We start from the raw sequence: 64,457 nt of genomic DNA, 5'->3' as shown, positions 1-64,457 counted from the left end.
TTTAAAACGTTTATGCTAAACTTTACGAGAATTAAATATTTCGTACAAATTCCAGTAGGTATAATATGCTCAATTCTGGATTCCATTCGTTTTAGTTGAAAATATTTAAAAATTTTGATCTAACATAGTTAAGGAATTTCGGTATCTGTACTTACTTAATACACAAAATTATTACACCTTTGTTTTGAAATTAAAAAGCCAAACTTACAATTATTTTATTTTCTATATAAAAAAGTGTTCTATTTTGATACTAATTAAAGACCTATTCTTCTCATAAATCAATCAATAAATATATAAAGGAGAGCACAAAAGAATAAAATGAAGAAGACAATATTTTTTTTTTCGTATTCTTAAGTAAAAACTAAGTTATAAAACTATCATTAAAACTCAATTTATTGACAATTGTGTTGAAGATCTATATTCAAAGAATTCAATAAAAAATTAAAATTTACAACTTGCTTGAATTTCCACTGCAATTGTAACGCATCATAAGAAAATTCATAGTTTTAAAATAATATCCTTTTTTTTTGTTCTCTCAATTGTATAATAAACACTATTCTCTTATATAATAATATATTGAGCAATTTAAATAGGACTTTAAGTACCTCTAATAAAATCTAGGAATATAAATTGAAAATACAAAAAAATTTATTATTCCTTGTCTTTACTTAACGCCGCACTATGTCCATTTCATATTTTTTCAATCGAAAAGTCATATAGGTACTTCGAATCTTTCAATTAAAAAAAAAATTGATCTGCCAAAACAGTTTTGAAAAAAATCTTTAAAAAAAAAATATCAAGATTTTGGGTACTAATTTTATTGCAGTACCTTTTTCTTCTTCGTATATATTCCAATAAATTTTTATTTACAATTTAGACCAAACTGATATTATCTATTTGGTTCTAGGTCTCAATTGAAAATATTGTCTTTTTTTAGAACTAAAATTTACTTGAATTAAAATTAAGACTTAAAATTATTCTTTTATTTGATTTTTAGTTCACACGATTCTTATTATCTACGAATATAATATTCTCATCAATTTTAACATACTAACTACTGAATATAAAAAGCGGAATCAAATACAATTTTATTTTTTTGGGTTACCATTAAAATTTTGAAGTGTTTGCATAGGCAAAATATTACTTAAAAAAAAAAAATATTTAATTTTTTTGAAGCGTTTAAACTTCCTGTCTTTAACGTGTTGTTGATTTGCTCTAATGAAGGTTTTATTCTATATTTGGGATCACCATTTTTTTTTTGCTGTAGAAATAGTATAAAATTTCATACTATGTGTACAAATAATTCTAGTTTTTTTTTCACTTTAAACTTCTTCTTCTTGTTCTGCATTTTGATGAGAAAACAATAAAAATATTAATTTTAAAAATTTAATGACAATATGTTGTAATGAAAAATTTATGAATGAAAATTATTTGGAATTATAGAAGTTGTCTGGTGCCATTAGAAAGTTTGGAACGAATTCTCACAAAATTTTAATTTAATAAAATTTGAAGCAGTACTATACCAACAGTCATTCATAACTCGAACTACGCTCTAAATCGGATTATGAGTAATTTAGTGTTTAAGTATTCCAGGCATGAATTATATTCCAAAATTTGATCTGTAATCTGGAAAATTTACGGTGATATTAAAAGAACTACAAGTGTTTTTTATAATTCAAGTTATAATTCATTTAATATTTAAGTATATTTGAAAATGAAGAAATACTGTTTTATTCTACTTGAAAACTACCTCTAAAAACTCATATCATTAAGAAATAAAAGCAGTTTTTTGGTTGTAATATTGCTACTGTCTGAATTAAGTTTTTTTGCAAATATCAGATTTGAAATATCAAATTCTAAGTTGATATAGAAATAAATACTAGATTATCAAAATTACAATTTAGATTACCTATGTATTTACAATTTACAAAATAATTATTCCTAAACAAATTATACAAGTAAAAAACAGGATATTCATGCTTATTCCATTTATGTTATACGCTTGCTTAAATCATCTTTAATTTAAATCTACGATATTAAATTAATCTTAATTAATTGGTCTGGTGTATAAATGATCCCACAAGTAAAAATATATTAAATTTAAAAAAAAATCATTTAAAAATTATACAATATTCCTGCACGAACCTGTGAATTTAATTTATTTTGATTGAAATTAAATAAAAGACCAAAATTTATATTTGATTTTTTTTCAATTAATTTTTTGTTTTGTTTGCTTTTTTTTCAATCAATTTTAATTATCATTTTGTTTTCTTTTCATTTAAAGTACATATTAGTAAAATATTATAACATTTTATAATTCTAATTTTAATAGTTAAGTATTACAATTTATTTCTAAGTACATTATAAATTTATGAAAATTATAATATTATTTTTCTTTTGTTGTGTTTGTGTATATACGCAAGTTCACATAAATTTTATTTTAATTTTATAAATTCTTTTCTAAACTTTAAGATGTCCAAAATTAATTTATTTATTATACATAGTTACTTATAATTTGAATATTGGTTCTGTAAATCATTGGTAATTGTAAATAATTAGGTGGTTATCGTTAAATGGAAAACTATGGTAAGTATATGTATGTATGTAAGTTTGATCAAAATTTTTGAAAATTTAATTTATAATATTATATTAATTTTTAATTTATATTTTCTGTTTTATTTTGATCTAATATTTTATTTTTTTACTTTTTTGACATTTTTATTATTGTTTTAATTGTATTTGATTCAGTCATTAAGTTTCAGTTAATAAAATATATTTAATATTTAAACAACTATTTTGAAAGCACCCCGCTCAGGATAATCATTAATAGTATTTTACATTGATTTGCTATTATATTTTATAAATTAAGATCTACTTTTCATAGATTTAATACTTTGAAATCGAATAATCAAAATATGCTTGACTAACAAATTATAAAAATATTCTTGGGTAAAAATTATATTAAATATTCAATAATTGAAGGCATTTAAAAATTATCTGCTATATTTGAGATGATTTAAATTATAAATGAAATATTAAATGTGAATTAAATGTAAAATAAAATTATTTTAAATATTCAGAAAAGGCTCTAAAATTTCGTGATTTTACAAAACTTTCATTAAATTCTTCAAAATAGTTTGTTTCTTTTTAAAAAATTTTTACATTTATTATTGTTTTACCTGTGTATTTATATTCAGACTCTTAAATTTATTTCAGTTTTTCAATATTTAAGTTATAAATTTATTTTGAATATGTAGTTCTTTAAATAACAAAATCTTTAAAGTAACATTATGTTTTAAGACAAATATTTTATTCATTTAGAAAATATTATAAAGAAAATTAGAAATGTACGTATGTATTTTAAAACATGCTTAAAATTATTTAAGTAACTTTATTTTATATAAGTATGTAGTAAGATTTTTTTCAATTAAATTTCATATCTATTTTCTAATTTAGAAATAGAACTAACAAGTATGTAGTATTTTAAGTAGAATTTACTTTTTAAATTAATACTTCTTTAGTTTCTTTATTGATTTCTTTAAGTACCTGAATTTTCTTATTTTAAATTTCTAATTTTTTAGAGAATTGTGTTTCAAAAAAGAATATAATTAAGGATAAATTCATTCAAGCAAATTTTGTATTACAAATATTTATCAAATCAAAATAATAATTAAAATTCCAATCATGAAACAAAATATTTAGACTGGCCATAGATTACTATCTAAATGAATTCAACCTCAATCTTGATTTATAACAAAAATCACTTATTTTTCAAGCCCGTTCATTTTTTTTTTAAATATTTATTATTTTTAAATTATTTTTAAGAAATAATTAAGCCATTAAACATGATCATCATTATCATAATTGATTTTTATTAAACAAAAAGCATGATATTGAAAATGTTTTCAAAAATTAATTCTACATTTTATATGAAATTTTATAGTATCGTACGTTTTAGATAAATTGTAATTGAACAGGCATGAATTCTATAAACATTTATTTTATTTTGTTTGTATTTTTATATATTAGTATAGATAAATATTTTAAATAACTTTTTCTTTTATTAAGGAATATAGTTCATAGGTTCTTTTTAAACTCTTCTTTTAGGTTTTTGAAATCTTTCATCTATTTTTATCACATTCTATATATTTTCTTTACATCAATATATTATTCATTATATTAAAAATATTTTTTTTATATCTTTTACTAGTTTTCATAACTAGTTTTAAATTAATAAATTTTTTTTTAAAGCTAATAACTTATAAGTACATAATTTAATTAATTTTATTTTGTTCTACAAATATTTTTGTGTTTTCTATAATATAAAATTTAATTAATTATTAATCTAATAATTAAAATATTATTCTTCTTTTGTTTTATTTTAATCTTAGATTATCAATTCAATTAATTTAAATGTTACGTTGATACCATAACTTCTTGATCTTTGGCTTTTCCTTTACTTCTAAAATATTGAATAGAGTATTCGATTGACCATGCAATTGCACATGTATATATACAACAGCTTTGCACATGAATACAAATTGGAAAACTATTTGTTATGTCACGTATTGCACCTAAAATAAAGTAAAAAATAATATTAGTATTATAAATGAATTTAAGATAAAATAATTGCTCTTTATCATATCGGAAACTGAGGATAAATTAAGGGTGGTGCTTATTTTTACTGCAAAATAACGTTTTGAAAACAATTTAAGATAAGAACAAGTAAAAGAAAACTTATCTTCCAAGAAATTTAAATAATTTAAATTTAAACAAAAATAGAATGTTTCAATTCAAAGTATCCTTAATATTTACAAATTCATAATACAATATCAAAAAAGTTCCACAATGTGGAATGTGTTATTCACTCAAAAACTTATTATAAATAATTTTTGCATATATTTAGACCAAATATAATTTTTATATTTCTATTATTTAGTTTAGACACAAACCGACATAATATGCACGTTTAAAAATAATTAGTACATTGATTTAGTACATTAAGTTCAAAAAAAGTAAAATTTACTTTCAGAGACTTCACTAAAAACTATTTTTTTTATTAAATCGTTATCATTATTTCGAATGAATATTAGTGTATAGTTTGCTTGTTCTATGTTTGCATTCTTATGCCATGTTTAACTTTGTGTACTACAAATACCACACTTATATGTATGTAAAAAATAGGAAATTTATTAGAAAAATATTTCCCAATATTTTTGTCCTTCTTATAACGTTGCATACATTCAGGATTACGAATTTTTTTCGATATTTTTTACAGAATGCGAATTTTAGTTTAATATATCAGCACTTCGTGTTTAGTTAAAAATTATCAAAATTATTAATTAATTAAAAATAACAATTTCAAAATTATCAAAATGTAAAATTACCTATCAAAGGTCCAAAGCAAACAACAAATATTGCTTTTCCTACTAAATGCCAACCAAATGCTGAAGGTAATTTCTCTAGCGAACAATACTCAGAAACAGTTAAAGTAAAATTACTTAAAGCAATTCCTCTAAAAAATCCAGCAATAGATAACCATATGATTAAAGGTGTCCATTCAGTTTGCTCTGCAACAACTATAAAATAAAATTATATTGCTTTAGCAAAAGTGCAAAATTTTCTAAATAAATTCAACTTACTTGACCTAGTAATAGCAACAAAAACGATTGATACTAAAAATACAGTTCTCTTTCTTATAGTAGTTTTATCAAATAACGGTGGTAAAATTATTCTTGCCAGAATATCAGTTACTGCAGTTATTGATAAACAAAAAGCAACATCACCTTTATCATATCCAAGATTTGCAAAGAAAAATGGTGTCACCATTTTAAAATTCATTTCAGCAACATAAAATATTGACAGACCAAAAAGAAGATTTAAGAATATTTTATCACGTAATAGATCAATGTCCATAAGATCAGCAAAACGTCTCCAAAATCCAGGCTTTGGTTGTGGTATAATCTCCGGTAATTTTTCCGTTTCAATTGGTTTCATTTTAATAAAAGAATCTGCTTTACTCATACCAGTACCAAATGGTATACCTAACTGTGTGCTTACACGACGGAATTCTTTTTCATATTTTTCAAGTTCATCGTCTCCCGTGTTTATGTGCACTTGAACAATACTACCTCCAAAATCTAATAATGACAAATTTGACGTAACTGATAGTTTCCGATTTCTAATCTGCTGCGTTACATCAGGATTTGATAAAGCATCAGCACCAGCAGCTGATTGTACACCACCTAAAGACATTATACGTGGAAATGTTGGCCGTTTTGGTATACCCATTCTTGTACCATTGAACATTGTACTCATTGCAACTTCAGAATAATTTTTTCTCATATTATTTTGCATATTATTGTGTTTATTAAATAAAAGCGTATTTAATTCAGGTAAAGCATCTTCTTCATCCTCATTACCGTTACCAACAGTTAACAATTTACCATTACCATTTGCTGGTATATTGTTGCCGTTCAATTCATTTTCCTTCTGTTGTTCTTGCTTATTGTCCTTTTCATGACCATTTTGTTGATCTTCTTGTTCCTTTTTTGGTTTTTCACTAAGAAGTGGTTCAGGTTCAATAATTTCTGGTACTGGCATTAATTCAACATCAATTACTTCTTCTTTCATATGCCATTTAACTGGCTGTAAGAGCATTGAACCGACTAGAGCATGAAAACTTATTGAAGATATTATTAATACTGCTCCTCTAAATCCGTACGCATCTAATAATATTCGTACAAATTGTGGTATAACAAGCATACCGAGTGCTGTTCCAGCCATTGATAAACCAACAGCTTGACCTCGTTTATGTTTAAAATAATGATTGAGTGCTACAAATGCAGCTGATGTTGATAATCCAACTCCAATACCATTAATTACACTAAAAGTAGCTAATATATGAGCCATACTATTTGCTGGTGTTGTACATGCTAATCCAATCCAACAAAATAATGATCCAGCTACCGCTACTTTACGATATGAAAATTCCTTTAACAGTGGTCCAACTAATAAACCCGAAAAATTCATACATACATCCAAGGCACTTATAATCACAGCAGCTCCAGTTGTCCCAACTTCAAGATCACGCAATAAATCACCAAAAAGTAAACCAAATGATGGCTCAAGAGATCTAGTGGCAAGCTAAAGAATAAAACAAAAAAATGGATTTTATCAGTATTTTTAATTTAAACGTAAACAACGCTATAAGAATGTTAATAATTTTTGTAATTTATTAGAATCTCTTCCTAAAATATTTAATTTTAAGATTTAAAGTATCTTAAAACACACACATTATTCAAAATGTTCAATATTCGAATTAAATCACGTCGAGTTATAAACGTAAAGAACGTTTTTTTAAATTTTTTTAAATTTCGCATACTTGAAAGCTTATTCTCGTTCATGTAAACGTAGTGCTGATAATCATTCTAGTGAGTATATCTAAGAATGTGATTAATTAGAATAGATTCGATATGATTCAGAATAAAATAATTTCAATTCAATTGCCTTACACAATAACCTATTTTATTTCCAAACAATTTCATCCAAAAATCACCTCAAAATAATATTATTCAATAATTACTTAATTTCTACCGAGAAATATGAAAAGATAAAATTTGTATTTTATGACCATTATTATAATAATAATTAACGATTAGATTAAAATTAACAAAATATTCTTAAGTACAATAATAAATTGATAAATTACGTTTCAGAATAAAATAATTCGGATAAATTATCGAATCTAAAATCAAACGTAAAAAAAATTATCAATAATATTTTTTGGAGATACCAGAAGAATCTGAGATAGGAAACAGCTATGTAGAATTTTTTTCATTAAATGTATTGTTGAAAAATTGTCACAAAAATCTCTATTGTTATACGACAATGAAAATTAAAAATTCATTATTTAGTTTTCATAAAGTAAAAAATTGAACAATAATGTATACATACGTGTATGTGTGACGTGCAACGATATTTGAATATATCAACAAATACTTTCTGTATTCCTCATCAAAATTCGCCGACTTATGAAGCACACGAACATACAGCAAATATTTTTTGTCAAATAACATAAGTAACTGATTCAATAGGGCTGCAGATCTATATTGAATTCAGTAATTTGTTTGTAATTTTATTTTTAATTTGATCGAAATTGAACCACTTACGCAAAAATAATGTTGGAAGAATTTTGGCAGGTAGTAAAGTTTCAAGAATAAAAATCGGAACATATAATAAAGTAGTAAACAAAGAACAGTGTTGTCGTTTTTCACCCTTCCTATGTTAATTTAACTGCAAGCAAGTTTGAGTTGAATTGAGTTAAATGTGTATATTTACACTATTATGCAAGTTAACGAGGGATCAAATAGCGGGCATGTTAAAACAAGTTCAAACATGTTTCATCAGACATATTTCATCGTGAGAATTCTTCTACGCTGATTATTAATATTAAAACATGTTCAAATACGTTTCCAGCAAACATCATATTTCAGCATGAGAATTTCTTAACGCAAAAATATGTTCCCACAAAAAGTGCTGACGACATGTCTACGCTGTACTGTGAGAAATTTTTAGTTAGGAAAATAACATAAAATTAAATTTGCTAAATAAGCAAATTTTATACTATAAATTAGGTAACATTTAGATTAAGAATTTAGTCTTAGATAGTCTTAGACATTAATTGAACTAAGCTTTAAAGTCTTAGAATAGTCTTAAAATTTAATTGTAAAGTTATATTAAATTTTAACCTAGTGTTGTGAAATAAAACGTATTGTAAAAGTAATCTTAAAGAAATAAAACGTATTATAAAAGTAATTTTAAAATCGAAATAAAATTATTTTTTTTTAAACGAATTTTGACACAAAATTCGTAACTGGCGCCCGAGCAGGGACAGGTCGTAACAATAAGGTTCTACAAGTGAAGACAAGGTTAAATAACCCGTCATAAGTGAGCGTAACTCGTACCGCAGTAGGCCGATAGTAAATCTCGAACACTAACAGCCAAAAAGGAACAATACGGTGCCTCCAGTAGAAATCTGCGACCTGCGAACAAAGCACAACACAATCATCTGAGACTCCTGAAGTAACCTTCAGTAACACGGGAACAATAGGACATGCGAACCCGCGCTTTAATAGTCCTCATAATACTAAAGTAAGAAAATTTTTTTAAAAAAAAGGAAAATTAAACAATTTAAAAGAAAAACGATTAACAATTCTAATTTAAATAAAAATTAATTAAATATAAAAACCAATAAAAAATTGAAATAAACTTAATAATTAAAAATTAAAAACTTAAATAAAAGTAAAAAAAAAAAAATTTAAATTAAATTAAAAAAAACTTAACCAAAAATTAAACTAAAATTAAATTAATATAAATAACGGTGAATTAAATAAATTAAGAAATCAAAATTAATTTGACTACTAAAATTTAAAACGAAAACTAATAAACGAAAAAAGTAAAGGTAGCAATACCACCAATACACGTAAAACATAGAAACCCTATTACTGGAGAACGAGAGTTGATACGAATAATCAAAATCGAACTATTGTTCAATAAAAAAATTTTTACAAATTCAAAGGCTTAAAAATAAAAAATATAAGAGTATAAAATGGAAGCTCTAACCACAGCAATCAATAATTTAACGGGAATAGTGAACCGGCAAATAGAACAAATCAAAAGTTTAGAACAACGTATCGTAAATCTGGAACATTCTGCAACGGGTAGTGACTTAACACAAGAGCAAGAAGGTTTTATGAAAAGGCTGGAGCAACGGATTCAACATTTAGAATTTTCTGGATCTAGTGGTAATCAAACACAAAGCCAACAAATTCTAGCAACGCCAAAAACCGTTGACGAACTCAAAGAAATAAGCAGACTCCCAGACAGAGTGAAGGAGCTCCAATATTTCGATGGTGATCCAGTACAATATATCTCTTGGGTGCACGCCGTAGAAAGCATACTAAAAGATTATGAAATCGTTAAAGAAAGACCCATATACCGGACTATTTTACAAAGCATCAGGCAGAAAATCAGAGGCAAGGCTGATCTGGCCTTGATATCGTATAACATCTATGACGAAGACTGGTTAACAATCAAGGAATGCTTGTCGATGCATTACGCCGATAAAAGAGATGTGCGTACCCTCGAGCACCAACTGTTCATGCTTAAACAAGGCAACTCTAGCATAGATTCATTTTACGCTACCGTCAATCATCAATTTTCACTCATCGTGAATAAATTAAAAACGGAAACCTACAATGCTGAAACAATTGCTGTGCTTGTCGAGACATACAGAAATAAAACATTGGACGTCTTTATACGAGGTTTAAATGGTGAATTAGCAAAAATGTTAATGATTCAGAGGCCTCAAACACTGCCAGAGGCGTATGCGTTTTGCCTGGAGATGCAGAATTTAAATCTTAGGAACATAACAGTGCACCAAAAAAATAACAATAATCGAGTTTCGGTACCTATCAATAACATAAGCAGCAAACCAAGAATCCCTATGCCGTTCAGACCATACCAAGATGGTTTACGTAATCCGTATCAGCAAAGTTTCCCACAACGTCACCCAATAGGTGGTAACCAACCCCAACAACAAAATTACCAACAAAATAATCGCTACGCACCTCCAAGACCAACATATCCGAAACCACCTACACCGATGGATGTTGATCCATCGCTACATAGCAAGAGAGTCAACTATATAAACCGGCCAAGAAACAACGAGCCTGAATCCAAGCAACGGCTATTCAACCTGGAGCAGGAAGAAAATGACGATTCTAATCAAGAAACACCAGAAGTAGATGAATATCAGGAATATGAATTTGATGAAGAAAAAGAAGATGATCCGCAAGAGATAAATTTTACGAGCGGAGCCTCTCTAGCGTTCCTTACCTAGAGTACCATACCAGGAACAATGATATCCTAAAGTTCCTAGTTGATACGGGAGCCAATAAAAACTTCATCAGACCCGAGCTTGCTGTCGACACAAAACCAACCAACAAACCATTTAAAATTCGTTCTGCGGGAGGTGATGTTCAAATTACAGAAAAAATGAACGCCAAATTCTTCAAATGCATCGGTAATAATAGTACCTTGGAATTTTTCGTCCTGCCAGGATTAAAATCGTTCGACGGTATTTTGGGCGACGATACATTGAAAGCCTTGGAAGCCGTCATAGACAGAAAGAACAACCTAATTACGATAAAACCTGGTATTACTATACCTCTTAAGGAAAAAACATCAGTTCAAGTCAATAACATTGAAATCAAGGCAGACCATTTGTCTGAAGAACTAAAGGGACGAATCTCAGAAATTATCAGCAAGTATAGCAAGATTTTTGGGCCAATTAATGATAGCGAAATTATAGACACGGAAGTAAGGGCAGAGATCAAAACATCGAATGAAGAACCAATTTACACCAAACAATACCCGTATCCCAGCAACATGAGAGGAGAGGTCGAAGAGCAAATAGGGAATTTACTAAAAGATGGTATCATCCGACCATCAAAGAGTCCTTACAACTCTCCAATTTGGATAGTTTCCAAGAAACCAGATGCCTCAGGAACTAAGAAATACCGAATGGTGATCGACTTCAAAAGATTAAATGCTGTAACCATTCCAGACACGTACCCGATTCCCGACATCACCAACACGCTTTCAAGTTTGGGAAAAGCTAGGTTTTTTACAACTATTGACCTCACATCCGGGTTCCACCAAATCAAAATGTCGGAAAAAGATATACCCAAAACAGCATTCTCCACTATGAATGGGAAGTACGAGTTTACTCGACTACCCTTTGGCTTGAGGAATGCACCGGCCATATTCCAGCGAATGATAGACGACGTGCTAAAGCAACACATAGGAAAGCGCTGCTACGTCTATATAGACGATGTCATCATTTTTGGAGAAACCGAAGAACAACATCTAACAAATATCGAGGAAGTGTTCTCTACATTGGAAAAGGCAAATCTAAGGGTTAACCTGGAAAAAACCCATTTTTTCAAGACAGAAGTGGAATTTTTGGGACACCTGATTACTCACGAAGGAATAAAACCGGATCCCAAAAAGGTCGAAGCCATCAGACAAATTAAACCACCAACAAATCTTAAAGAACTCAAGTCATTCCTAGGACTAACATCTTACTACAGGCGATTCATCAAAGATTTTGCCAAAATTGCAAAACCTCTAACGAACTTGACAAGAGGTAACAATGCGCAAATAAAAGCCAATCAGTCCAAACGGGTGATAGTAAAACTAAACCAAGCAGAACTAAAAGCATTTGATAATTTGAAAAAGCTACTAATGTCATCTGAAGTTCTCATCTTTCCGGATTTCGAGAGCACATTTATACTGACCACAGATGCGTCGAATCAAGCGATTGGTGCTGTCTTATCTCAAGGCGAGATAGGAAAGGATAGGCCTATTACGTACATCTCTAGATCGTTAAACAAGACAGAAGAAGGCTACGCTACTAATGAGAAGGAGATGCTAGCCATCGTATGGGCACTTGATAACCTGCGCAACTATCTGTATGGGGCAAGAAAAATCAAAATACTGACAGACCATCAGCCTCTCACATTTGCTCTAGGCAACCGCAATTACAATGCGAAGCTCAAAAGATGGAAAGCTCGAATTGAAGAATATAATCACGAGCTAGTCTACCGGCCTGGTAAGACCAATGTAGTGGCCGACGCTCTATCAAGGCTGCCGACTGAAATCAATTCACTATCAACTAGCTCCACAGAGACAGCCCATAGTTGTGACGAAGACAGTAGTGATCTTATTCCACATTGCGAAGCTCCGATTAACGTCTTTAAAACTCAAATAATCATCAAACGCAGCAAAGATATCACAGCCTATGAGGAACCTCATCCAGGATATCGAAGATTCACCATTGGAATGCCAAACATAACACGCCAGGAACTCATAACTGCGCTGAAACAAAGGCTCAATCCTACCATTATTAATGGGATCAAGATACCCGAAGAATATCTAAGTATGCTTAATGAAATTTACAAGGAATGCTTCAGTAATTTTAAGATTAGAATTACACAAAGAATGGTAGAAGATGTCGCGAACGAAGAAAGACAGCTCAACATAATTGAAAAAGAACACAAAAGAGCACATAGGAGTTCTGTAGAAAACCGGGAACAGATAATGGAAAAATATTACTTCCCTTCCATGAACAGACTCATCAGGGAGTATATCAAGGTGTGTGAAATATGCAACTGTAATAAATATGATAGACATCCACTCCGCCCACAGCTTCAACCCACGCCCATTCCTGAGTATCCTACGCAGATACTTCATTTAGACATAATGGAAATACAGGGTGAAAAGTATATCACTTGTATAGACAAATTCTCCAAGTTTGTCAAATTCTTTGGAATTAAAGATAAATCAGCATTACATCTCAGAGACAAACTCACAAAGGTACTTCATTATTTCACCGTACCGGAAATAATTGTCACAGATAATGAAGGCGGAATAATCAGTCCTATTGTGTCAACTTACATCAAGGCACTAGGAATAAAAATGTACAATACTCCATCTCAGAAGAGTGAAGTAAATGGAACTATTGAAAGAGCTCACTCAACGATTTTGGAAATCATTAGGTGTCTACGAAAAGAGCATCCCCAACTGTCACATAAGGAGCTAATTACAATTGCAGTAGATCGATACAACAACACATACCACTCAGTAACAAAGAAGAAACCTGCCGATATATTCTACGGAAGAACTTCTCGCGTCAACTATCAGAATTTACTCAATATCAGAGAAAAAATACATAGCGATCTTACGCAGCAAATCCAACGCTCGCAGCAAATAAAGCTCAATCGGGAGAACAAAAAAAGAAATGAACCCACTGACTACAAAAAGGGTCAAATGATCTATGTAAAAGATAAACAGATAAAATCTAAGCATAAACCTATATACAGAAAAGAAACAGTGTTGAAAAACAACAAAGCTACCATCACTACAATATCGGGAAAACGGATTCATAAATCCCACATCAAAAACACCCCTAACTAAAACCTTTTTTATTTCAGATGTTATATGACGGCAGCCTCACTCAAAATTTTCGAGGTTACAGACACAATAGCCACACTTAAATTGGGAGAAGCCCGCATACTAAATGGAAGTTTTAACCTGATCCACACAATAAACCTCAAAAATTACGATGAAATATTGCGAGAATTAATACCATTGGTGAATAACGTCAATGATTCTAGCACCATCAAGCCACAGCTGCAATATCAAGTTGACCAGATAATGGAATCTATAGCCAGAATTCGAGGAACTAAAAGATCTCGGAGATCCATCAATTGGATTGGAACAGCCTGGAAATGGTTAGCAGGCACACCAGACGCCACTGACTGGGAAACTATACTCCAAAACCAGAATCAGCTGACCTATAATAGCAACCAACAGTACAGAATAAACAGTGAAATAATGTCAGTGACAAACAAACTCATGGAACGGTACAATAAGATACTAAAACAACTGGGCAATACCAATGATCATAGATTCGAACAGATGGTATTTAACAAGCTTGTAATCATCAAGGAAGCTATTAACGAAATCATCCTTGCAATTGAACTCGCGAAGCAAAAAATCGTCAATACAAACTTGCTGAGTAGTGATGAAATTCTTAACATACTGAAGGAGGTTAACACTCTACCATATTCTAACGACATTGAAGCAATCGAATACGCTGAACCAAAAGTAATAACTAATGGTCTTACAATCCTTTACGTAATTTCACTACCAAAAGCAGACGAGCGTTTATACGACCATATTTTGATCAAACCAACTATTAGAAACGAGAGTCAGGTATATCTAGAGTACGAAGAACTGCTCGTTAACGAGGAAATCTATGGCGTAATAGGCAAGTGTGAAAACTTTAATGATGTTACCATTTGCAAGAAAAACAGACTGACAGCGTTGCAACCCGGACATTGCGTAACGCAACTCATCAGGGGATTTAATGCAAGATGTGATTTTCAATACAATGGGAAAGAAATAATAGAGGAAATTACCAAGAATATGATCTTCTTATCCAATTTCCATGGAGATGTTATAACCACCTCTACTGCAAGGAAGCTCTCAGGAAGTTTTCTCCTACAATATTCCAACGATACTATACGCATTAAGGGACTTACGTTCACCAACAACGAAGTAAGATCTCCAGAGGTACTACCAGCGTTCCTTCAAACAAATCTAACCCAGGCAAATAGGAAACTCAATTTGGAGTATCTTCATGATTTACAACAGAACAATATAAGAAAGGTGCAGCAACTAGCCACGTCAAACAATATCACAACATCAATCAACTCAGTTATCACCATTGCGGTAGTTCTAATTATAATAGCGATAATAATTTTCAAGAAGAAAAAGACACAAACAGAAAGGACATTCGTAGCAGAGATCACCCCTAAGGACTTAGCTACTAATCTTACCAAACTCAACGTTGATCTACGGGACGTAGATCTTTAGAGGGGGAAGAGTTAACGAGGGATCAAATAGCGGGCATGTTAAAACAAGTTCAAACATGTTTCATCAGACATATTTCATCGTGAGAATTCTTCTACGCTGAATATTAATATTAAAACATGTTCAAATACGTTTCCAGCAAACATCATATTTCAGCATGAGAATTTCTTAACGCAAAAATATGTTCCCACAAAAAGTGCTGACGACATGTCTACGCTGTACTGTGAGAAATTTTTAGTTAGGAAAATAACATAAAATTAAATTTGCTAAATAAGCAAATTTTATACTATAAATTAGGTAACATTTAGATTAAGAATTTAGTCTTAGATAGTCTTAGACATTAATTGAACTAAGCTTTAAAGTCTTAGAATAGTCTTAAAATTTAATTGTAAAGTTATATTAAATTTTAACCTAGTGTTGTGAAATAAAACGTATTGTAAAAGTAATCTTAAAGAAATAAAACGTATTATAAAAGTAATTTTAAAATCGAAATAAAATTATTTTTTTTTAAACGAATTTTGACACAAAATTCGTAACTTGCATGCCTCACATGGTATGTATACACTTTGTTAATATTTGTGTTTACATCATGTCGTTACGATAATCTGCACTTTTCTATTGATGTGTAGAAATATTTCTAAATATGTAAAGTAAATACGAAGGGAGTAAAATCATATTAAAACAAAGTGGAAAAAAGAAACTAATTCTACACTCTTTTAACCAAAAATTTAAATTTCACTTATTTGAGTCCATTTTTAGTGATATTCATTTTAAAATTCTTTAAAAGTATGCTTATGAAATTTAAACTTTAAATAAAGCTGTTATATTCCAAAAAAATTTTCAAAAATAGTTTCTTTCGCTCTAACAAATTCCTGCAAAAGCCTGATCGTGTATCTCACTTTTTTACTCACTTTTTATTCACTTTCAAATCAGAATTATAAGCATTTTCTAATGAATGTTTCACTTTTCCAATAAGATTACTTTTAGAAGAATAGAAAACAAAGTGAAAAACTTTTGTATACAATTTAAAAAAACAAACGGGATACGCAATCGGAATAATTCTTCTCACTCGAAAATTACATTATACAAGTATATGACAGTTACTCACTTTCTTCTCACTTTCTGAGTAAAATAGCGAGATAGATGATCAGGCCTTAATATTCAAACCAAAAATAATAAATGCAAGTATACACGTGTAAACCGAGCCATTTAAATTAAGAATAGTGTTTTCGGCTTGACTTAGCAAAAAATCAGCATTTCTGCCAGCCGCGGTTTTCGATCAAAATTCTTGTACCTTTTAAACACGCGCACACTTTTTAAATATTAGTATGAATATAACTTGTGTGATGTTAACATAAACTTCAAAAGTATGCCGTAAAAATATTACACTATTGACAGTTTGTTAATTTCAAAAAAATTGAACGTCATTTTTTTTAACAATTCAAATAAATTTTTTTCTGTTCATTTTTAAAAGAAATCATTTTACAAATAAATGTTGATTCAGGTGTAAAATTTGTTAGCGAAATTATTTCTATAGTAAATTGTGTGATATTTATAGATTTATAATTAAAAATCGATTGAAGTGAAAATAGAGAAATTATTTTTAGAATAAATTCAGAGAAATCGTTAATTCTTTTTGATTCAATTGCCAAAATGATTTCTTCATGTTCTAAAATTACTTTTATTTTAAATCTACAACCTGTATTTTGTGTTATATTAAAATAAAACATTCATTCATGAGGTAAGATAAGAAATAAGTATTAATAAGAAATAAGTATTAGTAGTTATATATATATATATGTACATACATCCATACACACATAGAATAACTTATAGCTTCTGATCTTATAAGTATGTATGTATGTACAGGTTTGAGTCAAGTATACTCCATGAAAATCATATTTAATATTTGAATTTCAGAATATTACTAGTGGTTGTAGATTAGAGATTGGGATAACGATGCACAGCAACAAAAAAAAAATCTATTGTTTCTGGGATTCAGGACATCTGAATGGAAATTGAACTTCTGTTACTAAAATTATATAGGTACCTACATGGATCCTTTTCTAAAAATCCTTTTTAAATTCAAGTTTGATTCTCATTTTAGATTGTTACATATAAAAGTGAAATATTTCTACAATTAATTAGGTACTACACTCTCTTTTAAATCAAATATTAAGTAGGTACCTAGATTTTTTTGTAGTACACTAGAATTATAGACAATATTGCAGTGACTCCTATATTTTTTATTTAAATAAAAATTTAAAGTTATTTGAAAATTTGTACCAAAGTAACATTTAATAGGGGTAGGTCCTTAATCCTTAAATCTTTAACTTTTCCCGTCGGGTTTTTTGAGTTTTAGTAAAAGAAAATATTGTGTTAGTTCTGTTATTGTCAATGATATACTAGTATGTTTTTAGTAGATATTTTAAAATTAAGTTTTATTCTTATTTATTAAGTAATTACACTTTTTGGTATAACTAAAAATCATAAATAGGTAGGTTCTATTAAAGTTCAACTTATTTTAATTTATTTCAAACATACACTTCTACCTACGCAGTCACATGCACATTGCAAGAGACAAGAGGAGAAATTTTAAAGCCTATTACGTTAGGTCTGAGGTGTTAAAATTTAATACCAAGTTATAGGTATTTTAATAACTCCTTCACACACTTATATAAGTACAAACATAGCAACAACAAACATTTTAGAAATTGATACATTGTGGTAAACAAAAACTGGTAAACAACTGTAACTTCCGAAAATAGTTTCTCTATGTAAGTGATTTGAATATTGTTAATAATAAAATAATATAAAAATTAATTTTCAATAATATTATTTATTTAATTTGCAAATTATAGTGAATTTGTTAAAAAAAACTTATGTATTATGTTATGATGCAATTAAATTAAAAATTTTGTTTTCCTTTTATAAAATATTAAAATGAAAATTATAAAGCAATCGTAAAATAAATTTATTTATTTACAAAATTTAACATAAAAGTGTTAACTAAATATCAAAATGTTTAATAAAATTTTCTATTAAAATTTAAAAAAAAAAGAAAATTATTTGTTGTTATGCCCGTAAGTAATTGAAAATGATTTTGTTTGATTATTTTATTTTAATCTTGTGATTTAATTTTCAAAAAATATTTTTTTTCATAAAATGTTCAATGCTTAAATCATCAGATATGAATTTGTTATATAATGTGAAAGCCATTTTAAAAATAATTAAAATACCTGCTAGTGACCACTGATAAAGGTAAGTAAAAATTAAAAATTCAATAAGTACTATGATGACAAATTTAAGGAAAGTAAATAATAATTATACCAAATTCCAATTATGCCGACCAAGTCAATGAACTGCAGTACGATGACAAATTTAAGGAAAGTAAATAATAATTATATACCAAATTCCAATACTGCCGATCAAATCAATGAACTGCAGTACTTATGCCATTAAAAGTTGTAAAAACAACATTTATAACCAGGGTGAAATTGATATTGAAATTGTTAGTTTGTCGATTATAAGATAACAGTAGATAATGTGAAAAAGTGGAGCCTTTACCCTATTTGTTTGGCTCGCTTACGAGAAGATTTTGAGTCCTTTGCTAAATTTTCAAAAATTATCAAACAGTTATCTCACGAACACTTATTTGCATACTCTTTAACCACCTTGAGATGTTGCTAAATTCTAAATTTGTTGCTAATTTCGCATGTGGGGTTGCATCTCTATCATTTCCCATTTTATGTATTTTTACATAAATAAAATTATTAAATAACTTGTTCAATGTTTTATTTTTGAATTTAATTTTTGCAGCTCAAAATCACTTTTCACTTCTAATTTATATTTAGATATGCTTGAAAAACTTAGATAATTAATTCAATAGAATAGAATATTACAAACATTTCAATTCTACTTTTCATCAAACTCAAATAATTACGTAATTTTACTGTAATATATAACTAACCTAAAACAATGTGAAAACCAATCTAATATAAAACACTTGTCTAATTATATCACCAATTAAAACAATTTTTAGTTGAATAAACTTCCAATACTTAATTTATAAAATTAGATATGAATGCATTTTTGTTTAAATTCCTTTAAATTAGAATAGAAATTTTTATGTATAATTTTTAGTACCTACGTGTTTAAATACACACTGTTACACAAACCTTGTTACGTTTGTTCTTCTAAAAACAGAATATTTGAAATATGTAAGTATGTATAATAATCAGTTTAAGACGAATAATAATAATTATTGTGAAATAAGAATGTAAACTGATTCAAGGGAAGTTTGACAATTAGAAGCTAGATTTTTATAGCTAGAAATATACTCAAATGAACCATTCTTTTAAAGAATTTTCTCTTGCCTCGAGAATGAAGTGACCAAAAATCAAGTTCACTAAAATTTAACAAATCAACAGATTTATGTGACGAATTTAACCGGAACGGATTTCGTAAAACATAATTTTTTACATTTCGAAAGCTTACAAAACCATTCGAGAAACATTTTCGATTGACGCTCTAGTTATAAACCAAATAGACCATCTTTGAATATTTACTCTCTTCTTTCAATTTATAAGTAAGTAATTTTTATTATTATTCAGATTATTTTTCAATGATTTCTCAAAATTAAAATAAGCAATAAATCGAATTATTGCAGCCATTGATTTACTAAAGTGCAAAACAGAATAAGAGTACAAAAATCAAAAAAAAAAAACAAGAACACCGTAGTTTTACATTTTGACATGTCTATGTTGACATTATTGCGATTGTTTAAATCTCAAATATAATCGATAAATAAATAACCATATCGATTATCTAATCATTTTAGTGCAAATAAACACAATGAGATTTTTGTTATTGTCAATAATTTATTTTTTTTACAATTGATTTTCATTTTGTGTTTTCTTTATACTTTTGACTTTTTCAAAACAAATATAATAAATAAACAATAGGGATAGCATTCTAGCATTCTGCTGTACTAAAAAACTAGATAACACTGGACATATTTTGTGCAAAAAAATGACAGTCAAATTTTAAGTACATAATTGAGTGTACGAGTAAGTATAATTTGACAATAAATTGATAAGAGTTTTAAATTTTTACACATTTATAAAATAAGAGCGGATGGCGTTAAAATTCAAGGAGCTAGTATTTAAATACATGTTACGTTATACCATAGAGAAGGAGACGTTTTCAAAAATTTTTTGTCGTTTGTATTTTCATACGTTCCGAAAAAACGAAGAAGCTTTTAAAGAACGGTATAGAAACGAAAATAATTACTAACTATTAGATTACAAATAAGTAAATGAAATCAAGTTTAGTAAATCAATCTTATTCATTTAGAGTGTTAACAATTGTAAGTTAAAAAATTAATAATTAATATAAAAACAAAATAAACACTATACAAAAGGAATTCCGAATTCATTGTGTATACATTCACAATAACTTTATTCGAATAACATTCAAACAGCGATTTACCGTTAAGTACATATACACAGTTCAATATTACTTGCATAAATAACGTGAAACCTTGAACTAAAAGATATAAATAAGAAGGCATGTGAACCCGTATCGTGTATTATATAGATAAAATATAGAAAATTTTAATATTAATTTGAAATTTTATAACAATATTGGTCTGATATGATTCCGGTTCACGACAACCCTCTATATAACTCCTGACTAGAATTCTTAATTTCAATTTACTTAACTTATGTTTTGTAGTTTAACTTCCCCGACGAATTAATTTGAACTTGAACCCATACTATATAATTTTTGTTAATTTTAAACGCTTTTTAATTTGAATGCAACCATTAAACGTGTTTAAAATGAAAATAACTAACTAATTTAAAATAAAAAAAAAAGTTCCTAACATGTCATAATTAATTGTTAATGTAGGTTACATGATATATATAAAACTTTTTACATCTCACACATTAGTATATTATTAAAAGTAATAAATAAATTTTAGAATTTTGAAAAATAATTCATTCACTCTGTTCAATATATGAAAAATTTTTCGTAAGTATCTATTCGTAATTAATATTCATGTCATATTATTTTAAAGTACTGATTTGGAAATCTTGAACCTTGAACTCGACCACTTTTTTGGTATCGCTCGGTTTATTTGAATTTAAATTACGAAAAGCCAAATTATATTTGTATATTTAAATAAAATACTATTTTGTGGGCCATACAAAAATGTTGCTATAAATTCAATAAATGATCCGGAAAACATTCCCCGCAATCTACGAAAAGTATTTAAAAAAGTACCTCACTGTATCGGTAACTTAAATTTTCATTTAAATAAATTATTTTATTTCACAGTCATAGTTAAAGACTTCTCTTAATTACAAAATCAAAAATATATAAATAATCACATACTGTTACAAAATTTCCTTAATTTGCTTCTCGTAAATTAATCATAAGTAATCATTAAGATTCTCTTATTCTGATTTATGAAGTGCTAAGATAAAGTGCTAAATTACATTAATTAATATTCAGATTTTTCCACTTTAACCTGAAAGAAATCGGAAAATTACTGAAGTCTATCTTAATTATACATGGGACGTCTGGTTTTTATAGCTTTTAATTATTTAAAATTACAATTAAAATTGTTTAAAATTACAATTAACTAAATGGTAACTATCACTTCCTCTTCTTTTATCAAACTTTTATATTTAAATTAATTATTATATAATATGTCATACAAATAAGCAGTAATTGTATGATTTCAATTTGTGTATTTTGCAAATGTTAATTTTATATTCAATTTCTAAAATAATTTAATAATATTTTTGCCACCATATTTTAAATAATTTTACAGTGCAGTTGTGTAATGGCAACCTCGAATATGAGTAATTGAATTAAATCAAATAATAATTCAAAAAAGGTTCAAATATTTCGACCTTTCTAATATTTTTCTTACTACACAAATGTAATTCAATTTCACTATGTATGCATACATATATGCACTTATTGTTAGTTTATTTTTTTGAATTATATTATAGAATTGCAGCAAACATATTATTGTACACGTAACAAATAGCGTGTATTGAATCAATCAATTGCAATTTATAATTTATTTTTAACAAGCTATTAGACATATTAGGTGGAAATGTGAAAAAAAATACAATTGATTGATTTTAAACAACTTTTTAGAATTTGGAAGTTTTATAAAACGAACAGGTTCAGAATTTATTTTAAAATTTCTTTTATGTGTGGGCAAGAATTGATTGATTTGTGATTTTTTTTCTAAGTAATTTTTCTTTTTGGTGAGAGTCATAAGGCAAATAGATTATTATACATATGTTGTGTATGTATAGCTTAGCCATTATAATTGACTTTATTTGAATTAAAAAATTCAATCAATTGAAAGTATGTAATTGTGGTTTTATTTGGATAAAAAAAGTATTAAAATCTACTTCTAAGATTGTATTAAACACTATTAAAATTATTTTGAAATTGAGCAAAGGGTTAAATTAAAATTTGAAACCAAAATTACTCGAATTTATGGAAGTAATTGGTGCGCTGACTTCATAATTTATGGAATGATATTTTATGTATTAGTTTCATATTTCATTGAATCCTGACTATATGCACATGATTATCCTGTTGTGGCCATTAATTACACAATTAATTACCAATAATATTAATAATAATTAGTTATTAATGAGATTGCGGTACCTTTTCCTTCACTTCACTTCACATGATTTCTGTAAAATGCAACTATAAACTAAAAACACAAATATAAACTTTTAAATATTGTGCTTTATTTACATAAGATCATAATTTTTTATACTTATTTTATTCTAGGTCACATATACGAGTACTTAACATTCTTTTAATCAATTAATAACAAAACCATAATATCAAATGAATTAATATAGCTCTACAAAAAAAATCTTAATATTCGGATTAAAAATTTTTAAATTACAAACGAACTTATCAAATTTGCTTACGTATACTTTCAAATTAACTTAAAATGTTAAGCCTTATTTAAAAAAATTAATACTAATAAGCATATTAAATTATCAAAAAAATTGGTAATAATTTAATTATCGTTCAAATAAATTCGTTAAGTCATAAATTATTTGGTCAAAAAAAAAAAAAAACAAACATGATTATTTAGCCAACACATTCAGTTTTGTTTTTGTTTAACAAAATTTATTTTGTAAATAAAATCAATTAATTTAAATTATTAATTGAATAAAAATTTAAACTATGCCATAAAAATTGTTTAATTAATCTGTAATCATCGAAATCGGGAGATCAATAACATTTAATAACCAACATACGATAAATGTAGATTTTAGAATTTTAAACAGAATTAAGCAAAGTTCAGAACAAAAACTATCCAAAACGTGTATCGAAAAAATGAAGTCCAAAGTTTAAATTTAATTAAAACAAAATTAACATCTTTATGCCTAATTACTTAAATATAACACAGTTCAGCAAATAACTCTTTAAGATATTAAATGAGGCACCGTTTACATTTACGACAAACAGTCTGATGACTGTTTAAATATTAGACTTAAATTATCTGATTAAATTATAAAAATTAGCTGATCAAAATTTCCCAACAAAATATTAATTGTCGCCATTTTGCTTTTAAATATAATCGTAGATTTTGTCCCATAAACAGTAACTAAGAATAAATACTAACGGATTCGTAGTAACATCCATTATCAAGAGCACTTTAATTAAATTTTGAAAGTATATGCTTTAAACACTCCTCGCATCGAACCACGGAAACTTACACTTCAAAATTGGCGCAATAAAAAATTTATGCACAATTACAACTCAGTTAATCAGTTTATTGCCGATTTGTTTTATTACAATAGAATACAGCAATTTCCATGTTCCCGTGTATACGTATGTTTACATACGCAAATTAAATAATATATAATATATAACGTATGTATATCAGAATTATAATTTGAAAATTTTTTATGATCATACTAAAATTATCTGCTTTTAAGTATGTCATTTTTGTTAATTAAAACTAATTATTACTTGTTAAAAATTTTAATGAACTAATGGAAAAAAATTTTCATATTAGAAAATTCAAAGCAAATTATCAAATTTATATACGTATGTATAACGAGATTATAGCTCAAATTTTTTAAAATATCTGTTTACACTGGATTTCAAAGCGAAAATGAACTTTTGTAAATTTCATTTTACAATATTATCGTATATCAAATTCAATGGTGAGTGAATGTTTTTTTAATATCAATTTTATAATTTTAGCCTTTCTATATAGGACACTTGTTTACAATAATTAATTCTTTCTGATTGCTTATACATAAGAAACGAAAATAAAGTAGAAAATATTTGTCTCGTGTCAATGTTTTTTTTTTTCTAAATTAATCATATCGCTATCACGTGCTACAATTTTATATTGAAAATTTTTAATTGGATCGAAAACCATGAATGAGTAATAAAAATTTTATAAAAATTCTTGATAATGTTATCATTTTTTTTCTTACTTTTAAATTTTTATTAAGTACTACAAATATTATAACTGGACTGGAACACTTAAGGTTTTACACAATTTCATTTCAATTCAACATAAAATGAGTATAACGTGGGGAATTACGGAGGGGGATTTTATTCCATTTAAATTAAAGAATACCAGTGTTTTTTAGTCGATCAATAAAAGAAATGTATAAAATTCATTTTGATATTAAAATTAAATTGATTGTTTACACAGAATTGCAAAGATATTCTTTTACTTAAGTATGTAATAGAATTTTTGAAGTTTTTATTATAATGTTGCCAATCATTTCAATTAATATTTTTAATTTTCTTTTTATTTTTTTATTTCAATTTAATTTTGAATACTTGATTATTCTTAAATGGGTAATTTTAATTCTTTATTTTCAGACGAATTAATTTAATGTAGTGTAAATTTTAATAGACGAGGAAGTATTATAAATTTATTCTGACACTTATAATGCTGATAAAAAAAATATTTCAAAATGTGTATTGAATTCCTCTGTACTTGCAATCAGAATCGTAATTTGATAGTGTTGATTGCAAGAGCAGTTTAATTCTAAATTTACCCGCCCTCCAACATATTATGTTTTAATAGTTGAATAAGTTTTAAATTTGTAATTTTGCATAAGTAGTTGTAGTATAATGCTTTTCCGATAATCACTTAAAATTAACAAAGTGTTATTTTTCACCAATCTTTTTATGTGCGTATCTTATAAAAGAAAATTTGTACATTGATTGCCAAGAAATTCTAATATGTATATAAGAATGTGTACAAAAAAATTATGTGATCGCTTATTTATACCATCTGGCATAAATTGATTTTGTGTTTTTCAGTTGAAATTTTTTTTTCTTGAATTTTAAAAACAAATATTTGAAATTATTATATTATATTGAATTACATAAAAAATAAAAAAATATTTTAAAAATGTGTTTAATTGGTATCAAAGTCTAACAATACAAATGTGTTTTATATTATTTAATAATAATTTATATAGAAGTGAAATAGTGTGTTTGATTAAGAAATGTGGTGTACATACTTATATAATATTAAGTATGTGTTTCATTATAATTTAAAAATGAAAAGAAAATTTAGATTTTAATTATGAGCAATTTGAAATTATGAGCAATTTGAAGCGCATTTAATAAACAAATAGTTTTAATAATTTTTATTAATAAATTCATCATAAATTAATAAAACAAATGCTACATTATTGTACAACATCCTCATTTAGATGTTTGTTTACATTATTATTTAAATTTGCAAATTTAAATTATGGTATTTAACATTTTTAACAAAATAATGAAATTCTTCTGAGGAAAATTGTAATAGGAATTGTCTTTGAATATTACCCCCTGGTCAAAAATGGTAAAATTGTTAGATTTTTTATTTAGCAATTTCCATCCATTACTGAATAAAGTTAAAAATCCCATTACTGAATAAAGTTAATAATGTATATAGTTCAGTGGTAGTGCTGATAATAGCCAAATCGAAAACGCACTTTCTAGTACAATCTTGTTATTACATACATTTAGCTAAATATTAGTTTTATTCTTCCTCCGTAATTGCAATTGACTACTTTTGCCAGCTTTTCTAATTACGAATTGTAATTAAAAGTAGACTAAGTATTAATTTTTTATCTGAGCTTTAAGTATTGTTACGTCATTTTCAATTTAATAACAATTGATCATGACTGCATTAAAACTTTTTCATATTGTTATAAAAACAATGTTGTTTTTCAACAATTTTCAAGAATTTTTTTTTTTAATTACTTAGTCATTTTTTAAAGATCATCAACTTCCAAAAAATTCGATTTTATTTTGTTTTCACAAAACTATAAAAAAAATTGAAAGTTTCTTCTTACCAAACTTGTTAAAAAAATATAAAAAGTGCTTTTAATTTTAAATCTAGAAATTCAACATTGTTTTTTTTCTGTAAGCAGCCGGAAAATAAAGTAAACCACATTTTAATTATTTAATTTTGCTTTTTGTTCATAATCAAAAAATAAAAGATGAGGTGATGACATCAAATTAGGATTCTGAATGTCAAGCACGTGTTAATGATGAAATATGAATTTTTTAACCAAAATTTCCAATATTTTTATCGAATGACAATTTAAGAAAAAAACAAAATGTCGAAGAACTGTGTTTTTTCTGTTTTTGCTTTGCCTTCGTTTCTTGTTGGTTTACCAAAATTGGAAGATAAAAATTTTATAATTTATGTTCTTTTATATTATAAAGTACGTATAAGTAGATTTTGTTTGTGCTCACCTTTAAAAATAAGTGCCTATAAACACTATTTTGTTAAAAAGAAAGTCGTAATTATTGTCACTTGCGTTTTTGTTTACCATTTTTTGAGTTTTATTACATTTAGTAATAAGCCCGTCCTCACTTATTGGGTTAAAAATACATTTTCACCAAAAGGAAAACTGACTAATGTAGACACCAAATGAAAAAGCTACTTATTTTGTCACAACGAAAATATACCAATAACTGATTAACCTAAGTATAATTTATTTAATTTTTAAAAGTGAGACAATTTAATTGGAAAATTTAGATACTTAACTGGAACCAAATTTAAAATAATTTTAAAATTTAATTTTTAATACAAAAATGTGAAATTCAAGTTGGTTTCATTATTGCAATGAATTTCGTGATTTTTTAATGTGTTTTTTGTTAAACTCTTAAATAATTAAGCAAATAAGTAAAAACATAATTTTTAATTCCATTTTTTAAAATTAACAAATTAAAACTTGTAATGAGTTGACGATAAATTGGAAAATATTTCATGAAGCTTTTTTTTCCAAAGAAATTGATAAGACAAGATGGTTAATAAAAATCAAATATATATTCGAAATTTGTAATGACAAGCTCTTTTTTAAATGGTAATTGGGATTTACCCATTAATTTATAGTTTCCATTCATGCCATTCTAACAAAATTTGCATAAATATAGAAAATTTCAATTTTATAGCAATTTCCAAAAAAAAAATTTGCATAATCTTATTTTGTCATCAGAAAATCAAAACAAATTAAATATAAAATAATTTTTTTAATTAACAGAAATTATTAAATTAGAATAAAAATTTATTAAAATATTTTGAAAAGCGCCTTAAATTTATTTTGTGCATAAATTTTAAAATTTAAAAATTTAATGTGCTTTCAATGTCGTCTTAGAGTTGATTTTTTTTTTATAAGAAAGAATTTATTACATAACCAACTACTGAGTATATAAAAAAAGAAATCTTATCATAAATTTTGATCAGAACAGGTTAATTAACTACTAAATTAAAAAGTTAATTTTTGTTTTTGTTCTATTCTATTCCAAAACAAAAAAAAATAGACACCAATCTGAAACGTGATTAAAAATTTGAATATTTTTTTTTGTTTTTATAAATAGAAAAATATTTCATTCATCACTCTATCAATAATAAAATTGGAAAACAAAAAGTTTATATACCTACATTATACTACATATTAAAAAAATACTGTAGTTGACTACATATCAGTTACGCGACACTAAATAACATTTCAAGGTTGTTATAAATTTTAGAATGGGGAACAATATTTTTACCCCACAATGGCCACAAATCACAACATAAGAAAAAAAATCAACAACTTTTCAAAAATCAATGTTTGAGAAAAAAAATGAGTACTTACATAAATGAGAAAAAAGTTCAACAACTCATAAAATTATTAAAGACAACAAAACAAATAATAAAAAGAAAAAGCAGAAAAATTATTCTTTCAATTTAGCCAAAAAAAAAGCGAGTATGGACTTTGCCCGTACCGTCAACATGCTCCACCAACAACAAATTCAGTTTTTTTTTCCTACTAAAATTAACCAGCCGGCAATTTATCTTTGTGTTTTCTTTTTTTTTTGTATCTATAATATTTTTAATAATATATTACGAGTGAGATAGAATGCGACTATGGATTGAGTAAGTCTGTGTTCGTGTAGATAAAATAAAATTAAATTTTGTAGGTAATGAAGGGTTGCCGATTTGTTTTAAATTACAAAGTTTAATAAATTTAAAATTATTTAATAAAGTAAAATTTCAATAAATTCTTTTAAACTTTTTATAAAGAAGTAAAATAATTAAAAAAAATTAATTTTAAGTAAAAAAATCTTTATTAAAACCTTTAAGTGTTAAAAGATCCAAACGATTCCATAAATAGCGCATTGCGTTACTTATAGAATCGCTTTGACGGTTGCCTGCGTTGTTAATCTGAACGTTGAAACAAGTTGACTGTTTCCTGCGGTCAGATTAATATTGTTAGCAAGTACTGAAAGTTGTTAAATCAGAAATAGATGTATCGCAATTTAAAATTAAAAAGCTACATCCGATCGTACAACGAAGGTAGGCGTAAACTATTTTCCCAATCCAACAAATATTTTCATGCTTAACTTCTGCCCTCAGTCGGGTTCGTTGCTGTAAATAACAATAAGTATGTTTTTTTTTTTAAATATATGTATGTATATGCCAAACAAATGAAACATTTAATGTTTTTAACTTAATTTTAATTCCGTCTATTGTAAATGTAAACGAATTAAAAATTTAAATGTTGTTGATAAGAACAAACCCGTTGTTGATTTACACAGCAAATTGTAGAATACGATGAAAACTATGTACTTAATTTCGCAACCTCTCGCTGCTATAAAAAGTTTTTTCTTTCTCTCTCTCTCTCTATTCTGAGTTTAAAACTAAAAAAGTGTGAAATAATGTGTGAACTTTTCGAAACATTCAAAAGTCTAAAGCAGGCGGATAACCTTTGAGTGTTGTATCAATTACCTAACAAGTTTTTATATAATTTGGCAACTTTTACGGTAAATCAATATTAAATATATAAATACTATATAGTTATTTGGTGTGTGTGATGTGTTAAAATTACACTTTAGTCACAAGTTAAATAAATAGAAGATCACTGTTGGATGTGTCGTCTTTTTTTATTTTGATTTTTTTTTCTATTTATATTAAAAAGAGAAAATTGTTCATTTTTGGAATAATTTTATCAGTCATTTTGATAAAATAAATTGTTTTTTGTTTTAATCGGGAAGAGAATTGAAAGATATAAAAATTTCGCCTCCTTTTTTCCCAAAAAAAAAATCTGGATAATATAGATACGCAAAAAAAATAAATGGAAAAAAAAATTTAAAATAAAATTATTGTGCCGCCTCAAACTATACAAAGCCTAAATATATTTATATATAAGTATACCTCCCAGTTTTACTAGGATTCATGCCGAGTAGACTTTACTTAAAACATATTTAATGACTCTTTTGAATTTAGGAAGAATGAAAATAGAAACATTTTTTACCTTTCTTGTACTTGGTTCACAGGTATTTATGTATTTTCTTTTATCGGGCACAAATTCGAGTTATATGAAAAATATTTTCGTGAATTAGATACATACAAAATGCCTTAAATAATTGATTTAGTATAATGAAAAACTTTTCTGAGTGTAAAAAATTTTACTTGGAGTATTTATAAGACTATAATAATCAAAGTAATTTTAAGTAATGAAATAAAGAGGATTCGCTGATTTGATTAATAGCAGTAGTCCAAGTGGCCGGTTAAAATTGATGGCCGGTGGAATGGTTAAAAAAACGTGTGCATGTAAATAATATATTAATTACTAAAATAAATCTGTTCCTAGCCATTTATATGTTTCTAGCTTTTCAGGCCATTGTATTTCTGTAATCTAAAGTCTTTAAAGTAATAGGCTTCTTTAATGAACTGACGTTCTTTGTTGTTCTAGGTTTTATTTGTGTAGCAGATAAATCAGGAGCCCTTTTATACCCCAAAAAGATTTTTTTTTACTATAACAATTGATCTATTTCTTGTAAGTTACAACCAAAATAATTTTTGTGTGGAAAGTATTTTTGTAGTGAAAATTATCTCAAATTGTATTCTGTGATGCATTTCCTTCTGTAAGAAGTAGTAGGATAGTTTGCAAAATCATTTATAATATTAAATAAACACTGGGATGGCATTCAATTCCAATCTCGCCCACCTCGATCACCGATTAATGGTAAAGTACTAATTAAATTCAAAATTTTTATATTCATATTGAAGTAGCATATTAAAGCACATAGAGTTCGGAAAACAATAAATTTCTCTGCAACTTACATTTTAAATATATAATATCTTGGTGCTTAGTAGAATATAAGTAAGTATTAAAGTACTTAGCAATATAAATTGAAAAAATATTTACAATTTCTACTGATAAAAAAGTTGAAAACTATATACGAGTGTGACGATTGCCCACCCCAATGTAAAAATGTAGGAATTGCAAAAAAATACCGTCTTATACACTGTAAACAATGGAATCTATTTTTAAATAAAATCGAATTTTTTTTTCAGTTTTCTTCTTATATCACCGCGCTCGTTCTCTCTATCTCTTTTCTATTCATTTTGTTTGCATTATTTTATCATTTAATTTTTGTTCTTCTTTTCCGCTTAAAATGTTTTTTCTAATTTTTTGCAATTTTCTGTTTTTCCTTAATTTTTTAAAGTTTTTATAGTTTTTAAACAATGTATTTTTTATGTATTAATTTTTTATAGTGTGGTTTCCTGATTATTCTATTTAATTCTAACTAGATAATACTCTCTATATGGAATGGAAGACAGATAAATCTGAAGGAGTCTGAATCCACCCTTTTCTGCAACAAAATATTGAATAAAAAAACCTTAATTAAAAGTTTATGTAAGTTTTTTTTTATAAAGAAAAATAATTCATATTTTTTATTTTTATCATTATTTATTCAAGGATTTTACAGATTAAGTAAATATTTGTGTTTTTGAGTAAAATGCGCTTGGTTAAATTGAAAAGTTTCCCCAAAAGCAGAGTAATTGAGAAAAGAATAAATTTTATTATAGGTACTCTTACAGCAATTCTTAAAAGCAAATAATAACCCAAATTTTTAAAATGATTAAAAATTATTAAAATAAAATTAGGAAACATTGAACGCACACAATTTAGCGAAAAAAAATCCGCTAAATAAAGTCAACTAAGTAATGTGCCTATATTTGCTTTTTTGGAATATTTCCAAAAAAACAACTGAAAATATTTGCAAATACTTAAAGTATAATTACATTTACTATAAAGAAATGTGATTTTTGTAGGTGCGTATGTAATGTAGAACACAAAATAGCTTGTAAACATAGTAATTAATAAAAATTTAAAATATGCAATTTCGAAAAAAAAAAATTTTTTTTTTGTCTTTCAAACAAACATGATCAAGGCTATATAAAATAATCTATAAATAAAATTAAAGATGAGCAAATAAGTAATAATTCCATTTTGTAATTAACGTATAGAAAAATGGTTTCTAATAAATTAATGCCGGAAGAATTCGGGGGTGATTTTAAACAAACGTACGCAGAAATTTTATGTTTTTCAATTTTAATAATTCAAAAGATGCAGAAATATTTTAAAAATTTTACGTAATACATAGTATCTAAATTAGGAATGAAAGAATATAGAAAAATCTGGTAAAGCGGTACTCAGTTATTCGTATTCCTATACAGTAACAAATCAAAAATTAATGCTATAAGAAAATATAAGAAGTACATTCAAAAAAGGTTATCTCATGTTAGTCAGTTTCTTTTGTCATTATCATTTGCAATTTTAAATATCTAAGTACTTATTAAGGTGGTGCTCGGTTAAATATGAGCTCCGCTTTCTAAGTGTTTAATTCCAGTGCAATTTCTCTAGCTTCGTCAGTCAATTCAATGTGATCATCATATATAAGTAATAAGTATTTAAAATTTTATGTAAAATGAAGACAGGAAGAGGATAATCGTGAAAAAAATATTTGCATTTTAAAATTATATAAGAATCTGAAAAACGAACAAATTTGTCAATAAAAAATAGCGAATGATTTTATTTACACAATGTTACCTCATACCTATACATATAAACATACATATACTTATTAAGCACTCATAATGCAAATCTTACAAAACTGACGTAATTTTTTAATAATCCTTATAATTTTATTGCAATGTCAAAAAAATAAAAGAGTTTTTTATTTATCTTTTCTTCCTTCTATCGGTGTGTATAGGTGTGCTATTGTCATATGAAAATGTGACAGTATATCACCACCACCGCCACCACCTACACATCAACTCAATTCAAAATTATTTTTTATCAAACGAATTTCATTTTCAAAGGAGAGACACTCTCATTTCACACATTTCATTTCCGTAGTTTTTGTGTGCACATTTTTAACAAAAGGCGAAATAACAAAAGATATTGTCATTACTCTGTGGTAGAAGAAGAAGAAGAATACATATAGGAAACATTGTTCTTAAATTAAAGTTGAAATCTTAATTATACTTTATATGCACTTTCTATAAATGTGCTATTTAAAACACACTTAATAAGTTAAAATAGAAATTTCAAAAAGAGAAGAATTCTTTTCAATTCAATATCCTTGTTTTTAAAGGTAATGCAAGTGTTATTTTATATATGCACTAAATACATATTCAGAGGAAGTACGCACATATTAAAAGAGAAATAAAAAAAAAAGAAATCAATATCGACTGAAAATGTGCTATCAATGCCTTTTAAAAATGGAAACTCTTTTGTCATTATTGCAGAAAAAAAAATTTTCAATGCATTTTTAATGAGCTATGTATGTATACTCATATGCAAGTGACATAAAATTTCTCTATGTGTTGAGAATATTGTGCTCGCAATTTTATTGAAAGATAATAAAAATAAATTACCATGTACGTATAAAATTTTTTCGCCATTTTTTATTATTCAATTATTGATTGATTGGCAATTAATTATATTGAACGCTTTAAATTCAATAAAATACAAAAACACATTACCTTCGAGGTCTAAGAATAATTCAGAAAAAAAGGTATTATGAACGAAAATTAATAAATTATGTTACATGCAACGAGTTTTAAATTTTTAACAAATATCATGCTGGAAAGTTGTCAATACATGTAAATTTTTATTAAGTTTGGCCTTTCTCTGGTGAAAAACCATCATTGCAATGGCAAACGGCGCACTTAAATAACCGTGTTGTTTAGCTTGCCTTTATACTTTTACTTTTTAATAACGCTTGTAGATTGTAGAGGCATTGTCGCCTTAGGGCTCACCTTAAAGGGCTTGGCCTGGGAACTGAAGATATATGACTCGGTTTTGCGAACAGGACGAGGAGTTCTCGGCGCACCTTCTAAGGAAATGCGGGGCCTTCGCCCGCATGAGAAGGGAGCTATTGGAGAACTACTCACGCCGGCGGAGCTGCGGTCTGCCGGCCTTTCAAAATTGCTCGAATTCATTAGGAGGGCGAGTCTCGAAGGGGTATTGTAGGGCTTTGCCCCACACCTAGTTGGGGGGCACAATAGATCTATATTTTCTGGTCGCGGTGCACCCTTCTTTGCAATCTACAATCTAATAACACTTAAACGGAACGCTAATTTTCAATAAACTTTATTAAAGAAAAGTAGTGTTCTTTTGTTTTCTTTAAATTGAAATTAAATTCACTTTAAAAATACAGAAGTATTCTAAATACTTATTTAAAGAAATAAATAACTTCTTTAAATCCTTATATAAAGATCATGAGTACATCTTGTATATTAAATTTGTCCATTTATATAAAATAAAATTCATTTTCATTGAATGTCACGACTTTGAATTTGAGTCGCCAAACAAGAGAAAATGCAAGTAAATTATTAGGAAGTATGCACAGTTATATCAAATTTTTTTATATATACATACATACTCGTATATAGTTGAGTATATCTTTTTCCTTGAAAATTTTTATAAATCAATTTGAATTAAATTAAATGAGGAACAAAGTTCTTGTCACCCCTTCTTATACTTTTTATTTTTTTTTTATTTTCTTATGGTAAATCTTGTTGTCTTACTTGAGAAGTGACGTCAATTGGTCATTGTTAAAAAAAATAAAAGTAAAAACACAGATTTCAATGGGAAACTCTTAGTATTTCTTAATATTATTATAAAATTCTTCGACTTATCAATTTAAAACAGAAACAGAAAAATAAAAAAACAAGGTCAATATAAATTACTTTAAAGGATAATGTGCCTCCCACTCTTTTAAATTCTAGAAAATCAGATATTACGAAACACCTAAGTATAAGTATGTATATATACATATATTTGGTTTTATTCTTTTGATTGAAAAATTGTTATTTAATTAATATGGAATAAGGATGATATAATTATAGATGACTCAAAATATAAGTGAAAATATTAGTATATATAAATAAAATGGCTTGGTTTTCTAACCTACACTATTGTCAATGTACATATATTCTTAATTTTATAATAATATCCTTTTTTTTCGAAAGAATGACAGTAACGTAAATTACATGATTATATGTGGTTTGAGTATTTTATTTTTACCTCCAAAAGTATATTGTTTCGACATTATACCTATAAAGTCTTTGACCGTTTCTATTCTAAAACAGATAGAATGAGTATAGGATGGTTATACAACGTCATCCATTTTTGAATCACCACAATTTTAAATTTAAATTCTGTATGAAAGAGTAGGTCAGTAATTTATTTGACCGCTGTCAATCAATATTGTAGAAAAAGGTTAGAATTTTACGATTTATGTCAAATTTTCCTTAATATTCCAAGAGCGTGATTATTGAAAGCGTACACTGTCCAAAGCATTCTTTCGCCATAAATCAAGAATATAATTTAAGAGAGGTAATTTAGAAAAGATTTTTATCAATTAATTATATAACGCAGAGCTTTACAAAATCTCATAAGTGACAACGAAAAAAGTGCGATAAGTCCAGAAATTTGTTAATTTTAAATTTCAAATGACTTCATGGAGTTGCGCGAAAATATTACAACATGACAATTTCTAAAGCAATATTTTGGATAGTCGAACAAATTCACTTATTATATATGGCGAAATTAGATATAAGACTTACACATAATTAAATTACCGACAACTATTCCATTCTTTGGAGCATTCTTTGAATTTAAAATTCCTTACGCAATTTATTAAGAATTAAAGTCAAATTATTCAAACACTAATCTAAGAATCAATACAAATAATAATAATTATTATTGTAATTGTAATGTACAATCCTGTATAACAAGATAATGATATCCTTTTATGACTATAAATAGGACTATAGAAAAAGGAATAAATTAAATTTATTTTCTATGAATATTGAAAATTGTTTTGGAAATTAGACAAACACTAAGAAAATTGATGTAGAAAAAAACATTGGAAAACATCATGCAAAGAAACATAACAGCAAAGGTCACGAAATTTTTGTATTATTACATATTTAGAAAAAGGATATTGAAGGTCATTAACAAGAGAATTAATTGATTTTTTGTTTACATGCAAAAGGACTTTAATTTCATCAATTTATTATACATATGTATATACTTATGTAAATATATACATCACGGCTTTATATAATTTATAAACTTAATTATTATAAATTTAATATTGGTGTCTGATATATAAGGGTAATTTAGCAAATAGTTATACAATATTTGTCATTGAAATCGAGGCACCTAAAAGTTCAAAATAAAAGACTTTTAATAGGTTTATAATTGAGAAGATGTGTACTGTTCTAAATATCCTAATATTAGATGATCTTTTGTTCAAGTATAAAAGTTGAGTACATGCATTGGATCAAGTTAGTATTAATTTAAAAGTTACAAAGTTAAGACAAAGTATAGAAAAATGTCAAAATTAACATCGGGAAACAAATCAGTTATTGTCCTTACTTAGCTTTGTATAAGGAAGGATTGTCATTGCATGAAACTATGGGAAATGAGACAAGATTACTAAAAAAATATGAAGCTATGGTCTTAACAGAACGGGCTTTAGTTTACACACCAAACGGAATAAATTCATTACTTACGAACCGGAGCATGCCTGCAGAAGTAAAATATAAGCTGTTACAGCACGCAGGTGAACTTTTAGCGCAAGGAAATAGATCATGCCACTCAATTCAAAAGTTGTTTTTGAAATCTTCCAGTGAAAGTGTAAAATTGTAATTACAGTATTAAATAAAGACGTACAACACTTGCTTATGTTTACAATTCTTTTCAATATTTTGCGTCAAATGCAAACAAAGATTACTTTTTATTTCATTGCAAAGTTCATATGGAAAAAATATCAAAGATAAAGCATGTTTCTGAAAAAAAACATATTTTAGTGATTTTCAACCGGAAGTAAACTCATAAAGTATATAAGACAACTCCATAAATTTTATGGACTACTTAATACTTTGTGTTCATAACGCAAACACGAACACATTTATGCCAAGGTACAACGATCCAATAATTTTAATATGTCCTCAATAATTTGCAATTACAAATTGAAAAATTTTTTTTTTATTTACCCAAAATTTTTAAAAATAAATTTTATGATGTCATACCATATTTTTTTTTATGGGTCATCCAATATTTTTTTGCAAAATATTTAAATGTGAATGAAAAATGTTATGGTACCATTAATATTACTCTTCACTTGTAATGTTAAGAGTATTTGGAACTTGATAAGATAAAGTATGTAAGTATGTACCATATTTATGTGTCCTATACGTACTTAGAACTTTATGAATAAAAATTTAACTAAGTAAAATTAAGATTACAATCACACAACCTGAAAATATGCTCGATTGTCATTTAAAATAAGAAATAAAAATCTTAAGAGCAACTACACACATATAGTAAAACCTAGTATCCTATAAACCTTGAATGACAATAAATTTATTAATTGCAATTTTTATTAATAAAGAATTTAAAGATCGTTCACATGCGAAATCACCAGAATTTTTTAGCAAAAATAAAAAATATAAAAAAAATAAATTGATTTATTTTTTTATTTTCTCATTTCAACATGCAAATTATTTAATAATTTTATTCAGAAGTCTTTAAATGCGTATATTCTAAGGTAATGTTAGAAATTAACATGCAGGGCAGCACTTAAATATTTACAAATTTAACTAAACAATAACGCATATGTACATATTTTATGTATATAAAAAAGCTATTAAAAAAATTTGATATGGTCAGAACATAACCGATTGTGTTGTATTTTCTTAACGTTACGAGGGTCACTATTTATATTTCGGGTCTAGCAGTAAAAAACAAACATTTATCATTGGAAATGGTTTTATTGTTTTTCAAAATATTCCCCATGAAGATCAATACACTTTTGCATGCGCTGAAACCAATTTTCGTAGCACTTTTTCCACTTCGATTGAGACACCTCCAAAACATGGTTTTTGAACGCATCGACTGCTTCTTCAGGTGTTGAAAATTGTTGTCCACGCATTTTTTTTTGATGTGAGGGAATAAGAAGAAGTCATTGGGTGCTAAATCAGGACTGTACGGCGGATGACCCATCAATTCGACATTTTGAGTGCTCAAATAGTCCATTGTTTCAGCTGATTTGTGAGAGCTTGCATTGTCATGATGAAGAATGATTCGCCGGCGCTTGTTTGTTTTCCTTATTTCTTCGAAAACTTTCGGCAAACAGATGGTGGTGTACCATTCAGAATTGACCGTCCTACGTTCCACTAAAGGTACTGTGGCCACATGACCGGTTATACCAAAAAAAAACGCGATCATTTGCTTCGATGTGCTTCTTCCACGAACAACTTTTGTTGGATTCTTCTTGTTGGAATCGTCTTGGAACACCCATACGGTCGATTGCTGTTTCGTTTCGGGCTCATATGCGTAGATCCATGGTTCATCACCTGTGACTGTCTTATAAACGTCTTTTGACGCACCGCGATTGAATTTTTTCAACATTTCTTTGCTCCAATCGACACGAGCCTTCTTTTGTGCAATCGTCAAATTTTTTGGGATCCATCGACAACACACCTTTTTCACGGCAAGATGTTCATGCAATATCTTATGTACGCTGGCGGAACTAATGCCCAAGGATGCCTCAATCTCACAGTATGTCACATGCCGGTCCATCATTATCATTTCGCGCACAGCATCGATGGTTTCCGGCAAAACGACCGAAATTGGCCGACCTTCACGAAATTCATCCTGGAGCGAACGGCGTCCGAAACCAAACTCTTGGTACCAGCGATTTACAGTGGTTTTTGATGGTGCTTCATCACCAAAAGTCGAAACAAGTTGATCGAGACACTCTTGTCTCGATAATCCGCGCCGAAAATCGTAAAAAATCACGAAAATTTTCACGGGACAATTCCATTTTTTGACCGAGATGAATTTTTCAAGTCACTGTAAACAAAACAATTCGCGCTCGAATGACAAAACGTTCTGAGTGAAGTTGTCCTAAAAAATGTCAAACTTTCCAATGGAAGTGTCAGATTGCACCTGGCAGCACTAGTATTGCCAGGACCCGAAATATAAATAGTGACCCTCGTATTTATAAATTCTAATTTATAACCGGTTCTGTATATAAGAGTGAAGTCTTGCGAATGATACTTCAAAATTATAAATAAGTATAGTTCTTTTTTTTTGGTATTTAAGTGAAAAAATTGCTAAGTGGTTTTCTAAGTGAAGTAATTCTTGTCATATGCAAAGAAATTGGATAAAATTTCAAAAGTGCTAAATTTTTGCTTGTCGGCTCGTTTAATAGATTGAAAGCGGAGAGGATATAAATAATTGGAATTTAAGCTTTTATAAGAAGGTTATTTAGTATGTTTTATTTTTTTTATATCAGTAATAAGGTACTTATTACAAGCCATTAAAAAACAGCTACTGGAATAGAAAACGAACTTTATGGGAAGATGGTTCTTTCTTTTTGAAATTTTAAGAATACTACAGATTAAGTACTTGTATAATTAAGTGCAAACAACGATCGAAAATATTTAAAAGACACGGTGAGAAATTCATCAGAAGTAAATATTTATTGTAGCTACTAATTAGTACCTTATTATAGTTATTAAATTTTTAGTTTTCCGAACTCTAAAACTATTGAAAACAACTCTTGAATTTGACTTAGATTCAAATTCACCGTGACATTCAGATATCAATTGCATTTTCAATCATTAATTTTGACAATAACAGTACTGATCGATAACACATTCTATTATCAAATAATAATTATTTTCTATAAGTAACAAAGTAATAAGTATAAGTGTAACAAAGGGAAAATAGAGTTCGAAATTTATTAATTTTCTAAATACAATATCCTTATATATACTTATATGTAACAATACATTCTATTTTCTATTTTCTATGTAATTAATACTTAGTACTTACTTATTGATTGTTGAAAATAACAACTTGTAAACAAATTTTATAGAATTATCTTATGGACTCATGACAACAAGTCAATTTCCAGAAAAAAAATACATACTTAATAAAAATTTTCTTATTTAATTTAATTACAAATTTTCAATAAATCAACAAAAATACTTATTTAAAATAAAAATAAATCTACTTTTAAGAATAATTTAAGGATATTTAGTAATAATTTTAAGGATACTTTAGCACAATCAACCTATATACCTATTAACCTGTCTAAATTTAACATCATATGATTTTCTTAATTTAATTCGAAAGGACATTAGACGAAATCAAAATGTTTTCCTTTTTTGGAAATTTATTTGTTGATTTCATTATATTGTCTATTTATTTGTGGTTACATTATTAAAATTGTTATTTTGGTTTTAGATATTCAACAATCTATAGATATTATAAATACTAAATATATTCAAATAAAAGTACCTATACAATAATCATGTAAAGGTCAATAGAAACATGAATATAATATAAAAGTTAAAATAGAATTGTTGCGCACGTGTACTGATTGTGAATGGTTTTTATAATGAAAGTAATTTAAGAATATATATATATATATATATGTATGTATGTACTTATAGGTGAATAAATATAAGTAAACAGTATAAGTAAATAAATAAATGATATTTTTGTATTTAAGAATGAAAATTCAGAATATTTTATAAGTACATACTTGTATACTTAGTATTTTTTTTATTAGAATTAGTATAAGTGAGCCAAAATAAAAAATTAAGAACGTCATATACTTAAGGTTATTATCCTTTTTTCGTTGTACGTACACATGTATGTACGTATGTACGTATTTGCTTATTTTCCCTTGGCAAAATACATAATAATTCATATTTTCTTTCTGACTCTCATATACGTTAAGTACTAAATAACATTCAATATGGAAAATTATTTTCTTTTAGCTTGTGTACTTGTAGACAATGTAAGAAAAGTCAAAAACTTAAGAGTAAGAAAAGTAAAAGTAAGAAAAGTAAAACTTGTTTTAAATGTATTTTTTTAAAATATTCCTCCCAAATGTATGCAACAGGATTTGGTGAAAAGTACTTATTTACTTCAACATTATTTTTCAAATTTTCACCCTAAGAATTCTATAAAAATGTTATTTTTCTGTTAAAAAATATCGAAACTAAATGTGATATTTTACAAACCGTTTGGTTTACAATTGGTTTAATCATCTGTATTTTTACAATATAAAAACCCAAACTGTGATCGAACTTTCGCTTCCTTTGAACTACAAATTTCAATACAATTAAATCGGATATAAATAATTTGTCGCCTTTTCCCTTATTTTTTTTAATTTTAGGTAAACAATATTTACTATTACAATTAAAAATGGTATTTACCAATATTCCATATGAGCTTCCATTCAACATATTTTCGCCGCATGTGTTCATACGTGTGTTTCGTAAATATCTACATGCATATCAAGCAAATGATGATAATGATTCAATACTTAAATGCAACATGTACTTGAATACAATGATTTGTTAATTAATTCAAGTTAAAATCAGAGAACCATAACACAATATTAGCAACATTTTATTATTTTATTCTTTTATTCTTATATAAAATTTTCTTTTTACATGTTTTGTTACATAACATTAAAAAAATATAAAACAAAAATCCGATTTAATGACGGTCAATACCATGAATATTTTCTATATAATAATAAAAATGTAAACAAAAATGTCCTTCAATTATTATGCCAAATTCAAAAAAACAAAAAAAAATAACAAAAAACAGAAAATATTCTTTAAATCCCACAAGAAAGGCAAACAAAGTGTGAAATTACGATGTAAGAATTTATAAAAATTTTTTCCATTTCCCGACCGACCTTACACCATTAATTTGTTTTTGTTTTTAATGAATATTCATCAAAATATCCATATGTGACTCTCCCTTCCTATCACATACATATGTGTATTGTGCTTGATACTAAAAACAAAATACTTTTTTCCGGCCTTTTCACACCTAAACTTTTATTTATATTTAATGGGGTATAAGTTGAACTTTTTGTATATGCATACATACGATTAAAGAACAACGCCGAATCTGCCTATATATGCAAAGTAAGCAATGGGCGCCGAAAACAGGGGCGCCATTAAAAACTTAAAGAAAGAATTAAATTTTTAAAAATAAAAAATTTTTCCAATTATTCCCATTATGTATTTTTTAAAAATATTTTTAAAAATACGTGCTTTGTACTTTGTGGAGACCACGTAGGACATTGAATAAGTCAGAGCCGGGCCTGCATAAGAACGTATGTATATTTTTTTAACACTTATTTGTATAATGATAATGCTTGAATAAATTTGCTTATATAATACGAGAATCCTTACAAATGTAAATTCAATGACACTAAGTTAAAAATATATTTTAAAATTTAACAAGATCTATGTACCATGATTTTAATAAACAACAAAAATAAATGACACTATAATAATTATTATGTAACAAAAAATTTAAAAAGGCGCTAAAAAATTTTTTGTCATTATTCAAAATTAGTTAGAAAATTCACAAATACTTACGTACTTTTAATTATTTATTTGAATTTATGAAAACAATGAAGTAATTACATTTAAATTTTGGTTATGTTAAAAGTTATTAAATAAAGCAAATTTTGGAAAAATATTGGATTTGTGCCATAAAACAAATCATTCTGAGACGAAATTTCTATTCACATTCAAAACATTCAGTCAACAATTAGTGTATAAAGCGCAACCCATTCACTTGGAACCTTAACTACTTTAAAATAACATTTTTACATGAGTAATATAAAATAGGTAGACGTGTGCGCCTAAGAAAGTTCATTAAATTCACTTGTAAAAGTTGCACTTATAAAAAATTCCAACCAATGAATGTTAGTTCAAAGTTGACTAAAATTCGTACTCATATGCACAGTTCAAAGTACACAAATTTCTAAATGCAAATAATCTTATAACATAAAATCTTAATAGGCCTATAAAGTAGAAAATTATTGCCACTACAAATAAGTATATCTACGAGTATGTGCTTTATTTTAGAATAAAAGAATATTTTTATATACTTACGGCTAAATAGTAAAATAATTTTTTATGGGTTGTAAAATATTTAATTTGATCATAATAGACTTTTGAATTTAATTTTAATATATTCTTCACATAATAGTCATAATTATTTAAAAAAGTACAATGATATAAATGTACATACGAGTTTGGTCCGGCCATATACCTAATAAATTGAAACACAAAATAGCACAAAATTTTAGTAAACTCGAATGAAACATGTAAGTACCGATATTGTTTGCAAAGTATGGAACTAGTAAACTATACATATTTGCTATTTTGAATTAGTATATTTATTCATTTTAATTAAGTATACGAGATTTAAATCTAGATAGTTAATTTATTTGCAAATATCTAATTTTTAATTAAAATATAAAATTAGAATTTATACATACTTATAGTTAAAGTGAATGAATGCCCTTTTTAATCCTTTTTGCTTCTTTCATTTTAGAAAACTGTCACTTGTTTTTCTACTTCATCACACTACAATATAATCACCACATTACAAAAAAAAATTTTATCTACTTTCACTTCAATAAATTTCCTCTTTTTATTTCATTCTAGTTTATTTTTCCAGGAAGGAAAAATATCTAAATTTTATAAAGAAATTCATTTCCTTGCTTCATTCAAAGCTCTACGTATCTTTTTCCGACTGCTTTTCTTATATTTTTCTCCATGCTTTTCTCGTTTTTTTTTTTACAGTCATTTATGTTCATATAATGTGTATGTACGTTTTTTTACCATCCGTAAATAACTGTAAAATATGGTTGAGTAGTGCGAAATTCTACAATAGAATATAAATAAAAATAAGGCATAAGTATATTTAGCATTAAGTAAATGATAAAGCTTCAGAGTGCAACTACAATGCAAATTTACCAAGTGACAGGTGTTATCAGATTAGAATCTCTAACGCAACATACTTCACTTTCAACCATAGCAAAATATTATATCATTAGCATAGTGCCAATAACGAAAATTTAAAAGAATGTTAACAGCTTTATAATCAATAGTCCTAAAAAGTTATGAACGGATGTGTAGAAATGTGTGCAACTCAAATATATGGCCAGAATATAAAATTTTTGGTTGATTAATCTTGCCATATTAATTTTTTTAGTTCTGTTTCGTTCTGTTTCTTATAAGTATAAATTCAAAGAAGAAATAACAAAGCAGGAATGAAGGCGAGAGTTCGATATTTAGTACACAATTTAAACAACTGATATATTAAACCGACTGCAAATTAACTGCAAATCTCTCACTAGAACTGCAAGGGTTAAAAAGAACTCTTATATAGAAATTTAACTCTACATTTTATGCCCGATTAACTCTTTACGCTCTTCTTATGTTGATTAATACTAACGAACTGTATAGAGGCATGTTTCATTTAACCCAATTTCACTGTAACAATTATGTATTCACTTATACATATATTATAATAAGGAATATAATAAATTGCTCAAATTGGAAAAATAAAAGGATAAAGGGAAAATACGTATAATATCTCCAAAAAAAAAAAGTTGAAATGGTTCAACAGACATTATGTCATACGATAACAAAGCTTTTATCACAGTAACACATAATCATATTTTACATAGGGAAAATGTAGATATTTACATAGATACCTACGGTGTACATAATGTAAGGATTATGCGTATTTTTATGTGTACGTACACAAAAGTACATAATAATATTATTATGTAAGTAAGTACATTCATATATAAGAATTTATATTTCAATTTCCTTATCAGGTTTTTGTGACCTACATACATACTTTGACACTATATTGTATTCTACTTTACGAACAGAAAAAAAAAACAAGGAAAACAATACAAAACAAAACCCAATCCTTACTTTTCAGCTCATTCATTGTGTTATAAAAATAAAAAAAAATCAGAAGTGAATTGAGTTAGCGATGGGTTGACTCACTTGAATAAAAGTTGAAAGCTAATAATTCCACTCCCTCACAACCTTATCTACTCATACATGTACATATATACATGTATTTACATGATATGGACATTGTATTAAACTGATGATGATTTTACATAGCCTTCATCATATCATTTAATTCATTTCATTCAGGGTGAAAAATATTCAATTTTAAAAAAGGAAAAATGTGATAAAAAATTTTTTTTTCCTTTTTTTTTTTTAATTTAAATTTATAAGTGAAAATGCATACGCATGTTAAATAGCTATAAATATATATACAATATGCATAACTATAGGCGCTATATTGTATATTAAAATGACTTGAGCATATTTATAGAGAGAAAAGAGTGTGTGTGCTATTGCAAAAGGTTAAAACTTATTAAGAGACAGAAAACAAAGAACTAAAAATTCATTTTATCATTGCAAAAGCATTTTAAATGTTAAATAAAGCGAAAGTTCTTTATAAACAAAAATTGTCCTTGAATTATACGAGTAGTTTTTGCATAAAATTTAACTAGGATTTTATTTTATATTGTATATATACAATTACAGCGTTATTGTTACAAATTCATATTTAAAATAGAAAATCTTACATTTGGAATTTAAAAAGAAATTTACTTAAGCTAAGTAAATAAAAGGATAATAGAGAAAAAACGTAAAGAACTTTTTCCTCCTTTATTTATGCAATAAAAATTTACTATTTATTATAAACTTGTAATTTATATTTTGAAAATTGAATAAATGAAATTGAAACATGAATATTTATAAAAACGATTTCAAAAGAATAGAAATCAGATTATAAGTACCTATACAATAACAAAATAAATTCGCAAAAATTTGATAATATTTATTAATCCTTAAAAGTAAATTAAATATTTCTTATTGACATGCAAATTTTATTAACAATTCAGAAGTCAATTAAAAAAATAAAGGTACTTAAGTAAGTAACTTAAGTATTCTTAAAAGAAAATTTTCCAGATTTTCATATTTAAGTATGTAGGTAATTTTAACTCAACCATTCGAATTGATTTGCGCTTGAATATTAGTTTATGTACGTATGTTTTAGGATTTATTTTTAAATTCTATAGAAATATAATATGAAAACTTTAAAGTAGTAAAAGATTTGTACAATTTTCTGTACAGTAAATGATCCCATATAAAAAACAGTCACTTACTGTTCTTATGCCTTTTTAAGTGATAATAAAAAAATACAATAAAAATTTTAAATTGCAACTTTTATGGCCTCTATTAAAAATCTGTAATGTAACAAATTTTTAATTAAGGCCGTAATTCTAAGCTTAACGAACTACGACTTCAATTATAATAAGTGTTTATTAGTTTTACTTCTATTTTTTGCATAAGTAAGTAGTAGATAGCCTTTTGTTGTTTGACCTCTAAATGAAAAACACATAAAAATTGCAAGATTGCATGTGATTCCTATGTACTTATATTTTTTTTGAAGAGTTCTATTCGAAGGGCCAAATTTTTTATCACTTTGCAATATACTTAAGTAAATACATATATCAAAAACTACAATTCCATTGCTGCTATCAATGACGACGCATTCGGCATTATCGATGTAAATTTGAAATTTTTACGTAATGAGAATAAATCAAAGACATCAAATTGCACATTCTTGGCCGTCTAATCATAGCTTCACAACTTGATTACTCACCAAATTAATTTTTAATTCATGTTTGTTTAAATAAGTATATAATTACATTGGAAATATAAAGCATTCCGTAGTATCGTCTTCAAATTGTGAAAATGCAAACGAATTTAACTCACTTTTGGTTTGACATTGACAAAACGAATTATGCGTAAACTGTCAAAAACAAACATACATACTGAAATTATAAAACGTAATTTGTCGAAAATTTTAAAAATGCAAATGATTGTTTGTCGTTAGTTCGGCTTAAATATTTTATATAACTTCATATTAGGTGCATACATTTATAATTTTATAATGCTACATTGATTTCTTAATATTGTTTTGCTCCTTTTTGTGTTGTTGCATCTTTGTCTCATTTCAACACGATTTATTCCTTTTCCACAAACTTATTTTTCTTTAACTTTCCACTCTTTATTAAACACGCTATACTGCATAGCAAATACTTGATTTCATATATGTTGTATATATATACAAACATTTATTGTATACAATATCTTATATATAAATATAATTATGTATGTACGTCATATGCATGTAAACAACTTTATAACTAAAAAACAAATAAATTCATATTGATTTTATTTATTGCGACCCTGTGATTTTAATGCTGACATTCAATTTACTCTTTACATATGTTTACACCTACATAGATACGAGTATATATTATTATGTATGCTCTTAGGTATATCCATAATATCGATATTATAAAGACTTATCGATATTTTCAATATATAATTTGTAAAGCAAATCGATACTATAAATACGTGCCTTTGTATATATTCAATAAAAAAAAATTAATTTTAGTCTTATACAAGTTATACTTAATGTATATATGTATGTACGTATGAAGGTATATCTACATATAAACATTATGTGGGTAGATACTGTGGTCTATATAATTATATATAAATTTACTTATATACAGAGATTCATATATATACTTATATGTATATTATGAAATAATTCAATTTAATGTGTTGGTTAACAATATTAAAATCAATTTGTTCAGCTGTAGAGCACATGTTACCAATTTTTTTTATTTTGGTTTTTTGTGTTATTATTTATTTTTATATTTTTCTCTATATAAATAATATCGACTATATAGTTTTATCACTTTAAAAAAATATAGAAATTTTCATTAACTATTTTTAGGTATCACAGCTTTTCTTTCTAAATTTTTACTTGCATCTGAAAAATGAATAATTTGTTACTTAATACAAAATGCAAGCGGAATGGTATTGAAATTAAGCTTTTGACACATTGAAGTGAAATCCAATCCAAAATTTTCCACTACTTACTTAGTAATTTTGCAAAATGCATTTTTATTGTTTGATGACCAACTTTTCAATGGTAATAATTGAGTCATTCAGCAAACAAAATATAAAATTCTGAAGAAAAACAACCAATAGTTTAGTTTAACATTTTTATCGTAAAATAAATACAAATTATTTGCAGTAAAAAGTTTTTATTATTTATATACATATACATTTTAAGTATCCAAACTAATTGATAAAGGTTTTTTACTGATTGCAATCATTGCAATTATGTATGAATTAAGTATTTGCATAGGATGATAAATGGCTCAAAATATTGTGGGTTATCAAGCGGAATTAAATAATTATTACACGATTTATGTTTATCAACATGTGTATATCAAAGTATAGTACTCCTATTATTTAAATTTTATCAAAATTATGGATCTTATGAGAGAAAAAATTCACGTAGAAAAGTACATTGTATGTACAAAAGTATGTATTGTAATTAAAACATATAAAATATGAAATCTTAAATAAATAAAAATTTGTAAAGTTTCACTAAATTAAACGAGTATAATAGCGTTCTTAGGTATTAAGTATGTATAACAGTTTAATATTTAACTTAGAGCTAATGGAAAATAGTAATTTATTGAATTCCAAGAATTAAAATTTAAATTTTTAAATTTATTTTCCCTCAAAAAAATCTCCCTAGATTTAATTTTAATTCAAAAACATTTTTTTATATAATATCCTTGACATTATATTGAATTCAAATAATTTCTTTAAATAAGTTTCAAATCACCTACACACGTAAATTTTATTAAATGTGTATAAGAATTTTTATTCTTTCAATATAAGCATAAAATTGTGTTGAATTTTTTTAAGCTTCTCAAGAGAAATATGCTGTCGTTTGAAATTTTATAGTATAAAGTATTTTTTTTTAATAAAAAAAAAGAAAAGAGGACTTATACAGTAAAATAAATGAAAAATATAGAATCGATTTTGAAAATCAATGATGAATTCTGAGGAGGAATTTTTAATTTTCTAATTTTTGTTTTTTCTAGTGCGTAAGAATTCGTGGGATTTTTATTTATACGTAAGCAATTCCATTATGTTATCACACAATCACACTATTGAGTACCGAATCATGTGATGAAAATTTTGATAGTATTAACAGTAAGTGAAATATCAACTTTAATGTCAATGTATTAAAAATTTCCTTAAAATTTAATTGACGAGGCTTAACACGTAACAACTCCCATACCTACTTATTTGAGGTAATTGTACGTACATATAGTCAAGTAAATAAGTCACTTTATTATTTAAGATACTAAAAAATTTTCAATATTTTTTAGAAACTTATAAAACTTTCTGTTTTACAATATTAATTTTTCATTAAATATTTAATTACCAGAATCAAAATCATGATGGATACTAATATCATGATTTTTACTCAAATTACTTAAGTACTACATTTGATTTATATAATGTCATGACAGTTGTATCTGATGATATGCTTAAATCGACTAAACAGTATGTAAGTACATACTTAGCATATGTTAAACAGAAGATGATGCAATTTCTTAATAAATGGAAACAGTATAAAATTAAAAATTAAATGGGAATAGCTTTCTATTTACCCATACTACCATAGTTAATCATACTACTCTAAAGTATGACTAAAATGTTTTTTTTATAATCCAATACTAATTTATAAAGGAACTACATTTAAGCTATTTAATATTATTTAGAATCAAAAAGCATAATTTGAAATGAAATGATTTTTTGGAAAGTATGACAATTATTTCAACTTCTCGTATGTTTTTTCACAACAAAGTTTTTTAATGTGCGAACAATTTCACTACACAATTGCTTTAAAGTCTCATATTTGAACTCCTTAGTATGAAATTTTAGAATCCAAATCAAAAGAACAACGACTTTCATTCAATATTTTCAATTTCCATTGTTATAAGTAGAGAAATAAAAATTTTCATAGTTATTACTAGTCAAAGTGAAAAAACAGAAATACTACTTAGTACATTAAAAAAAATTTATTTGTCAATACGAGTATTACGAATCAAATGACAAAATTTCCAATACTATTCGAATAAAATATGACATGGTCGACAATAAATATAGAAAAGTAAATGTGTACTTAATATTTTTAGTACTTAATAAAAAAAAATTTAATTGCTTAAAAAAAAATATTTTTTTTTTAGCTAATTATTTTAATTATCTACTTATAAGTATAACAATTAAAGTGCATACTTTAATTATTTAAAAATTATTTTCAAAAAATCTAATTAAATAAAATCAAGTATTTGTTTGCAGAAATAAAATGCAAAATTTGGCAATATTTACAAACTCATATGTCATAAAATATGCAATTAACTGTAAGTGTTTATGTATCGTACATTATTGTTGATTCCAATATAAATTAAATAGCTGAAGAGTTTTAAAGAGAACGCTTTTTTAGGAATAAATTATCAACGTGAATTTGTTATAATCTTCGATTGATTCAAATTATTTTAAAAAATTGAAAAAAAAATTCAAAATATTAGGTAAAATAAAATATAAACTTACATTTACTAAACTGACACCAAAACACGCCATCCAACCCCAACCCCCATCTGGTGCGACTTTTCTTGTTTTACTCATTTTGTTTATTAAATTTTTTTTTTTGTCGATTTTTATTAGAAATTTTTTGTTTTTCCCTATGATAATTTGAAATAAATCAAATATTAAAAACACATGTATATATAAGTATATATATATTTATGTGTTTATGAGATATTTTTTAATTTTTATATTTTTATAAAATTGAACAATAAATTTTCAGCACTTTTTCTTTTATTAAATGAATTTTATTCAGAAAAAGGGTAAAATAATCTCTTAAAAGAGAAATTTTAATATTGTATTTTTAAGTATTAATTTTTACAAATGACAATATTCATGTATGTACGTAGATATAATTATTTATGTGTTTATTATTTATGTTTGTACTTAATATCGAAATTATTAATTACAATATGCGCAACGTAATTTTTATTAAAATTTGTGCAATAAATTGCGTTTTTTTTACGTGTTTAAAAATTTATTTTGCACATTAATCAACAATTAAACAAAAAAAAAAGAACCTAATATTTATTTATTTTTATTATTATTTTTTTTTAATTTTTTAATTTAATTAAATCAAATTCAAATTATAATTCTTTTATTAGCATATAATTTATAAATTAATCACAGCTCTAAATAATCTCGCTCTACACTTGGTAAATATGTGAAGGTTTAATATGTACCTATAATTTATTCTGTATAGTCTCTCATATACCAATTTATAAAAGATAAATTAGTACAAAATCATAAATATTTTTGTAAAATAAAAATTTTAATCGTACCAAAATTTATAGCTTTCTATTTTTCTTAGAAAAATATTTTAGTTCTACTTACAAACATTTGTTTTTGGTAAAATTTTGTTTACTTTATTAAAATTTTTAAATGAACATTAATTAAAAAAAAATTTATTGCTAATCAAAAATTATTAGTGTTTATGCTATAATAGATTATGACTAACAATTATTATAATTATTGTTATTTTCTTCAATGATCAGCTGTCTGTCTCGCACAGAGAATAATACCCAAGTAAATAGTATGTAGACAATAATTTTGTTTATTGTTACTTTTATACGTTATGTAAGATATCTGTCTTATGTATAACAGTATTTATATGTATAACGGTAAATAGTTTTTATTATTCAGAAATAACTATCAAGTATTTATTGTTATAATGAAATATTGTAAAATTCGTGTAACGGTATATTCATTTTACAATGATTTTTTAGAGCCTGAAAAAGTAACAAAGAAAAATATGAAAATTTTCTTTTATATTTTCAGTTTTCATTCGTTATATGTTTCGAGTTATTTTTTACAATTTATTTTTAAAAAAATAATTATTTTAATTCTTTTTTTTTATTTTGGTTTCACACCATTTTTTTACTAAGTATAAATGGTTTTTTCATAAATTGGAACAAATTTTAATGGTTTTTTAAAATTATTTTTGAAATTTTTTGTATAAAATTGCAAAAATTCTTGCATTCCGATAATTTTTTTCCGGTATTTTTTTTCCTTAGTTTGTTTAATTAAAAAAAATATAATACCTATGTAGGTTTTTGTTTTTTATTCACTCGTTTGATATTTCATATTGTGCACACGTAGGTTAATTTTTAATTTTAAAAAAAATTTTCCATATTTTTTTTTAATACTGAATTTTTTGGATCAATTTATTTAAAAAAAAATATATAAATTTTTATCGTGTTACCCTTTTTTCAATTATACCACATAAAATATCAAATTTATTTTTATAAAATTTATCAATATAATTTTTTTATTTTTAGCAATGTAATGTGTAAGATAAAATGTGTGTATCTATGTATATTCAACCATTAACTTATTTAAAAATACTTATGTACTTATTGTATACATATATACAGTTATATATTTACTTCTTTTGTTTAATTTTTATTCAACAGATGACTGAATACTTTGCGATCCGATCAAAATTAAAAAAAAAAAATAAATTTTATCAAAGAAAATTTACACTCAGCAAAAATATTAAATTGTATTGTTTAATTATTTTATTTTTTCAATACTTGATTTTTTAAATAAAATTAAAAATTTCTCTTAATTATTTTTACTCTTTTGAAATTCATTTACAATTCTTTTGAAATTTTTAAACAAAAATAATTTTGTTTTCTTTACCCAAAAAAATTTTTTTTTACAATAATTTTTCACAATTTAATTCAAAAAAAAAAAATTCCAACAAAAAAAAATATTATTTCTTTCCTTTATTTCACGTGTTTTCTCTTTGCCGTTCCGATATAATTTAACGCGACTACTAAACAAAATGATGATATTTACTTGCTTGCACAGCGTATGTATTTAAAAAAAAAAGAAAAAAAACGAAAAGTAAAAAATATAATAATAAAAAAAATGTTGATGTCTCTGCTCTGGATGAATTTTTGTATATATGAGACTATGTACTACATATAATATATCGCAATATAGCTACCTATTGGAATATAATACCTATATATATGTTATATAAAATCTAATACGAAAATCGCTTACAGAAAAAAAATTCTAGCAATAGAACAAAATAACATTATTTAATATTATCGTATAATACATACTGCCAAACTCTAATAACATAACTAAACTACAGATACATTTATATAACATTACAGTACAAGTGATTATACATAAATATTTAGAGACAGAGTATTCTCGATATAAGAGAATTTATTATTGTTGCTTCTTTTTTTTTCATTATTTTGTTCAATATATTTTCTTATATTTACAATATTATTTTGCTCAACAATCGGCATACAACAATAAGAAAAGCTCAACAGTTTGTTGCTTTCCTCTTACTATTGTTATGTTTTTTTTTGTTTTACTTGTTTTACTTTTGTGAAATTGTATTTCTATAGATAAAAAATTTTATAGTTACTCTTCTCTTACTAAATTAAATTAATATTTTTTATGCTCTCAAATTTCTCAGTAAAATAAAAATGAGAGAATAAAATCAGAAGTAAAAATTTTGAACGGTTTTCCCGACTCTCGTTAATAACGTGCTAGGATAATAGCATTTTGGAGTGATTTTCAGTGAAAGATAATTTTAATTAAATAATTAAAATTAATAAACGCATTTTAATTAATAAAATTTCTGAGTCAGCAATATATTTCCCATAATAAGTCATTTGATTCAAGTTCTAACCTCAAAATTTATTTTTAATACCTATTTCAGGTGTGCACATACTAACAAAACCCTATACATACAAGACGAATGATGAAAACATGCTCTTCCAATTATACTTTTCATATAAAAAGAGAAAAGTGGGCTGAAAGAGACAACTATATCCACTTAATTACCTTCTTAGATTGATTGTCTAGGTAAAGTTTTTGGTATTAATTCAGTTTTAATTAGAGAAGCCGAATTTTGCTCTAATTTCAAGTAGTCAAACTTAAATTTTTTTACTTATTCATTGCATGAAATTTACTTAAAATTTTTCCATACAAGCAATTATCTAATAAAAATTTGTATCAACTTCTTGTCCTCAATTCAAATATTTACTTTTTTACGATAAAGCAACGTTTTTATAAAATTCTACTACGAAATGAATATCGCTTTGTTTATCATTTTGTTTAAGCTATTGAATTTTAATATTTTATCGATTCTTTTTCTTGTATGCATATATCCAAATATATAATGTGTATATATGATTTAGGTTCAATGAAATAATATCCCATTAAATAATGTTCAAAATAATTTTTGCATATGTTATTTTCAAATGGGATTCTCTAAAAAATTGTATTGGTTTTTTTCCGCGGAACCTTTAAAATTTATTCAATAATGTACGTGCCTATCAGAAATTTTCATATAAATAGTTGTAATCAAAAATTTTCGAAAGTTTGCTTAAACTTTGTATAGATTTTAAAAGTTCAATCAACTTTTGAATAAGGCCACTGTTGGCTAATAATAATTTTTTGTTTTTTCCCATAAATTTTGTCTTCAAATGCTTTTGCAAAAAATTTTTTTAAGCTTTTTAATGAAACTTTAGTCGATTTTGTGGTCTTGAACTTATTTCTTTAACTTATTTTTACTCTACGCTATCATCACGTACTATTATGATATTGAGAGAGAAATAAATTTAAAATTTACAAATTCTTTATATAAAAATGAAGAGATCTCTCTTTCTTTATAATTTTATTTTTTACACATTCACACTACCTTCCTCTTCTAGCATAACAATAAATTAACAAAAATAACAATGATACACATACAAGACCGTATATTTATTCTATAAATGTACATATATGTACATTTTGAATTAATATATAAGCAAGCATATTGTGCAATTATGTTTTTATACAAGAAACCAGTATAACAGTAAAACAGCTGATTTTTCTTTTTGTTTATTTATAAGTAAATATAACATGTATGTAGGTAATATTGTAGTACAATGATGCTCTTGTTATGCTTCTATGCAGTTGCAATAAAAATGAGATTTATTCATTGTGAAAAAAGAAATTAATAAGACACTTAATTTTAAGTGTTGCCACTGTAAAAAGCAATTTATGAACTGATGTAATAATTTAGTTTATTTCAATAGTAGGATATACATATGTAGTTATGTATGTGCACATGTATTTACATAAGAAAAAAGAAATCTGTTAGAATACTTTATAGTGTATGCCGTATGGATATAACAGTTAGTACCATAAAAATTTATGCTGAAAATTATTATTCGTAGCTTTCTTTGGTGCTAATTATTTAATCGTTTACATTTTATTTATCGTAAAAAAATGTTGTAGATTTTAAAAAAGCACTATTATTGAAGTAATAGTATAAATTTATAAATAAAAAAACTTTACGATTCAACATCAAATTACTGTCAATTAACTGGTGATAGTTTGTAAGTGGATTGCTATTTTGTATGGAAATCATAGTAGGTCCGCGTACAAACTAACCTTGAAATTTAAAAATTCAATATTTAAAACTTCATTATAAAAATATTAAACCGATATGAATGTAAGCACTTTTTTGAATTGGTTCAACAAAAAGGTTCGTGCAATTGAATATTTTAAACTTCATTATAAAAATACTAAACCGATATGAATGTAAGCACTTTTTTGAATTGGTTCAACTAAAAGGGTTCGTGCAATTGAAACTGTTGTAAACTGAGATTGTTATACATTAAGAGTGTTATAGGTGTAATAAATATATTCTTAAATGGAACGTTATAATACAACAAACTGGCATTATTTGAAAATGCTAAGGTAATAAAAAAAAAATTTAAAAATTTCTGGAAGATTCCTAAAAGACCATATACAAATTTACATAATATTATAAACGATAAAATCTGTATAAAATCTGTATAAAATTGTTATTAAACCAGAAACAAACTAAATATGGACTTTGGAATGATGAAGAATAATGAATTGTACAATTCAATTAAATAATTTATTTATGAATGTATGCGTTTTTTAAATTTTCGTTCACTATGTGTGTGTATGAGTAGTTTCCATGTGCTGGGTTCCACTTAAAATTTATACGTACAAATGTATGTACGTGTGCATTTCGTTTTCGAGCATTTTTTTACGTCATTGTTGATTCATATTTCTTGGAATAAACAAAAGAATGAAATGTGATGTTGGTTTAAAAGTGGTTTTAAAGATCATAAAACAATTTTTCTTATTATTTTATTTTTTTTTCTTTTGTTTTTCTCTTCTTGTTGAAATATTATTGCTATCCATTTGGAAATTTTAGCAAGCTTAAGAATGATTTTTGATATACATATGTACATAATATATTGGATTCCATAATAGGAAACGTGTTTGATATTTTGCCAGTTTGTTATCTTTTTGTAATATAACAATAATTTGCTCTTTCTTTCTTTACTCCGATACATTTAAAGATATGAGCATATGTATGTACATATATTATAATTGTATGTGCAAATGTATAGGAACGGATAGACTGACATTTTCAAATTACTTATAAAACATGATTTTTAGCACGCATCCTCAGCATGATAATTTTTTTTCAAACAACAGAAGAGAAAACAAAGAGCACATTTTTTTTTTGTTCTTTAAAATTTTCAATTCAACAATTCACTAGAATCTAACAAGAAATTTAGAGACCAATTCTACATTATATTTGTAGCTAATTTTGGCGAAATAACCAGACATAGTAATATGAATACGTAGGCATAATGTAAATTTTATACAGGTACGTTAATGTATTCCAATATGTATGCAATATTTATAATTTATTTGTAGGTGTAGGAAAAATCTGTTGAATTTGTGGACATTTTTAATGTTAAGATTTGAGACACTAGGATTTAATGTAAAAAACCTGAAAAAATATTAAAAACATAATAAAATATATTTTTTAATTCAAATTTCAGTTTCACATATGATATAAGTACCGCCATGTTGGAATCCAAAATCCCACTGCAAAAATGCAATTGGTCTACTCTTTGTATGGTCTGTTTGTGAACGTTTCTGGCATTAAATTTTAAATATTTTACTTTATACGTGATTTAGCAAAATCGTAATTCAAAATTGTATAAAATTCTGAACTTTTTACGATAGTCAATTGTGTTAAATGTTCTTATACTGCATGTTTAATACAACTTCAAAATTGTATAAAATTCTGAACTTTTTACGATAGTCAATTGTATTAAATGTTCTTATACTGCATGTTTAATACAACAGTATAATCCAAATTTGTTACAAGAACGGTATAAATAAGGTGTGCTCGCTTTTCATTGTTATGTTTCTTCAAATTTAAACCTTAAGTGATGCACACATAAAATTATCCATTTACGATATATTGATCATGCACGAAATTGCTGATATCTAAATTTCTTATTTTTTGTTACATATAAACACACTTACTTCCATGGAAATTTAATGAATTCTTTGTGTGCAAATACAAATACAATAAATTAACAAATATTGATAATTACGATTTTATAAATCGCTGTATGTAATATCGTAATTTCTATTATTTGTGCTTCGTAAACCAATAAAGTTATGTTTGTTTAATACATATGTTTATGAAATCTTATTTGTGTTATTTAGATGTAGTTTTAATGTAAACTTTATTATTTACATAATGTACATATCGTATGTATAAGGATGTGTGGGTACAAAATTATGACGACAGGCGATCTCTTTATTATAGTAAATAAGAGATCTTTGTTTTTTTTTTTTTGAACTATATAATTGTAAATATTATGTTTATTTGTGTTGACTGTACTCATCGAATGATAATTAACTATTTACATACTTGTATGTATGTACATACATAATATGTGTATGTACTTAATGAATAGATGAAAATCAACAAAAAATGATTAAAATATGCAGTTACCAAAAATCAGCTGTTTGCTAGTAAAACCAGTTTTCGAACCGATTATCATCTGTAACAACTGGTAATAAAATAAATAATTTGCATAATATTATTATGTAGGTACATGTATGCCTGTATACATATATATTTGTTGTATTGTATGTTATTTGTTGCCTCATGTTAGTCATATTGTGATTTTTAGAGTTAAAAAACAATAGAATTAATGAAGTTTTTTTGTTGATTTCGTCTGCTTCTAAGAATTTTTTGAACATGCACACACATAATTATGTATGTTTATTTGTGTGCATATATTTATGTATGAAGTTGCAATCCTGTTAAACAATAAAGGCTGTAAGATTGTATTATGATTGTGAAAAATTAATGTTTTTTCTTTTTAACAAATTTTGATTTTCTTACTGAGGTAACGCTGTATTCTGAAAGCGGCTTGTCGTAAATTGCATTTCTATGTCGATTTCGTGCTCGTTTGTCTTCCTTGGTATATGAAAATTAATAGACCAAAAAAAGGACAACTCTTAGAAAACGTGTAAACTTACTATAAAAGTATTAAAAGTAAATAATTACTACTTTTTTACAAAAACGCGCTGTTTGGTATTTAATATAATCTGATGATATTGTTGATTCCATAGAGTTAATGGAAACCGCTTTGTAGTAATGAATATTATAGAGTCAAGGTTGCGTATCTATTATAGTCAAGCGTTACTTTAGGCCTGCAATAAACAGTAGTTTGTTTGAATTTTAAAATAAATAATAATTATGTTAATCAAAACTGTTTAAGCCAACAAAAACAATTTATACATACTTAAATTTCTTTTTCAAATTTAAAATATGGTATTAAAAATTTTAAAATTTTGAATATTTTTTATGTATAATTACTTAAATAAATCAAACCTTAACAACAACTAATCGTCATTTACCCAATAAATTAACTAAGTTTTTAGCACTTTATAATTTGATATTTGAGTTTCCAAGATTTAGATTTTAAAATTTAGTATGTGAAAATTAATACATAATGAAAGTAATCAAATATTATTTCGAATATCAATTTAAAACATGCGTGATTTTTAAATTTTTATGTATTTAAGAAAGTCGCGAATGACGAATGATAAAAAATAATTTTGAATAACAAAATTATTATTATTCTTTTATTTGTAATTAACCTATAATTAGTCTCTTATGATATGTGAATAGTAAATTGTTGATTTTTTCCAAATTATTAAAAATTGATTGTAAATTCTGTTAGTAACCATCTAATAATTATTAATTGCTGTCAGAACTACATACATACATGGTTTCCCTTTCATAACATAGGAATTGTTAAGAAACTAGTTACGGACATTTGTTTATAATAATTATTATTTTCGCATTAAACATCGTAAATTTAGTCGTTTTTGCTAGATTTTACTAGATTCTTTTGGACAAAAAAGAAGAGTTTTGTTCGTTAAGTTGGATACTGTTGCTGATTCTAAAATTTATAACTTTGTATGTGTGTACCTTTAACGTATATTGATCCCGATTCAAAGTAGAACATTTCGCAAAGTGTTCACTTCTCCCCACACTCCCACCTGTCTATTACAACGCTTCTATAATTAAATGAAAATATGTAGATGTTACTTATATTTGCATGCATTCATACACCATATAGTATATGTCCATATATGTATGTATATATCTAAGTATGTATGTATATAAGGATATCACAATCTTCACTACAAAAACGTGTACATTATGTACATAAAATATATAATATGTACGCGTGAAAATATATTTGATATTGAGATATGGATAAGGCACAATTTATTTTCATCTTTGAGCCGTTTTAATTAAAACAATGTTAAAATTTCAACAAATTATTAATATTTTATTGATAAAGTAGTTGCTCTTGTATTGTCTGGTATTCTACATTTTGTGCTAACAAATTTTGATTCATTAGATTTCTTTAATTCGCAAAGAATCACTACATGTGCATAATTTAAAAAAAACAGACTACACATATTTTTTCGAGGAATTGTTTAGGCTTAAATCAAAAATTTTAGATATTTTTTTTCATACTCCTTATTTGTTTGCTTTTTGTTTACAATCCAACATCTGTTGAAATAACGAAATGTCAAAGTTAATGACAATTATTGGTTTATTGGGTAAAACATGCGATATCAGTATTGCCAGTTCATATTTAAAAATACCGTAATATTATTTTGTAACAGGTTATTTTGAAAATATATACCTACCGTAAATATTATTACAGTTTTGTTATTACGTCTTACGTGTGTGAAAAACTTATACATAATATGTATACTATTTGTATGACCATTTTGTATTAACATTTTTTGGATTAAATTGAACATATTAAATTTAATTGACCAACACTTGTAAAAGCAAAAATTGTTTTGTCAAAGACAATGTTATTATTTTTTTTTTAATATAACAGATATAATGTTATTTGTGTAAAGAATTACGTATTTTTAATTTTAAAAAGTAAGAGATCATTCTAATTGAATTCGAAACATGCGTATAAAAACCATTACGATTTAAAAATGATAATGAATGAATTCTAAATTGGAAGTTGTCCAAAATCAAATGACAACAATAATAATAAAAAAAACTTTCTTCTGAAATAAACTTTTTAGTAATCAATGACGAAAAACGCGCCAAAAATTGAACATTGAACTTGCATTTTTAAAATTGTTATACAACAGATATGTATATATATATAACATATTGCATGTGTACAATTTTAAAAATAGTTCTAATGATTCTCTCAAAAAATAATTTTTTTTTGTATAGTTAGGAAAATCAGTCATTCGCTTCCAAGTTCTCGTAAAGAATTGTCGTTTTTAATTGAAAAACTGAAAATTAAACAAACGAATATTTTTTTTTTGATGGTGAAAAATAAAATAAAATAAATATTTTTTGGTGAATTTTTTCGATTTCGTTATATTTTTTGCTCTCTGTATTACAGTTTTCTAAAAGGAAAAACAATTTAAAAATTAATTAAGTTTAAAATTGATTAGAAACTTTAAAATTTTCAAAAAAAAATAATATTTTTAAAATTTAAGTAATTTATTATGTAATCATAATAAAATAAATTTTTAGTTAAAGAATATTTTGTTCTAATGCAATCAGACAAGTGAATAAAATTGCAACGATTTCAAAAAGTTAAAAATAATAATAATAACAAACAAGGAAGAGTTTTACGGTATATAGTATAACACTTTTCTCACATAAGTATAAAAGTACTCAAATTATATTACTTTCTCTCGAAAATGCACACGTATGAGTTTGTTTAATAACAGGTTAATTATTGTTAGACAAATTCAGGCAAGAATATTATTAAGAGCAAAGATTTAACAACATTTATTGTTAGTTAATTATGAATTTTATCGTTTTATTTCCTTTTTTTAAAATTTTGGAAATTAAATATCATATTTGTTTTCTGAAGTTTTTAATTTAACTTGTCTTTTATATTTTGCAGTTATATTTCCAAATAGGGTGATATAAAATGTATTTGGAATGCCTCCAAATAAAATAACCGGAGTAAAAAAGGAAAAACAAAGAAGAGATAAAAACGATTATGGAGAAAATTTCATTGCTCCAGATGGAGGCTGGGGTTGGCTAGTTTGTTTGGCAGCTGGTATATCCAATGTAAGTTTGTTTAATATTCCATATTCCGCTAAAAATTTTTAAAAAATATTTTATTATGTTAGCTTTCTATTTTTCCTGGAGTTCAAGTATTTGGTTTGATTTATCGAGATAAATTGATGTCATTGAATTTTACAAACTCGCAAATCACAACGATTATGAATTCACAAAATGCCACCTCCTCTGGAACAGGTAATTTTGTATTAATATATTTAAAAATGTATAGTTACCTGCTTCATTTTTTAGGTCTTCTTAATGGTCCTATGTTTAGAAGATTAACATTTCGACAGGTTGGAATACTTGGAGCACTATTTGTTTCATTAGGTTTATTTCTAAGTTCCTTCGCTGAAACATTTACGGCTTATATGATATGTTATTCAATAATTTTTGGTATAAGAATTAAATTACATAGTGATGTTTTGAAATTGATACACATTTTAAAATTCTATTTGATACTTTAAAACCAAGGATAGGATTCGGATCCGGTATAATAGTGTCGGCAAGTTCACTTGCACTTAATACGTATTTCAAAGAGAAACGAAGAAGAGCTGCCAGTTTTACATGGACAATAACAGGTTTAGGACCATTCATTTTTCCTCATATCGTTACAGCAATTTTGCCAATTCTGGGATTTAAAGGTACTGTTTGGTTATTTACTGGAATATCTATGCATGCGCTAGCTTGTGCCTTAATATATCAACCTGTCAAATGGCATACAAAAAATACCATTGATCAAAAAATGCCAATAATAAATGAAATTACCGATGATAATACTAATTTATGCCGTTACTGCCAAATAAAGTTACAACTATCTAACCGTAAAAATTCTAAAATCTTTTCAAGTCAACTATTGTATTCAAATGAAAATTCAAAGTTAACTGAATTTGAAATTAGTACATCTGATATTGCAATGATGGCTAGAGCCAATGATGGATATTATGGATCAAGAAGCTCGCTAAATCAACTGAAAAAATTTGGGACTGTTAAAAATTTGCAAGCGCAATTTAAAGATGAATTTGGTAATGAAGGCTCCAAAATTTATCAACAAGAAAAAGAAATTCAACGTTCTGTTAGTAGCATAAATTTGGGAGCGCTGCATTGTACCTGCAATAATTCGAGAAAATTCATTGAAAACAAAGTAATATTAGAAGATGAAGAAAATCAATCAGTAGAAATGGAAGACCAAAAAACTTTAAAATGGTATGAAAAGGTTGTCGCATTCTTTGACTTGGGTCTATTTAAAGATTTGACATTTGTTAATTTAATGATGGGAATGACATTATCAACTTTTGCTGATTTTAATTTTACTGTATTAATGCCATTTTTCTTGGCAGATTTTGGATTTTCAAAAGATCAAATTGCTATATTAATGTCTATGATTGGTGGTTCTGATATTGTAATGCGGTTTGCAGTACCATTTCTTGTGGAAAACATTAAATGGGATAATAGAATATTTTTTATAATTGCTGTAAGTGGCATGACAATTGGAAGAATAGCTTTAGCTCATAAACCGCCCTATGGAGTAGCAATATTTTTATTTTTATGGATTGGAGCGTTCAAAGGTTTACGAACTATATTTTTAGCTCTTATTATACCAAGTCATGTTCCGTTGAAAAGGCTGCCGGCAGCTTCTGGATTACAACTTTTGACCTCTGGTATCTTTACATTATCTTGTGGACCTATTGTAGGTAAATATAAGTTTAGTAGTATAAGCTTATTTTCAAAAGTAATTTTAAAATTTTAATTTTTAGGGATAATTCGAGATAAAACGAATTACACACTTACGTTACATTTCTTAAATTTAATTTCGTCAACAACAGTATTTTCTTGGACAATCGAATTGATTTACAGTTGGTATAAAAAAAGAAATGAACAAAAAGACACAGAAGTGCCTCGAACTGAATTATAAATCTGTTAAAGAAAGCAAAAGCGTTTACTACACTAAATTTTGAAATTGATAATCTTATGATTTTATTTTTCTTGTGATATGTTAAGTGATATTAAACGTATTGTTTTGGTTCCTAAGGTGGGGGCAAAAGAATTATTCTGTTTAAATAGAACTCTGGATTTAAAATTTTCAGATAGAATGTGAACAAATGATTTCGTTATCTTGACCTCAATATTTCGTATGATGTGTATTAAATAGGAATTATACACTTTCCTACTTTGAATACATTTATAATAGTAAGAAAGGTGAACATAGTTTTAATAAAACATATTCATAAACTATAGTCTATTCATTTAAAAAATTGTTTCATGTCAAAATATTTCTCCAAAAAATTACCCTTGCGCTTCCTAATTTTACAAGCTTAAAATATGTAAGTTATACGCATGTTTTGAATATGATTTAAGTGATAAAAGTTTTATTTCTTATTTAAATAAAAAGAATTATAAAAATGATGGCAAAGAACTGCTTTACACACATGTTATTAATTTTTGATTAGGGTTACCAACTAATATCATAACCGAGGTTAAATAGAAATTAAAACATTACACATTAATATTAATGTTACATGCCGCTAAAAAAATTCGTTTATGAAATTCTTAAGAAAAGAGTTCATTTTCATATTAAATTAATTTTAATGCTAATTAATTCCACAACATTTTGCTAATGTGAGAAAACAAAGACATAAATTTTTTGGACGAACTATACTCATCTCTTATTAGAAATGTTTCTTTAGGGAATAACACATCTTTTCTAAAATATTT

The 64,457-nt window shown here is 26.0% G+C and overlaps 2 protein-coding genes across 5 annotated transcripts; one reads left to right on the top strand and one right to left on the bottom strand.

Annotated features, from left to right (window-relative positions):
* Nucleotides 1-4,166: 4,166 nt before the first annotated feature.
* LOC129605210 (uncharacterized) lies at nt 4,167-53,046 on the bottom strand. Its single transcript, XM_055514823.1, has 5 exons — nt 52,678-53,046; nt 50,759-50,889; nt 5,643-7,146; nt 5,388-5,579; nt 4,167-4,574 (listed from the first exon to the last, which is right to left on the bottom strand). Exons 2-5 carry the CDS (start codon nt 50,831-50,833, stop codon nt 4,417-4,419), a joined length of 1,929 nt encoding a protein of 642 aa, XP_055370798.1. The 5' UTR covers nt 50,834-50,889; nt 52,678-53,046; the 3' UTR covers nt 4,167-4,416.
* A 7,957-nt stretch (nt 53,047-61,003) lies between these two features.
* On the top strand, nt 61,004-63,828 carry LOC129605211 (monocarboxylate transporter 9-like). Of its 4 annotated transcripts, XM_055514826.1 has the most exons (7): nt 61,054-61,305; nt 61,582-61,751; nt 61,814-61,940; nt 61,995-62,138; nt 62,222-62,323; nt 62,387-63,436; nt 63,500-63,828. In XM_055514826.1, exons 2-7 carry the CDS (start codon nt 61,620-61,622, stop codon nt 63,655-63,657), a joined length of 1,713 nt encoding a protein of 570 aa, XP_055370801.1. In that variant the 5' UTR covers nt 61,054-61,305; nt 61,582-61,619; the 3' UTR covers nt 63,658-63,828. The 4 variants fall into 4 exon arrangements, with proteins under 4 accessions (XP_055370800.1, XP_055370801.1, XP_055370799.1 ...); XM_055514825.1 differs by lacking the exon at nt 61,054-61,305 and adding an exon at nt 61,004-61,022 and having other exon boundaries at nt 62,222-63,436; XM_055514824.1 differs by having other exon boundaries at nt 61,056-61,305; nt 62,222-63,436.
* Nucleotides 63,829-64,457: the final 629 nt, after the last annotated feature.

This window comes from Condylostylus longicornis, unplaced genomic scaffold, assembly GCF_029603195.1.
Source record: "Condylostylus longicornis isolate FDR11 unplaced genomic scaffold, ASM2960319v2 ptg000013l, whole genome shotgun sequence".
Lineage (NCBI taxonomy): Eukaryota > Metazoa > Arthropoda > Insecta > Diptera > Dolichopodidae > Condylostylus > Condylostylus longicornis.
The sequence above is the reverse complement of the archived record's forward strand: the minus strand, read 5'-3'. Positions and strand labels throughout refer to the sequence as shown.

What these genes read in the sequence shown, in the direction of transcription:
- LOC129605210 (XM_055514823.1), bottom strand. Translation starts at nt 50,833, where the DNA reads ATGAGTAAAACAAGAAAAGTCGCACCAGATGGGGGTTGGGGTTGGATG. An exon ending in TTGGTGTCAGTTTAGTAAAT is followed by an intron (nt 7,147 to 50,758) that starts GTAAGTTTATAT and finishes TTTATTCTTTAG; the next exon opens with CTTGCCACTAGATCTCTTGA. An exon ending in TTGCTTTGGACCTTTGATAG is followed by an intron (nt 4,575 to 5,387) that starts GTAATTTTACAT and finishes ACTTTATTTTAG; the next exon opens with GTGCAATACGTGACATAACA.
- LOC129605211 (XM_055514825.1), top strand. Translation starts at nt 61,620, where the DNA reads ATGCCTCCAAATAAAATAACCGGAGTAAAAAAGGAAAAACAAAGAAGA. An exon ending in TGGCAGCTGGTATATCCAAT is followed by an intron (nt 61,752 to 61,813) that starts GTAAGTTTGTTT and finishes TTATTATGTTAG; the next exon opens with CTTTCTATTTTTCCTGGAGT. An exon ending in TGCCACCTCCTCTGGAACAG is followed by an intron (nt 61,941 to 61,994) that starts GTAATTTTGTAT and finishes TTCATTTTTTAG; the next exon opens with GTCTTCTTAATGGTCCTATG.